Below are 72089 nucleotides of genomic sequence, written 5' to 3' on the forward strand. Positions count from 1 at the left end.
ATGTGGGGCCATCATATTATGTGCAGGACTATATGTGGGTCCATCATATTATGTGTAGTACTATATGTGGGGCCATCATATTATGTGCAGGACTATATATGAGGACATCGTATTATGTGCAGGACTATATTTGGGGCCATCATACTATGTGCAGGACTATATGTGAGGCCTCCATACTATGTGCAGGACTATATGTGGGGCCATCATACTATGTGCAGGACTATATGTGAGGCCATCATATTATGTGCAGGACTATATGTGGGGCCTCCATACTATGTGCAGGACTATATGTGGGGCCACCATACTATGTGCAGGACTATATGTGGGGCCATCATATTATGTGCAGGACTATATGTGGGTCCATCATACTATGTGCAGGACTTTTGCACTAGGACCCCATGATGTGTATGTACGCCTCTTGCAGCCGCCTAATCAGCTCCAGACCAGTAGTCAGCCGCAGACGAGTTGCCAGATAACTACCCTTTCATAACAGTAGTCAGCCGCAGTATGTTGTCATTCCAGCCCTAATCTGCAGCAATCTGGGTCACTGGGTGAGTTAGGGTATGTGCACATGATGACTCCCAGCCTGCGGCCCCGACGTGTCGGAGGAGCCGCTGGCGGATATGCAAATGAGTGGCGGCTTTTTTTTTTTCACATGCAGACTTTCCCCATAGAGGTTAGGTCTATGGAGAAAGCCCGCCTGTGGACCCGCAAGAGAAGTTGACATGCTGCGGTCTGTCAGTTTCCGCGGGTGTGCCGCAGATGCAGAGTGGACATGGGATTTCTACAAATCCCGTCCACTATGCTGTAATATTTGGTCGCTGTGCTTTGCATGCAGTGCGGGTGCGCTGCGTCCAATCAGCAGCGGTTACTGATCGTGGTCTATCCTTGGGATAGGTCATCAATGTCTGATCGGTGGGGTTGCAACATCTGGCACGCCCGATCAGCTGTTCTCAGTGTTGGCGGCGACCAGAGCTGCACAGCACAGCGCCGTCTACTGTATAGGGGCCGCAGCCGGGTACTGCACATTAGTCATCTATTCAAATCAATAAGGGTGGGTGTGGAGTACCCAGTTGGGGCCACTATACAGTAGATGGAGCTGTGCAGTTCCGTAACTGAGTAGTTCCCACCGGCACCAGGTGTTGCACCAACACCGATCAGAGATTGATGACCTAGACTAGGAATAGGTCATCAGTGTTTAAGTAGTAGACAACCCCTTTAAATATTCATGTTTTCTTCCTCTGGTCCAGAACTGACTGGTAGCTGACTTCTGGGGCTGATGATAATTATATTTTCCCCCTACTAAAAACGGCCAGTCCTCCAGCCATTTTTGCATCAGGGGCTTATTTGGCAAAAAATATATGATTTCTATAGGGGCTGGACAATCAGTCCCTTCAGAAATCATATGTTCTTAGCCAAAAAAGCTCCTGGTGCAAAACTGTCTGAAGGACTGGCCGTTTTTAGTAGGTGTCATAAAGGTATTAAGAAATATTAAGTATTTATCTCTCCCCCTGAAACCCTTCTTCCCTCCTCCCTTATCGACTATCAGGGCAGAAAGCTGACCATCTAGAGAGCTGTCTGTATGCAAATTAGCACGCACATGAGAAATGGCTAAGAGGCAGATGCCAGTACCAAGAGAGGTGGCAAACCCAATTAACATGCGGGTGTCTTTTTCAGTGACACAGACCTGCGATAAACCTACATCTAGGTGAGAAGGTCGTATTCCCAGAACTTCAGAAGAATTCAACAGAAATCTTTAGTCTGGCCGGCATCGGCGCAAAATATGGAATATCTGAGGTTCCATACATCCCATAATAATGGGACCCATATTTGTAGTGGCAGGGTCTGCCAAGTAGCAATATGGATAATTTTCCGTAGCTCCGTAGCCCCTCCTGGTAAGCTGTAACGCAAAATGTAATGTACAAAATAACAGACCGCAGCTATGTGATGTGTGTTCTCTAAAGAAAGGCAAATTCATAATGGAAAATATGGTATCACTTTCGGGCTTCTGCGATCAACCAGAGAGAAGTTATTGCAGAAGCCAGATATTTTTAATAAAGTATGAAAGCTGAAGCCCAGCCCACGTGATGTCATCACAGGCAAGTGTGTGGGCAGGCCCCCCTTCGGCATAAAAGACCCGACTGAAGATGGGTCAGTTCTCATTGACAGGAGTATATGTTTCATAAGCAAGGGATCACGTTCGCTGAATGGTCATAGGAGAGCTCCCCTCCAACTACACTGAGTCGTCTCTGCGATCTTTATAGTAAGTTTCTTCTTTAATCCTGTTTATTTTGTGTAACTGTGTATTCTGTACTGTAAATGTCCATTTGTAAAACTTTTTGTATATTTTTCCTAAACACTGCCTCCCTTTTGGATTAAACATAAAATTTAATAGTCCTGTTTCTTTGGAGCTGTAACCGTTCCCTCGCTCGAAGCCATACGCTATCAGAATGCAAGCGTCCGACCCGGCCTGTGTTATATTTTAAATTGGGTCGGTGGTGGCAGTGACTAATAATAACTGGGCTTTCGTGAAGCTGGCAGTAACTGTACAGGGGCGTATACACATATTCCATGCGTTGGAATCCGGAGGTGTGGATGCCATATGCTTTCTGCTCGCTTGCCGCTACGTAGTGAGTAATCGGGATCGTGTGTGCGCGAATCCCTGCTCAATCCTGACAGAGTGACGGCAGCGGTGAGATATTGTGTGATCTCCCCAGTGTCGTCGCTGACGTTCCCTGACAGTAGGGGTTAACCCTATTAATTTTTTCTTTCTGCGGCTATAATGTTAAGGGTTCGTTTACACGATAGATGATTGCCAGAGAATCGGATCGATTGTGGTAATGACACTGATCAATCTCTGATCCGATTGTCAGTTTACTGTGATCTGATTCTTTAATTATAATACCTTCTAATTAATATAACTTGCACTGATCTTAAGTCCTCTTGCAGCTAGAGACATACATAGAAGTCATAGGGCCCCATAGTAGTAGTCCTAATTCTGGTTCTCCCTTCCAAAACCAAAAATTGTCAGCGGGGTCACGAGGCATGGGCGCAGTCACAGAATGGCGTATCTCCCAAATTTTAACATTTTTCAAGTCTTCTTGAACCACACTGTGAAAATATGACGTCTCACCATTTTGCACCGTCTTCCACTTGATGCGTGGATTCTCTGTATACGTCTCTTTTTTTGTGTTGTGAATCTCTCTTATGTTTAACTCAATAAAGGATATTTTCTCTTATTTTTGTCTGCCATTTTCTCACTTTCTTTGCTTTATATTTGTTAATGCCTTAAAGACACATTATTTTGCTGGCAATTGCCCTGTAGGATTACTGTATTGATAATTGAAATATAAATGTAAATGACGGTGAGTCTTTTACACAACTATCGAAGGGCGTACAGATCAGTGAGCCAGAGCAACAGAAGGTATAAAACCCTGTGCAAAGTCAGCCTGCCAAGGAAGAGAAATGGAGAGCGAAAGGCTACACTGACAACTGCAAGTGCTCATGGACTATTCTCTGCTAACAACCATGAAGTAATTGCCTGATCCTCGGTGAGTACAAAGGGAGATGCCCTAAAGAGACCTGGAGTCGTTCCTGCATTAGACCGCCTGCCAGGAGATTGTGTAGCCTGGGACAATGGCTGTGACCCATGTGACGTGACCTGTAGTACTGTGTGGTATGGCCTGAACAGTAATAAACCTTCCGTGGCCTGGTGTCTCCAACATCCGCAGAAGGTGAAAGGTGTACAGTGGTAATCGTCCGAATCCTGCACAGATGGCATGTGCTTGTAGCTGGTGAAACACATATAGATATATTCTGAAGAGAGAAAGGGAGAGTTGGACACGAGCAGAGCAGAACACTGCAAGATGAGCTCCTGATCAAACCAAAGTTTATACCTTATAATGTAGGGAAAATATATATTCTTGTACCGTGTTAGCCAGTAGATAGAAAAATATTTAGATTTGAGAGTCCTCAGTGGTTGATACCTTTTAATGGCTAACTGAAAAGATGGTAACAAATTGCAAGCTTTTGAGACTACTCAGGTCTCTTCATCAGGCATAGTATACCACAAAATCTGAAGAGTCACATGTTTATACACAATAAGACACAAAAAATGCAATAGGTAAGACAAGTGATGAGAAGCAAAGTTATTATGGAAGAGATAAACAGTTCTGGCTATAAATATTTTAGCAGTTAATAGATAAGGAGTGTGAAGGTTTTATTGTCCTGTGATTAGGTCCAGTGTTGTGATGGCCTCACAAGTCTGAGGAGCACATTCCTTAGTTGATGTAGAATGACATAAATCCATGCGACACATTCATTCCTGCTCTGAAAGTGTTAAAGGTCACCATCAGTTTATATTCTGAGATTCTTCTTTCTTTTTGAGATTTGAAGTTACCTTTTAATACTAGTAATTTCATATCTTGTATGCTGTGATCAGGGGAACAAAAATGCTTGGCTACAGGCAGATCTATTCTTTTTTCTTTTATTGTGTGGCGATGATGATTCATCCTTGTTCTAAGTTTTTGCCCTGTCTCCCCTACATAAAGACCCCAGCTGGACATTTGGTACATATAATTAAGTACACTACATTAGATGTGATACAGCTGAAAGATGTCAGGTCCTTCACACCACCGAGACCCATACAACAGACTGGACATAGCAGAGAAAACACTGGGAGCCATCGGAAGGTGAGTATAATCTTTACTTTTTATTTTAATTCTTTTTTTTACAGGTTCTCTGATACCCGGGTCTGGATGAGAGTCTCCTCTTCTCCAGACCCGGGTACCCATCCGCACATAGAAACGCATATTATCAGTGTGTGCAAATGTGCTGACACGGATATTAAGCATTTCAATGCAAGTCAATGGCGGCAATTACGCTGCGTGTCCGCAAAATTAATGGACATGCTGCGTAGTTTTCCCCAATGATAATCCGCAACGGAAATTTCCGCAGCATGTGCATAGCACATGCGGATTATCATTGGGGACCATGGGCCACGTATTACCAAGCGTTTAAGCGTTTTCGCTGCGGAAATTCCGAGGCAAAAACGCTTGAAAAATGCATAGTGGGCACACAGCCTTTGTATTGGTTGGTTGTGACTCCGCAGGACAGGCAGCTTCCCTGGGGAATGACAGCACGGAATACCCTGCTACACAGCAGCCCCATAGTCTGCTACTCACAGAAGGGGCCGCACACTCCTGAGTATTGCACAGCGCGGCCTGCGGGAGCGCCACCTGCCGGGAGCGCCGTGATAACGCCAGATAGCTGTCACGTCACTCAGCGCATTTCACGCCCCGCCTCCAGCGACAGAGGAACACAGACTGCGCCTCCGTCACGTGATCTTGTACATCGGGAAGCGTCAAGCAGAAACCATGACAACGGCGCCCCCTGGTGACTGAGAGGAGTAGGGCGGAGCTAGAGCTGCCATCCTGGAGGACGCGCCATCACCATCGTCATCATGAGCCAGACTCCAGAGGCCAGGGCTAGGTGAGGAGTGTGCGGGGCTGGGGGGCAGGGGAGAAGGAAGGAATCACGTCCGCAGACCACCCGCAGCCATGTTCCTGCAGCCAAGGTGTGTATACAGGCAGTGTGTACCTATATCAGGGGGTGACCGCATGTAGATAGGCGGAGGATGTGTGACTTGTCTGCTGCTGATCCCAAAAATCATCCAGTAATGATGGAACCTGACCAGTGCGAGTCCGCACCATGCAGCTTGTTTCCCTTGCACATCACTCATTTATACACTGCCCTCCCTGGGCCATCTCACTTACAAATACAGCATATGACATATAATCCCCTCCCGAAATTTGTATAGAGCCCACTCCAGACCCATGAGGCAGACACCAACCACACACAGGCAATGATCACTGCATATTATAATAAGGGAGAGCACACTATTTACTGTACACATAATAAGGGAGGACATTGTACGTAATAAGGGAGGACACTTTACACAATACAGGTGGGCACTATAGCAGTGTACTTATGGGGTCAATACAGGCGAGAGGTTGAGTGATACACTACTGAGTGGGCCCAGCCCCAGGTTTTGCACTGACCTTCCATATAAGTTTATACTCTGTGAATTTACTCCACTCAGAATATCCTTAACAATAGTAAGAGTATACTGGGAGCTGGTGTTTTATTAATTTTTTATTATTATTTCCACCCCCTCCCATCTCCTCCCATTAGCCCCAGACATTCATGATGACTACTCCCAGCCCGGACTTTTCTCTGCACAGTTTGCTGTCCCGATATCTTTGGACCCATATTTACCCCTGACTAATATACTGTACCCCTGAAAATAACAATAGCACATATAAATATATACAGTGCATTGTGAAAGTATTTGGCCCCCTTGAACTTTTCTACCTTTTGTCACATTTCTGGCTTCAAACATAAAGATATAAAATTCTAATTTTTGGGGGGAAGAATCAACAAGTGGGACACAATCGTGAAGTGGAACGAAATTTATTGGATATTTTAAACTTTTTAAAAAAACTGAAAAGTGGGGCGTGCAATATTATTCGGCCCCTTTACTTTCACTGCAGCAAACTCACTCCAGAAGTTCAGTGAGGATCTCTGAATGATCCAATGTTGTTCTAAATGACTGGTAATGATAACTAGAATCCACCTGTGTGTAATCAAGTCTCCGTATAAATGCACCTGCTCTGTGATAGTCTCAGAGTTCTGTTTCAAGTGCAGAGAGCATCATGAAGACCAAGGAACACACCAGGCAGGTCCGAGATACTGTTGTAGTGAAGTTTAAAGCCGGATTTGGATACAAAAAGATTTCCCAAGTTTTAAACATCTCAAGGAGCACTGTGCAAGCGATCATATTGAATGGAAGGAGTATCAGACGACTGCAAATCTACCAAGACCCGGCCGTCCCTCTAAACTTTCATCTCGAACAAGGAGAAGACTGATCAGAGATGCAGCCAAAAGGCCCATGATCACTCTGGATGAACTGCAGAGATCTACAGCTGAGGTGGGATAGTCTGTCCATAGGACAACAATCAGTCATACACTGCACAAATCTGGCCTTTATGGAAGAGTGGCAAGAAGAAAGCCATTTCTCAAAGATATCCATAAAAAGTCTCATTTGAAGTTTGCCACAAGCCACATGGGAGACATACCAAACATGTGGAATAAGGTGCTCTGGTCAGATGAAACCAAAATCAAGCTTTTTGGCCACAATGCAAAACGATATGTTTGTCATAAAAGCAGCACAGCTCATCACCCTCACAACACGATCCCCACTGTCAAAAATGGTGGTGGCAGCATCATGGTTTGGGCCTGCTTTTCTTCAGCAGGGACAGGGAAGATGGACGGAGCCAAATACAGGACCATTCTGGAAGAAAACCTGTTGGAGTCTGCAAAAGACCTGAGACTGGGACGGAGATTTATCTTCCAACAAGACAATGATCCCAAACAAAGCAAAATCTACAATGGAATGGTTAAAAAATAAACGTATCCAGGTGTTAGAATGGCCAAGTCAAAGTCCAGACCTGAATCCAATCGAGAATCTGGGGAAAGAGCTGAAAACTGCTGTTCACAAACGCCCTCCATCCAACCTCAATGAGCTCGAGCTGTTTTGCAAGGAAAAATGGGCAAGAATTTCAGCCTCTCGATGTGCAAAACTGATAGACATATCCCAGACGACTTGCAGCTGTAATCACAGCAAAAGGTGGAGCTACAAAGTATTAACTCAAGGGGACCGAATAATATTGCACGCCCCACTTTTCATTTTTTAAAAAAGTTTAAAATATCCAATAAATTTTGTTGCACTTCACGACTGTGTCCCACTTGTTGTTGATTCTTCCCCCAAAAAATTAGAATTTTATATCTTTATGTTTGAAGCCAGAAATGTGGCAAAAGGTAGAAAAGTTCAAGGGGGCCAAATACTTTCACAATGCACTGTATATGCTCCATGCATATGAAATACCCAATACTGTGCCCCCCACATAATAAATTCCCTTCAGTGTGCCCCTAAATAAAGATTGCCCCACATTGTGCCCTCAATAAGTAATTAGCCTGCCCTACAAATATATCTAATTTGCCACTGTGCCTCCCCTAAATATACAAATATATGAATGAGGCTGGCAGCATGACTACGTGGCATCATTACACCAGCTGCGTCAGAGAGAAGAGGCAAGAAGGGGGCTGCTAATGGCTTTGGGCACCACTACTTCACTCAATTATATCTTACGGATGTGGATACATTTGTAAATATCCGTGGCATAGCAGGGAGCCATGATCTGCTCCATTCCTTGCTGCTGGGCACCAGTAAATAATAAAAGTTGGCAGGATGTGTAGTGGGGGTAGTCGGGGGCACTTTTCCTGTAGTTGCACCTCTTATTTGGACCTAGATTGTGACATCAGCATCACATCCAGGATAGGGGCTTTTGACATGTTGATTGGTGTAATTAGGTTGTTGTTTTTGTTTCTATTTCTTATATATCAATATTTTATTTATCTTTACTTGTTTGTGCTTTAAACTAAATAATAAAATATTGTAGGGAAAACCAGCCCTGATGAGTTGTCGAAGTCTGGCTACCACAACTCTGGAGTCAATGAGCCAAATTCCCGAGACCTTTCTTTTCCACACCCAACTCTTTCATAAATGGCTCATGTATAATAATCAGTATTAGCCAATGCACTGTACTTATTTGATATATAGGGGCTGAATGCCCTCTGAACCACAAGTTATCGCCTATCCTTTGGATTAGTGAATACTTTTAGAATGGGTTGTTCAAATCATTTAAAGCTATGACCAATCCATTTTTGACTTAACCAAAACCAACTTCAGCTTCTACTCAACAGCCCTGGGGTCATCTGCCATTACACCAAGCTGCTCTTTCACTTGGCCGCTGTGACAATTATATATAGACTTCTTATTGAATGCTGTGTATATAGAAATGGAGCTGGAAGAAACGGTAAGAACGGGAAGTGTTCTTAATAGGTGCTGGTGGACACCATAGTGGTGGCTTACATCACTTGAGAAGATAGAATCAGGCATGTTGAGATCTTTAATTTCTCCACCATCTGTCTTTGGATCACTCCCATACTGCTGATACTTTGGGAATCGGCTCGTTAGGCAGATGATAATATAATATGTAAGGCCAGCTTTAGGCTTTCCTATATGTATGGAGACCCTTTCCATCTAGTCAAAGATGTTGCTGAATGTTAGAGATGATGCCAAATTTCTGAAAGACGTTGATGTTCTGCCAGCTGGTGGCATCTCAGAGGAGAAGGCCTTTGTTTTGTTTTTTTAATTTCAAGACTTTCCCTTTACTTGATAATTGACCCTATAGAAAAGTAAGTGGTTTGTCCAGCCATAAAGGAAAATTTCTGAATATCATTCCAATGTTTAGTGTCTTCATTTATTACAGTCCAGCATTCCCCCAGTGGCACTCTTGACATGTTCCTGTTATTTCTTACCCCAGAGACAATCAGACCAGACAGATACAAGAAACGGTTGGTAATGTGGAAAAGCACTTTGGAGAGCTATGCCAAATCTATGCCGGGTATGTCCGTAAAACTGCCAGGCTGCGGGACAAAGCTGATCTGCTGGTAAGAGAAGTCAATGCATACGCCGACACCGAAACCCCAAATCTGAAACATGGACTGAAGGGTTTTGCTGATGAACTTGCCAAACTTCAGGATTATCGCCAGGCAGAGGTATGGAGGTATCATCAAGAATTGAGACTATTTCTCACACAGGGTGTCCTATATCATGTAACACTTCTAGCCAGTGCTGGTATTCTCCGCAGCATGCAGGGCCTACAAGGCTGCAGGGCCTACAAGGCTGCAGGGCCTACAAGGCTGCAGGGCCTACAAGGCTGCTGGGCCTACAAGGCTGCTGGGCCTACAAGGCTGCAGCTCTTCTAGTAATTTCCATAGACAATGACTGGAGTGGCAAAGCACACGTGCAACCACCCTTTCCATTGAAATGAGGGACAAATGAACTCTAATATCATGATCAGTGGGGTCCCAGCGATCAGACACTTATCACTTACCGGTGAATAGATGAGAAGTAATATTTGTATGATAGACTTTTTATAGGGTGTCATAATCTAAAGCCCCTCATACACCTTAGATGGCTGTCAGCCAAATGATGGTTCAAATCATCATTCGACCGACCTCTGTCTCGACTGTCTCTCCCATAGACAGGAGCGCTCACTGATGAGTGCTCCAGTGTTCTCTCTGAGAGAGCCGCTAGCAGAGATCTCTGGCGGTGGCTGATTTCGGGGAGAACAAAGGCTCGGCAGTCTGAAATCTGACATGTTAAATCCTTACCTTCCCTGACATTTTCTGCCCAGGACCTCCTTACACAATAGACTACTGACCAGACCCCTTCGATATCGGCAGGTTTGGCTGATGGTAGTTTGCTTAAGACTTTTTTTTGCAAACTGAAAGTATATACCATAATTGTCTGATATGTGGTGTTTTCTACTTGCAAAACTCCCAACTTTTCTGAAGAACGTGGCTCCCTTCTCTCCCATTCACACTTTAGCTATAAAAGAGACCATGCGTAGATTCAGTTCTCTCTGTTGGAGTTTGGAAGCAGCTAATTGTTTCACTACCATAAAACTAGAATGTAGGTGGCAACACAAGTAGTGACCTCTCCACCTCCTCATGGGGGTCCATCCTTCCTAAATATAGGGATCCCAGAGGTAGCCACACTCTGTACAGCTGGTACTCACCTGCTCCTGCCCCCACCTATGTGCCATTCCTGTGTAACATGGAAATACATGTGAACAGACATAGACAAGTATGGTACTGACCACAATGGCACCTTGGGCCTCAAGGGGACCTGGGCTGCAGGTTGTGCACCGCTGGGCTCTAAATCAAGGGTGGAGGTCACTGCTTTTAACCTCAGTGATACAGAAAATACATCCCATAGGCTTGTGCTTTCATGATTGTATATAAGGATTGTGTAATGGCGGGAATGGTTGGTAACTGACACTAGAGAACATCCACACTCCACATACAGTAGAGGGGCTCATGGTGACAATAAATGTCCTTGTGCACTGAAGATGTGAATTCTATTGTCAGGTGGAAAGACTTGAAGCCAAAGTAATTGAACCTCTGAAAAGCTACGGAGCGATAGTCAAGCTCAAAAGGGTAAGTTTGTCCATTGTATCTTCTGTGTATACGTGTGGGTGGATGAGTAGACATCATTAACTCCTTCACACCCCATGGGTTACTATTATGTCATGGTGTGGGTGTATGGAATGAGCTCAGCGGCGCACGCTCCACACAGCAGGGTTGGTGCTGGATGTGTTATACAGCCGGCATCAACCTCTAATGGCAGCAGTCTGAACCTGCTCCAATCGCTGGCTTAAAGGGATTGTCCACTACTTGGACCTTTTATGAATCACTGTTTCCCCTCAGTAAAATAATAACACTTATACTCCTCTACGGTGCCGGTGCTGTTTCAGCGGTGTTGGCTCTGGTTCTCCCTGGGCTCGCGTGACATAACGGTAAAATTGACATTGTAATTGAGATCCAGAGGAAGTGAGAGTTGCGGCCGTCCTCTCACTTCCTCTGGATGTCTTTATTTGTTCACAGGAGAGGAGAGTGAAGCCTGTGCAGATTGACCACAGGGATTGCGTGACATAATAATGTCATGTAAGCCCTGGGAGAGCCGCCAACACCACCGGAACAGCGTCGGAGGTGAGTATAGGTGTTACTATTTACTGGGGGAGAACATGGGGATTGAGAAGAGGTTGTCCAAGTAATGGACAACCTGCTTTAATGACACTGTCAATCTATGACTGTATTTAAACTGTGTGATCCAGGAGGGTTGTCTGTTCAGGTGCTGCAACCCCCTCATCCAGCCTCATTGCCGCTATCTTTGGTATACAGTTATATGAAAAAGTTTGGGCACCCCTATTAATCTTAAGCTTAATGTTTTCTTAAAATTGGTGTTTTTGCAACAGCTATTTCAGTTTGATATATGTAATAACTGTTGGACACTAATGTTTCTGCCTTGAAATGAGGTTTATTGTACTAACAGAAAATGTGCAATCTGCATTCAGACGAAATTTGACAGGTGCATAAGTATGGGCACCGTTATCATTTTCTTGTTTTAAATACTCCTACCTACTTTTTACTGACTTACTAAAGCACTTTTTTTGGTTTTGTAACCTCATTGAGCTTTGAACTTCATAGCCAGGTGTATGCAATCATGAGAAAAGCTACTTAAAGAGGCCACTTGCAAGTTGTTCTCCTGTTGGAATCTCCTCTGAAGAGTGGCATCATGGGCTCCTCAAAACAACTGTCAAATGATCTGAAAACAAAGATTATTCAACATAGTTGTTCAGGGGAAGGATACAAAAAGCTGTCCCAGAGATTTAACCTGTCAGTTTCCACTGTGAGGAACATAGTAAGGAAATGGAAGAACACAGGGACAGTTCTTGTTAAGGCCAGAAGTGGCAGGCCAAGAAAAACATCAGAAAGGCAGAGAAGAAGAATGGTGAGATCAGTCAAGGACAATCCTCAGACCACCTCCAGAGAGCTGCAGCATCAACTTGCTGCAGATGGTGTCACTGTGCATCGGTCAACTATACAACGCACTTTTCACAAGGAGAAGCTGTATGGGAGAGTGATGCGAAAGAAGCCGTTTCTGCAAGCATGCCACAAACAGAGTCGGCTGAGGTATGCAAAAGCACATTTCTTTTTGGAAGAAGGTCCTGTGGACTGATGAAACCAAGATTGAGTTGTTTGGTCATACAAAAAGGCGTTATGCATGGCGGCAAAAAAACACAGCATTCCAAGAAAAACACTTGCTACTCACAATAAAATTTGGTGGAGGTTCCATCATGCTTTGGGGCTGTGTGGCCAATGCCGGCATCGGGAATCTTGTTAAAGTTGAGGGACGCATGGATTCCACTCAGTATCAGCAGATTCTTGACAATAATGTTCAAGAATCAGTGACAAAGTTGAAGTTACGCAGGGGATGGATCTTTCAGCAAGACAATGATCCAAAACACCGCTCCAAATCTACTCAGGCATTCATGCAGAGGAACAATTACAATGTTCTGGAATGGCCATCCCAGTCCCCAGACCTGAATATCATTGAACATCTGTTGGATCATTTGAAGAGGGCTATCCATGCTTGGCGACCATCAAACTTAACTGAGCTGGAATTGTTTTGTAAAGAGGAATGGTCAAAAATACCTTCATCCAGGATCCAGGAACTCATTAAAAGCTACAGGAAGCGACTAGAGGCTGTTATTTTTGCAAAAGGAGGATCTACTAAATATTAATGTCACTTTTCTGATGAGGTGCCCATACTTATGCACCTGTCAAATTTTATTTGAATGCAGATTGCACATTTTCTGTTAGTACAATAAACCTCATTTCAAGGCAGAAACATTACTGTGTCCAACAGTTATTACATATATCAAACTGAAATAGCTGTTGCAAAACCACCAATTTTTATAAAACATTAAGCTTAAGATTAATAGGGGTGCCCAAACTTTTTCATATAACTGTATCTGTGAAGCCAAGGCATAGGTTGGGCTTCATAGGAGGCTATGATTTTCTCCATATATTGCAATAATATAATATTGCAGTATACAATACAGGTGATCAAGCAATTGCAGGTTCACTTTCCATAGGGGGACTAAAAAAATACAGTGAAAAAAGTTTTGGAAAACAAACAAATATTGAAGTCAGCCCTTTTGGTACTATTCAAAACTTCATGTCCATAGTGAGAGATGGTTGTGTTAAGAAAACTATTTTTTTTTTTAAAGGAAGATCTCAAAGTAACTTTAAGTGCCAGGAACAGAGAAGCGAAGCAAATGGCGCAGCTAGAGAAAACTCGTCAGAGAAACCCATCAGATCGGCAAATCATTGTATCCTTCTTTCCATTTATTTATTTCATGATATCAACAGCATGTCTAATCTGCCTAAATTGTAGTTGAAAGGGAATCTGTCAGCATGTTTTGCTATGTAATCTGAGAGCAGCATAATATCGGGCAAGGGAGCCTGATTCCAGCGATGTGTCTCTTAATAGGCTGCTTCATGCAGTTTTGATAGAATCCCTGTTTTCTGTGCTGTAGATGTAGCAGTGGTCAGAATGATGAGCTGTGTATAACCCCGCCCACACCCCTGTGATTGGCAAATTCCTGTGTACATTGTCAGCAAGCTGCGAATCAGTGGTGAGGGCGGGGTTACACAGATTAGTCTTACTTCCCTGCACATGAGACATAGTCCTGCAATGATAATCTCCTGCTGATAAAACACTGATTGCATTGAAACTACAACACACAGTCTAGCAAGTGACACAACCATGAAATCAGGATCTCTTGCTGTATATTATGCTGTCATCAGATTAAATGGGAAAAACGTGCTGATTCCCTTTTAAATATTGCAATGTTTTTGCATCGACATATGGCGCTGTGCCTAGTGCTGTATGACAACAGTCCTATTCTCCTCCTAATATTGTCTCCGGATGAAAAAGTTCCTTGCTACTATAAGAGAACATTTTCGTCTATTTTGGAAAGTCTTGAAACATTTTTCCTTTTTAGGTTTTTTTTTTTTTTTCATTTTTAATTCTTACATAGCCTAACCCTAAAAGAGGAAGTCCGTCTGATGATCTTCTGATGATACCGAGAGAGAGAGAAGATCTCATTGGTAAAATGTAATCTCCGACCATCACTGTTTCCAAATAGCGAAGACTTGTTTTTAGCAAATATCCCTTCACCAGTTTAGGGTATATTCACATGTATAACATATTGTATTTACAAAATGGGGAGAACCCCAAAAGAGACCCCTCTCTAACAAGCCATAAAACGTAGCTTTTATTTCATATTTGATTAAAAACGCCTAGGGGTATATAAAAAACTTTGTCGCTAATCTGCCTTTAGTATTTTATAGTGGTATTCGTATTTCTACATACACTTAGCGGCACCCGGGTGCCTTCATTCAAACGGCAAAATACACACGTGGTCAAAATTGTTGGTACCCCTTGTTTAATGAAAGAAAAACCCACAATGGTCACAGAAAACTTGAATCTGACAAAAGTAATAATAAATTAAAAATCTATGAAAATGAACAAATGAAAGTCAGACATTGCTTTTCAACCCTGCTTCCATAGAATTAAAAAAAAAAAATTAACTCCTGAAATAGGCCTGGATAGAAATGATGGTACCGCTGAAAATAATGTGACAAAAGGGACATGTTAAATCAAGTTGTGTCCACTAATTAGCATTACAGGTGTCTACAATCTTGTAATCAGTCAGTGGGCCTGTATATAGGGCTACAGATACTCACTGTGCTGTTTGGTGACATGGTGTGTACCAAACTCAACATGGACCAGAGGAAGCAAAGGAAAGAGTTGTCTCAGGAGATTAGAAAGATAATTATAGACAAGTACAGTACAGACCAAAAGTTTGGACCCACCTTCTCATTTAAAGATTTTTCTGTATTTTCTTGACTATGAAAATTGTACATTCACACTGAAGGCATCAAAACTATGAATTAACACATGTGGAATTATATACTTAACAAAAAAGTGTGAAACAACTGAAAATATGTCTTATATTCTAGGTTCTTCAAAGTAGCCACCTTTTGCTTTGATGGCTGTGCTGGCTTTTTTTAGATGTTTTTTAGCAAAGTCCAGTCTAGCCTTTTTATTCTTGATGCTTATAAGTGGCTTGCACCGTGCAGTCAACCCTCTGTATTTACTTTCATGCAGTTTTCTCTTTATGGTAGATTTGGATATTGATACGCCTACCTCCTGGAGAGTGTTGTTCACTTGGTTGGCTGTTGTGAAGGGGTTTCTCTTCACCCTGGAGATTATTCGGCGATCATCCACCACTGTTGTCTTCCTTGGGCGCCCAGGTCTTTTTGCATTGATGAGTTCACCAGTGCTTTCTTTCTTTCTCAGGATGTACCAAACTGTAGATTTTGCCACTCCTAATATTGTAGCAATTTCTCGGATGGGTTTTTTCTGTTTTTGCAGCTTAAGGATGGCTTGTTTCACCTGCATGGAGAGCTCCTTTGACCGCATGTTTACTTCATAGCAAAACCTTCCAAATGCTAGCACCACACCTCAAATCAACTCCAGGTCTTTTATCTGCTTAATTGAGAATGACATAATGAAGGGATTGCCCACACCTGTCCATGAAATAGCCTGGGAGTCAATTGTCCAATTACTTTTGGTCCCTTTAAAAACAGGGTGGCACATGTTAAGGAGCTGAAACTCCTAAACCCTTCATCCAATTTTAATGTGGATTCCCTCAAATGAAAGCTGAAAGTCTGAACTTCAACGGCATCTGAATTGTTTTGTTTAAAATTCATTGTGGTAATGTCTAGAACCAAAATTAGAAAAATGTCTCTGTCCAAATAAATATGGACCTAACTGTACATGGGACTGTAGCCAACCTCCCTGGATGGGGCCGCAGGAGGAAAATGGATGACAAATCAAAGAGACAGCATAGTGAATCAGAAGTACTATACTACATTTATAATTGAAAGTATTTGCTAATATTTAGTAATAATATTACGTCTACTACATATTGGGATAGGATTTTGGAGATGGGAATACCCCTTTAACTCTTCCTGACATGTGATGTACATGTATGTCTCATGCTGGCTGCGGAGTAGTGAGACGACCCTGAAGGCCTCATTCAACTATTTTCACAGAAAAATATAAGTTGTGGGCTTTAGAAGAAGGACATGACAAAACATAAAATAAAGATTTAGCTCCAACAGTACGGGGTTAAGAAAATAACGGTGGCAACTTAAAAGATGGCAGAAACCCTTGCGCAAAACATCCGACCCATTGATTCGTATTGTGACAAAATTGTGCATGAAAAAGTCATTTGCTTTTTCCTTAACCAGATATAAGTCCCAGGTATAAACTGCATCAATTTCATGAAATCTCCGAAGCAGGACGGACGGCTTTTCTAATCTTGCACGTGAACTACCACAGTTTTACCCTAAAATTCCCATTTCAATAGCTGTCACCCCCCTTCTTGTCACAGCCGATGCACAGACCGAGAAGGGGTCTGGCTTAGCTATTGAAAATGAGCAGTCAGCCAGCCCCCTACACAAAGCATGAATCATTGGCCAACCCTGCCCTGCGTCAGACACAAGTTGGAAAAGAAAGTTCCGTGACTCAGGACTGTGCTGATACCTGGAGGTCGGAGCACTTGATATTATATTATAATTTATAAGTTATAATGCACCCAAGCTTCATTTCGCTCATATTGCAGATAGAAGTGCTAGGTTGTTGCATACCGCACATAAAATATGTTTAACATAAGACCCTTACTGATATGCGTAATGCTTAACGCTAGTCATCACAGGGGCAGGGAAGTATCACTCCCATCATTCCTACTTCTGTAGAGAGGGATCATTGCCTGGTGAGAATAATCACTAAGAATATACGGTGGTGTGAAAAAGTGTTTGCCCCCTTCCTGATTTCTTATTCTTTTGCATGTCTGTCACACTTTAAATGTTTCAGATCACAAAACAAATTAAAATATTAGATAAAGATAACACAAGTAAACACAAAATGCTGTTTCTAAATGAAGGTCGTTATTATTAAGGGAAAAAGAAATCCAAACCTACAGGGCCCTGTGTGAAAAAGTGATTGCCCCCTAAACCTAATAACTGGCTGGGCCACCCTTAACAACAACAACTGCAATCAAGTGTTTGCAATAACTGGAAATGAGTTTTTCAGGCTGTGTGCCCACGATGCGGATTTAATGCGTTTCCGCAGCGGCATTTCCTCCGCGAAAATGCATTAAAAACGCTTGTTAAGTTGTCTGCCATGTTTCCCAATGATAATCCACATGCTGCGGAAATTTCCTCTGCTGATTATCATTGCGGAAAAATTTGCAGCACAACCATTTATTGTGCGTAATCACGGCGAAATCGCCTCCATTGACTTGCATTGAACTGCATAACCTCCACATGTATACATGCGGATGTTATGCGATTCAATGCGCGGATGGTACCTGGGTCAGGAGAAGAGGAGACTCTCTCCTCCAGACCCGGGTACCATTAGTAAAAAAAAAAGAATTAAAACATAAAAAATAAAAAAAAAAACATTATACTTACCTCTCCGGCAGCCCCCGGTGGCATCCTCTGTCTTTGGCATCCCGTGGTGTTCTGAAAGGACCTGCGGTGACGTTATTTAGTCATGTGACCGTTGACGTCAGCGGTCGCGTGACCTGTCAGCTGACTAAATGACGTCACCACAGGTCGTTTCAGAAAACCGCGGGTCGCCAAGGACCGAGGACGTCACCGGAGAGGTAAGTATAGTGTTTTTATTTTTTACGTTTTCTTTTTCTTACTATTGATGCTGCATTAATAAGTTGGCCACACAATATAAATCCATGCCGGCTGCATGGATTTATATTGTGTGACTAACTTGTCAAGCATTTTTCCAAGTGATCAAAATCGCTTGGAAAAACGCATGTAAAAACGCTTAAACGCTTCTCCCTGGCAGAAAAAAACTCATGGAAAATCCACATGCGTTTTTTCTGCCAGGGAGAGGCAGAAACGCTCAGGAAAAATCCGCATCAATTCAGCATCGTGGGCACATAGCCTTACAACGCTCTGGAGGAATTTTGACCCACTCATCTTTTTCTGCCACATTGGAGGGTTTCCCAGCATGAACCGCCTTTTTAAGGTCCTGCCACAGCATCTCAATTGGATTAAAGTCAGGACTTTGACTAGGCCACTCCAAAGTCTTAATTTTGTGTTTCTTAAGCCATTCAGAGGTGGACTTGCTGGTATGTTTTGGATCATTGTCCCGCCTTCAGTTGTTTGGATGTTGTTGTGGGGTCTTTTGTGACCTCTTGGATGAGTTGTCTCTGCACTCTTGGGGTAATTTTGGTCGGCCTGCCTCTCCGGCGCAAGCTCACCACTGTTCCATGTTTTTGCCATTTGTGGATAATGGCTCTCACTGTGGGTCGCTGGAGTCCCAAAGCTTTAGAAATGGCTTTATAATCTTTTCCAGACTGATGGATCTCAATTACTTTTTCTCATTTGTTCCTGAATTTACTTGCATCGCAGCATGATGTCCTAGCTTTTGAGGATCTTTTGGTCTACTTTACTTTGTCAGGCAGGTCCTATTTAAGTGATTTCTTGATTGAGAACAGGTATGGCAGTAATCAGGCCTGTGTGTGACTAGGGAAACTGAACTCAGTTTCCCAAAGTCAAAGATGTGATAACTTTACTGTGGTTTATGTTTTAAAGAGGGGAGGGGGGGGGCGCAATATCTTTTTCACACAGGGCCCTGTAGGTTTGGATTTCTTTTTCCCTTGACAATAAAGACCTTCATTTAAAAACTGCATTTTGTGTTTACTTGTGTTATCTTTGTCTAATATTTAAATTTGTTTTGTGATCTGAAACATTTAAGTGTGACTAACATGCAAAAGAATAAGAAATCGGGAAGGGGGCAAACACTTTTTCACACCGCTGTACACCTTAAGGATATCTGAGGACAAGGATACCAAGAGACTGTAGATGCCTTATTTAAAGGGCTTTTCCAAGACACAAATATTAGATCATTGAGGGTCCAGTTATTTGCACCCGTGTCAATCGGCTTTTTAAAGGGACCAGGTCTGGGATACTAAGAGCTGTACCCACAGCAGTGTAATATCCGAGGCCTTTATATAGTGATGGATGATTATGAACCACTCAAATGTCTGTGTTTAAGGCTGAAACGGAACTACAGCGAGCAACGATGGATGCAGCCAGAATAAGTCGCCAATTGGAGGAGACCATTGACAATTTTGAAAAGCAGAAGATCAAAGATATAAAAGTAAGTCACGTGTCCAATCCTCAGTGTGGTCTTGTGTGTAAAGCGACATAACATTAAAAGTTGTTTTCCAGCCAACTGGAAAAGGAGGCTCTGGAGTACCCCCACTTAAACAATCACTCCTCCTCCCATAAAAGTTTTTATCTTCTTAATATATTGCAATCATCATATTATATAGCACTGTGTACTTACAATTGCTCATTTTGCCTTTCTACCCAGCTAATTCTTCTCTTTTCTCTGCTCCAAGTAGAAGCAGGAAGTCTCTTTTCCCTGTATTTATCATTCCCCTCTTCAACTCCTGACCCAGCTGCTCCCACCTCCCTCTACCAGGGACTTTTGCAGTGACTTGTGCAGGGAAAATTGACCTCCTGTTTCTACATAGAGCTTAGAAGGATTCAGCTAGTCAGTTTTTAACCAAGTGATGTTATAAACCTAATGGAAAAGAGAAGAATAAGCTGGGTATAAAGGCAAAATGAGCAATTGTAAGTACACAGTTATATATTAAGAGGATAAAAACTTTGATGGGAGGAGGAGGGGTGCTTATTTAAATAAAACAATGGTCTAGCGAGTTCTCCTCTTATGGTAAAAAGGTTAGTAATTTTTTGTTTGTTTTTAAAGAATTTCCTGCTTCTCCAAAAAAAAAAATATATGTATCTTGAGCACTTCCTCAGAGTGTGTTCAGCTGTATGTAATCTAGTATTGAACAGCTCGGCTTACATCAATGGCTCCATCGGAGGGCTCAGATGTCCTCTTTTCATGCACAGGGTCTATCTGGGCTGTTCACATGTCCGTCTATTTTTGCAAACCAAGTAGTCAGCACAAAATCAAGGAGACTTGTCCAATTTTGATCCAAGTCACAAATCAAACTCGCCTATACAAATCTATAGGTTCGTGAAAAAGCACTCAGCTGCCGTTCGCGTGCTGTTCGGCTTTCATGGACCTTTTGATATGAGACGCTTGAGAAACCACCACTTATTTTTTAACACCATGCACAAAAAACTGATCACTCAGATGGTACACTGATGAAACTTTGGACCATTTTATGTGTGTGAGAAAAATCACCGAGATGTGAATAAGCCCAAAGATAAAGATATCATGTTTAACCTGCCGACCTCACAGGTAATCAAGCAACATAACATATGATACAAGCGTAGTCCAGCATTCGTTAAAACCTTAAAATCTGCTTTATTTTCTTTCATTTAAAAGGATTGCAGTGTACGCAGAAACACCTCCCTTAGAGACGTCAGGTACATAGTCCTGTCAGCCAACTTTTTTCCAGTGCTATTGATTTACGTAGAATACCTGGCATCCAGCTGAAAAGGACATTGGTCTGCGAGCTACCCTCCCAGCAGTGCTGATTGTCTGAGAGCAGCTGACTGATGGACAGAGGCTCATAATACTCTTCCCACATGTGATTATATGGTGGTGACAGTATACATCCCCATTCTCTGAAGGCTGGATAGTGAGAGATATTAGCAACCGTAGTTTAAAGGGGTATTCCCATCTTCAAGCTCCTATCCCAATATTTAGAAGGTGTGATTATAATATTAGCAAATACCTCCAATTAGAAATGTTGTATAGTTTTTCTGATTAGCTATTTCACTTACCCCATGTGCAGGCATTGCAGTAGCTTAGGTATCCATGCTTATGACCACTCATATAGTGACAGCTAGTTGTTAGTGGTCGTAACCATGGATATCTAAGCTACTGCAACGCCCTGCACATGGGGTAAGCGACATAGCGAATCAGAAGAACTATGCTACTTATCTAATTGGAGGTATTTGCTAATAATATTATTACATCTACTACATATCGGGATAAGATCTTGGAGATGAGAATAATCCTTTTACTCTTTATGTTCCTCTGACACAAGCCATTAGTAATAGTGCATCTGACAGTGTGCATAGAATGTAGATAGATGCCTATGGGGGCTTATTAGTGAACTATGCTAGTGAAATGAACCTCTCCTTATGTGTCGTCTATAGCGGTACTGCAAATGGTGAGAAAAAGTATAAAGTACGTGTTATATGAATCCCCGGCGTTAACCAATTTTTCTTTTTTTTTTTTTTATTCTCCGCTTAGAAAATTTTCAGTGACTTTGTAACAATTGAGATGTTGTTTCACGGGAAGGCTCTAGAGGTCTTGTCGGCTGCCTTCCAGCATATCGAGGATATTGATGAAGAGGAAGATCTAGAGGTGAGGAGCAGGGATCAGGACACCGGGGAGCCATTTCATCTTGCCATTTTTAACCAGTATTCTGGCATAAAACTGCTTGAAATAGTTCAACGTTTTTTGTAATTTTTTTTTTAAATATCTAATTGACTCCTGTATTATCCACAAAGACCCTTTTATTTCTTGAATAGGTTTAAAGGGGTATTCCCATCTCCTAGAACCTATCCCAATATGTAGTTAGTGTAATAATATTAGGAAATACCTCCAATTAGAAATGTAGTATAGTTCTCCTGATAATCTATACCGCTTACCCCATGTGCAGGGCATTGCTGTAGCTTAGGTATCTATGGTTACAACGACTTGGTGGCCGTAACCATGGATGCCTGAGCTACTGCAATGCCCTGCACATGTGGTAAGCGACATAGCTAATCAGAAAACTATACTACGTTTTTAATTGGAGGTTTTTGCTAAAATTATTATTATTACACTTACTACATATTGGGATAGGATCTTGGAGATGGGAATACCCCTTTAAAGAGGACTTGTTCCCTGGTCAAAAGTGGCAAGATTTTGTACTCCTTTTTTTTTTATTTTTATTTTTTTTATTTCCCCTGAGTATTCCAGTTTTTTAGATATGGGCCTTTTTACTTATTGCTGATTTACATGGTCTTTACAAATGGGCGTGGCTCACATGTTTCTCTGCGTTTTAGGCTGCATGATTACCCTGTGGGCAATGCCCCCTTGGTAGGCAACATAAAGATGAGCACTAAATATAACGGTCCATATCGAACAACTGGATTAAAATGAGAGCAAACACCAATTTTAAAAAAACAAGTAATTGGGGGGTAAATATCTCAAAATGGAGTAAAAGATCTATCTAACAGGAGTAAGCAACAAACCGCTACCTAGATCAGGACTCTCCACACCCAGCAAGATGATTGAGAAGATGCACTTTTTGGCCAGGTATATAGATAAGTCTTTTGAGCATGCAGGGCTTCCTACAGGAATTGGATAGTTTCACAAATGGCATCAATTGTAATACCTGAAATGTCACGCTCACATATACTGTTAGTAAGTCTATGATTGCGTTACTGTACTCGTTGGAGGAGGATTTTGGCCTTCTATGTAGTGACACGTGATTCAATAAATGAAAGCAAGTGCAAAACGTAAAGTAAAAGGGGTAACGTTACCCCTTAGACACCAGTCAGAGGTTTCTCATAAAACCAAATCAGACCTCCTGCTTTGCACTGAGGAGGCGCAACATCCTGAAACAGGTGTCTGCAAATTGAGATTTTAGTTAGGCTTTTATCCTAAGTCATGTGGCAAGTCTCGTTAAAGGGTCGATAATGACTTTTAGGATTGCTACTTCTAGTAGGTGGAGTTCAAGTCGTCTTCCTCTCTGAAGAGGCCATATGTATATTCAATCTCTGAGACACCTGCATTACTGTTCCTGCCTTCCCAGTTTTATCATTTAACCCCTTTCTGACGTGAGACGTATCTATATGTCCCTGTGCCCTGGGCCTTAATGACCAGGTACGTATAGGCACGTCTCACGGATCGCGTGCGCAAAGAGGCTGTGCGCCGGATGTCAGCTGATTCTGATAGCTCCCGGCACTTTAACCCACTAAATGCTGTGATCGCGAGCATTGAATCAGAGACCCCGCGACTTCATCATGGTGACCTGAAGTCGTCCGGGTCACCAGGCACTACTAGCAATTTAGTTAGATCATGCGCCGTGCATGATCTAACTAACTTGTGTCTGCAGGGCTGACAGCTATAAGGCATAAAGTGATCCTGCACTGCTATACCTTTATAGCAGCGATCAGACTGCAGAAAGTGAAAGTCCCGTAGTGAGTCTAAGTAAAAAAGTTGTAAAAAAATATAAAAAAAAAATTAAAATAATATATATATATTGTACCCATAAATAAATATTATGAAAAAAAACAATAAAAGTACACACATTTGGTATCACCACGTCCAGAACGACCTGACCTATAAAACTGTCCCACTAGTTAACCCCTTTAGAGAGCACGGTTTAAAAAAAAAAAAAGCAAAAAACCATGCTGTATCATACCCCCGAGCAAAACGTGATCAAAACGACGAATGTAAATAAAAATGGTACCACTGAAAACGTCATCTTGTCCTGCAAAAAACACAACTCAATCAGCCGAAGAATAAAAAAGTTATAGCTCTCAGAATACAGCGGCAAAAATTTTTTTTTCTATAAAAGTTTTTGTGTAAAAGCGCCGAAACATAAAAAAATATATAAATGTGGTATCGCTGTAATCGTACTGACCCAAAGAATAAAGCTGCCTTATCAATTTTACCACTCGCGGAACTGCATAAAAAAAATATATATATATTCCTAAATTGTTGTTTTTTTGTTTATTCTGCCTCCCAAAAATCGGAATAGAAAGAGATCACAAAATGTCACTTGCCCGAAAATGGTACCAATAAAAAACGTCAACTTTCCCGCAAAACACAAGCCCTTACATGACTGTCGGCCGAGATATGGAAAAATTATAGCTCTTAAAATATGGTGAAGCAAAAACTAGTCTTTGCAAAAAAAAAAAGAAGCATTTTTTTAGTGTGTGACGGCAGCCAAACAAAAAATCCGACATAAATCTGGTATCCCTGTAATCGCACCAACCCGAAGAATAACGTTGTCTAATCACTTATACTGCACGAGGAATAGCATAAAAACTAAATAAAACCAATTCTTTACCCGCTGCTGATTTGTTCATTCTGCCTCCCAAAGATCGCAGTGTGGCTTGGCTTACAGTGGGGAAAAAAAGTATTTAGTCAGCCACCAATTGTGCAAGTTCTCCCACTTAAAAATATGAGAGAGGCCTGTAATTGACATCATAGTTAGACCTCAACTATGAGAGACAAAATGAGAAAACAAATCCTGAAAATCAAATTGTCTGATTTGGAAAGAATTTTTTTTTTCAAATTTTGGTGGAAAATAAGTATTTGGTCAATTACAAAAGTTCATCTCCATACTTTGTTATACTCGTATATCCTTTGTTGGCAATGACAGAGGTCAAACGGTTTTTTGTAAGTTTTCACAAGTTTGGCACACACTGTTGCTAGTATGTTGGCCCATTCCTCCATGCAGATCTCCTCTAGAGCAGTGATGTTTTGGGGCTGTCGCTGGGCAAAACGGACTTTCAACTCCCTCCAAAGGTTTTCTATAGGGTTTAGATCTGTAGACTGGCTAGGCCACTCCAGGACCTTGAAATGCTTCTTACGAAGCCAGTCCTTCGTTGCCCTGGCAGTGTGCTTAGGATCATTGTCATGCTAAAAGAGCCAGCCATGTTTCATCTTCAATGCCCTTGCTGATGGAAGGAAGTTTGCACTCAATCTCATGATACATGGCCCCATTCATTCTTTCATGTACACGGATCAGTCGTCCTGGTCCCTTGGCAGAGAAACAGCCCCAAAGCATGATGTTGCCACCCCCATGCTTCACAGTAGGTATGGTGTTCTTTGGATGCAACTCGGCATTCTTTCTCCTCCAAACATTTCTACTTTGGTTTCATCTGACCATATGACATTCTCCCAATACTCTTCTGGATCATCCAATTACTCTCTAGCTAACTTCAGACGGGCCCGGACATGTAATGGCGTAAACAGGGGGACACGTCTGGCACTGCAGGATCTGAGTCCCTGGCGGCGTAGTGTGTTACTGATGGTAGCCTGTGTAACGTTGGTCCCAGCTCTCTGCTGGTCATTCACTAGGTCTCCCCGTGTGGTTCTGGGAGTTTTGATCACCACTCTTGAAATCATTTTGACCCCATGGGGTGACATATTGTGTGGAGCCCTAGATCTAGGGAGATTATCAGTGGTCTTGTATGTCTTCCATTTTCTAATTATTGCTCTCACAGTTGATTTCTTCACACCAAGCTGCTTGGCTATTGCAGATTCAGTCTTCCCAGCCTGGTGCAGGGCTACAATTTTTGTATCTGGTGTCCTTCGACAGCTCTTTGGTCTTCACCATAGTGGAGTTTGTAGTGTGACTGTTTGAGGTTGCGGACAGGTGTCTTTTATACTGATAACAAGTTCAAACAGGTGCCAGTACTACAGGTAATGAGTGGAGGACAGAGGAGCCTTTTAAATAAGAAGTTACAAGTCTGTGAGAGCCAGAAATCTTGCTTGTTTGTAGGTGACCAAATACTTATTTTCCATCAAAATTCGAAAAAAATTCTTTGCAAATCAGACAATGTGATTTTCAGGATTTATTTTGTCATATTGTCTCTCATAGTTGAGGTCTACCTATGATGTCAATTACAGGCCTCTCTTATCTTTTTAAGTGGGAGAACTTGCACAATTGGTGGCTGACGAAATACTTTTTTTTCCCACTGTACATCTATCCTGCACTCTGTGCTGAGCGCTTACACCGGGGTTTCCTTGTAAATCTCTGAAATACGTGATTCATACGGAACGCCGGTGGAAGATTCCCTGTAATGAGGCAGATGGAGACACCGTGGACGCCGTCTGGCCTGTGATCCCATGGTGTCCGTCTTTTTATTAGGCGTGCATAAAAGTGCCGTCCGCCACAGTTTTGTGAACCTTTGAAAAAAAGGACACTGCTGAACAGAGGCCAGACGGAGTCCAGAGTAACTCTGCTGCCTCATTATAGTGAATGGATCTCTCGGGGGTTTCATCTGAATTTAGTCACTTGAAGATTTAAATGGAAACCCTGATATTAGTGCTCAGCTTAGAGCGCAGGATAAATGGGAACATTTTACATAACATTTTGGATCACAATAAAAGCTTTGACTCAGTCCACAAAAAAAGAAAGTCCCCACTCAGGTCTGTCATCTGTTAAAGGAAATATAAGGGGCTTCCACATTACAAGTAGCACAAAGGCTCTGGAAAAGCGAAATGGCCCGCCTAAACCACAGTTAGTGTCCACATGTTTTGCATTTCTGTAGCAATGAGAGCCCACCTAATTTACAGGCACATGTCTCCACAAGCACGAGCTGGGCATAACGTACTGGTCACTACAACAGCAGTTTGCAGTTTTCACTCAGCAACATCCACTGCTGCTTGTTTCTCTGTCAGCGTTTGATCCAAGTATCACCTTACTGTCATCCGATTCTTTTGCATGAGAGAATTGCAGCACAGATGCGGAGAAGACTGAGAACTTAATTTCTCCATTGTCTGAGTCCGCAGATGTTGGACTGCACTCTGACATCCAAGTGCAGTCCGATGTTTTACATGCACATATAGACTTATATAGGTGTGGTGATCCAATTGTCAGCGGCACTCACAGCATGCTGCGATTGTTTTCTCATGATGAATTGGTGCTTCCCCATAGCTCTCGCCCAATGTTATACTATCTGATAAAACATTGAATCACACTCAGCCGTGTTATACGCTCGTGAGAGCGAGATCTTAGAGAGAGCCCTAAGTGAGTGTGTGTGTGTGTATATATATATATTAATCTTTCATAATAACGTGGTTATCCATATGTTCAGGAGGATAAATCCATAAAAAGAATAATTGTAGCCGATGTCTCGTCGGCAGGTTTTACACTATTTAGCATCTGCTCATTATGTAATTGCGCTCCATCACTAGGTCTTCAGGAGTTCCCTTCATCCACCAGATTTCCAGTCTCGCTTAGACATAGTGCGTGCCAATTCCAGGACCGGAACATCAAATAGGACGTCGTCTTCTTTATCAGTAAGATTTCCATGTTATTGCTTTCATCTGTCCTCTACTGAATGTAGGTGAACAAGAAAGTAGACAAGGAATTATAGAAAATATGGCTGTGAAGGAGGACATACTGTTTAGAGGAATTGTCATCAGAAATTGACCTATTGTTTAAATCCGGTTCTTGACTTAAATTTTTTAAATACAGTTCAGACCAAAAGTTTGGACACACATTATCATTTAAAGATTTTTCTGTATTTTCATGACTATGAAAATTGTACATTCACACTGAAGGCATCAAAACTATGAATTAACACATGTGGAATTATATACTGAACAAAAAAGTGTGAAACAACTGAAAATATGTCTTATATTCTAGGTTCTTCAAAGTAGCCACCTTTTGCTTTGATGACTGCTTTGCACACTCTTGGCATTCTCTTGATGAGCTTCAAGAGGTAGTCACCGGAAATGGTCTTCCAACAATCTTGAAGGATTTCCCAGAGATGCTTAGCACTTGTTGGCCCTTTTGCCTTCACTCTGCGGTCCAGCTCATCCCAAACCATCTCGATTGGGTTCAGGTCTGGTGACTGTGGAGGCCAGGTCATCTGGCGTAGCACCCCATCACTCTCCTTCTTGGTCAAATAACCCTTACACAGCCTGGAGGTGTGTTTGGGGTCATTGTCCTGTTGAAAAATAAATGATTGTCCAACTAAACGCAAACCGGATTGAATAGCATGCCGCTGCAAGATGCTGTGGTAGCCATGCTGGTTCAGTATGCCTTCAATTTTGAATAAATCCCCAACAGTGTCACCAGCTAAGCACCCCCACACCATCACACCTCCTCCTCCATACTTCATGGTGGGAACCAGGCATGTAGAGTCCATCCGTTCACCTTTTCTGCGTCGCACAAAGACATGGTGGTTGGAACCAAAGATCTCAAATTTGGACTCATCAGTCCAAAGCACAGATTTCCACTGGTCTAATGTCCATTCCTTGTGTTCTTTAGCCCAAACAAGTCTCTTCTGCTTGTTGCCTGTCCTTAGCAGCTATTTTACCATGAAGGCCTGCTGCACAAAGTCTCCTCTTAACAGTTGTTGTAGAGATGTGTCTGCTGCTAGAACTCTGTGTGGCATTGACCTGGTCTCTAATCTGAGCTGCTGTTAACCTGTGATTTCTGAGGCTGGTGACTCTGATAAACTTCTCAGAAGCAGAGGTGACTCTTGGTCTTCCTTTCCTGGGGCGGTCCTCATGTGAGCCAGTTTATTTGTAGCGCTTGATGGTTTTTGCAACTGCACTTGGGGACACTTTCAAAGTTTGCCCAATCTTTCGGACTGACTGACCTTCATTTCTTAAAGTAATGATGGCCACTCGTTTTTCTTTACTTAGCTGCTTTTTTCTTGCCATAATACAAATTCTAACAGTCTATTCAGTAGGACTATCAGCTGTGTATCCACCTGACTTCTGCACAACACAACTGATGGTCCCAACCCCATTTATAAGGCAAGAAATCCCACTTATTGAACCTGACAGGGCACACCTGTGAAGTGAAAACCATTTCCGGTGACTACCTCTTGAAGCTCATCAAGAGAATGCCAAGAGTGTGCAAAGCATGCATCAAAGCAAAAGGTGGCTATTTTGAAGAACCTAGAATATAAGACATATTTTCAGTAGTTTCACACTTTTTTGTTAAGTATATAATTCCACATGTGTTAATTCATAGTTTTGATGCCTTCAGTGTGAATGTACAATTTTCATAGTCATGAAAATACAGAAAAATCTTTAAATGAGAAGGTGTGTCCAAACTTTTGGTCTGTACTAATAAATATATATTACATCAATGCGAGCTGTGGCAAGAAGGTTTTCTATGTTTGTCAGCGTAGTGTCCAGAGGCTGGAGGCGCTACCAGGAGACAGGCCAGTACACCAGGAGACGTGGAGGGGGCCGTAGGAGGGCAACAACCCAGCAGCAGGACCGCTACCTCAGCCTTTGTGCAAGGAGGAACAGGAGGAGCACTGTCAGAGCCCTGCAAAATGACCTCCAGCAGGCCACAAATGTGCATGTGTCTGCACAAACTGTTAGAAACCGACTCCATGAGGGTGGTATGAGGGCCCGACATCCACATATGGGGGTTGTGTTCACAGCCAAACACCGTGCAGGACGCTTGGCATTTGCCACAGAACACCAGGATTGGCAAAGTCGCCACTGGCGCCCTGTGCTCTTCACAGATGACAGCAGGTTCACACTGAGCACATGTGACAGACGTGACAGAGTCTGGAGACGCCGTGGAGAAAATCTGCTGCCTGCAATATCCTTCAGCATGACTGGTTTGGCAGTGGGTCAGTAATGGTGTGGGGTGGCATTTCTTTGGAGGGCCGCACAGCCCTCCATGTGCTCGCCAGAGGTAGCCTGACTGCCATTAGGTACCGAGATGAGATCCTCAGACCCCTTGTGAGACCATATGCTGGTGCGGTTGGCCCTGGGTTCCTCCTAATGCAGGACAATGCCAGACCTCATGTGGCTGGAGTGTGTCAGCAGTTCCTGCAAGATGAAGGCATTGAAGCTATGGACTGGCCCGCCCGTTCCCCAGACCTGAATCCGATTGAGCACATCTGGGACATCATGTCTCGCTCCATCCACCAACGTCACGTTGCACCACAGACTATCCAGAAGTTGGCAGATGCTTTATTCCAGGTGTGGGAGGAGATCCCACAGGAGACCATCCGCAACCTCATCAGGAGCATGCCCAGGCATTGTAGGGAGGTCATACAGGCACGTGGAGGCCACACACAATACTGAGCCTCATTTTGACTTGTTTTAAGGACATTACATCAAAGTTGGATCAGCCTGTAGTGTGTTTTTCCACTTTAATTTTGGGGGTGACTCCAAATCCAGGCCTCCACTGGTTAATAAATTTGATTTCCATTGGTGATTTTTGTGTGATTTTGTTGTCAGCACATTCAACTTTGTACAGAACAAAGTATTCAATGAGAATATTTCATTCATTCAGATCTAGGATGTGTTATTTGAGTGTTCCCTATATTTTTTTGAGCAGTGTATACCATCATCCTGTATAAATGTGTCTGCCTGATAAAAGTGGTGCTTTACTACAGCTTGAATCTTTTACTTATACTGCCAGTGGAAAGATTTGTTATTATGGAAAAATTATTCTTTATGGATTGAGCCTGATTTTTCTTATATTCTTAGCAAACTGCAGGGAGCCGGCATATAAAGAAACCGGAAGAGGAGGAAGAAGACGAGAATGACCTGGACGATGAGGATGATGATGAATCAACAGAGGGCTAAAACTAACTTATCACATTGAGCAGTGATTTCTTGGAGAACACAAGCCTTTCCAAAGTATGACATCATCTACAGATAGAAGGGCAACCTATCAAGATGAGCAGTTTTATGATTTTTGGATAAATTCCATCGTCCGCACTGAAATCATCTGGGTGTTTTACTTATGGAATCGGGATTGGATTCTCAGGGGATTTGTCAAATACTGCCTTAAATTTAAATGTGCGGTTCAAAGCTATACAAACCTTTTTAAAAAAAAATAAAATATTTATGTATATAATATTTATTTGTTTTTTTTTTACAAAAACTTTGTACAGCTTTCATCCATGATATCGCAACAGGCCTACTTTTCAGAAGAGATGTAAGGGGTTCAGGCGATTCGCAGTGCTCTGGTACAGCAGCCATGGACTACCAATATATGGCCGCTGGACAGGGGTTTTGATAATCTTTTTGCTTAACTCGAATGTCCAGTATTAATCTTGAACATGGATGTGACTTTCTAGTGTACTTTGTGATTTAATACTGAACCGTTGTGAAGATCTCTGCTTGCTGGGCAATTAAAGCCATTTTCCGGGACTATTTTATTTTTTTCCTATTGGGTTAAGAACTGACAGGCGGGTAGTTGCTAACTACCTGCCTGTTTTGCCCGTCACCGTCTCTGAACAATTACAAACCACTTTTGCTGGCGATTCTGCTGCCTCACATTAACAGGGCAGCTCTTCTTCCAGACTGCTGTCGACAGGACACAACTGCTGACGTCATGCTGATTAACAGCCGGCTCCCTGCAATTAGGCAGCGGGGAGCCGGCTGACAATCAGCATATCACTGGTGGTCACGCACCATCAACAGAGCAGAAGAGAAGCCGATTCTCTGTCAACGTGACGTGACCTGAAGCTGCAGTATCACCAGCAGGAGCAGTCTGTGACCGCTCTGCGTCGGCAGAGATCGGTGACTGGCAGAACAGGCAGGTAGTTAGCAACCACCACCTGCCTGTTAGTTCTTAGGCCCACAAGAATTAAAATGTAATAGTCCCAGATAACCCCTTTAAAGCTTTTCTGAAGTAAAAATGTTGCAAATATTTTCCTTCTGCTTTCAGCTTTCTTTAAAAAAAAAGAAAAAAAAAGGTGGACAAGGGTTAGTTGGAGCGGCCATGGCCAAGCGCAACGCAACAGACTTCTTTTTTAATTTTTTTTTTTATGGGTCTGTCCTATGGAATAGTACTATGCTAAAGGTACACATTTTTTACAGTTGGATCCTAAGTTTAATAGTGCCATTTAATGGCATCCGTTTGCGTATGTCCCGAATATATGTTAAATAGGTGCCTCCACGTGATGTGACCATAACCTAAAGAGCTGGAAATCCACCACTTACCCAGTCCTGGTCACACAGCTGCTGGACTTGCTCCAATGCTTGTGAGCTGTTAACTTGTTGCCTAAGATTTACTACATTGATAACTTGATGTTTCGATGCACTCGGAACAAGATGAGATCTTTAAAAATGTAGTCCAATTAAAACAAAGTATATTAGAAAGTTGCTTAAAGGGGTTTTTCATCCCCATCAGCTTCCACCAAGTTAGGCCTCTTTCAGCCGTTTGTGATTTTTCTCGTACGTAAAAACATGGACCTTCGTTCATCAGTATTTTGGATCTGAGTTTCATCAGTGTTTGGTCAATTTTACCAGCAGTGATTTTTCACTGATGGGGGAACTGCAAAGCTTTTCCTTTGCTAATCATGGACAGCCCATGGATGCCATCCGTGTGCGGTCTGTGATTTTCACAGACTCAGACTTGTACGGGTACGTTTTGAACCAGGACTCAGATAAAATAGTCATGTCTCCATTACTTTTTGTGAGCTATTCCATCTGTACAACAACACGGACATGTGAACAGCCGTGAAAAACATGATCTAGCCATGAAAAACACGGACAGACCCCACACGACTCACGGATGTCTGAACATGGCATTGTAATAAATTCAGGTGTTACTCACCCTCCCCTTGTCCAGCTATGCCTCTCCACTGCTGCCGTTAATCTTTGACGGGCTGCAGAGGTGACATCAGGACTACCGTACACGTGACCACTGCATCCAATCACTGAGCTCAGTTGCTCTGTTTGTGTTGATAGCCACTAAGGTCCGTGATTAGCTGCACAGGTTACATGTATTGTAGTTGTCCTGTCACTGTAGCAGCCTGTCCACCATGACACAAGCATCAGCCGAGATGCAGCACTGGATCCGGGAAGGGTGAATAAGACCTGAGTTGATTATTCTAGTTTAGCGGAAGCTACTGTAATTTGGATGAAAAACCTATTCCCACAGAACCCCTTTAATTTCATTTTACACAGTTTTTAAAGGAAGTTATCAGCTCTCCAACTTAAAGGTGATAACTTACTGATCACAGAAGGATGAACTGCTGGAAGAGAACAGGCTTACATCAGTATTTGTAAGCCAAAACCAGGAGTGGGTGATAAATACAGAAGTGGTGACGTGTTTCTATTATACTTTTCCTCTGATTGTTCCACTCTTGGTTTTGGCTACAAATACTGATGTAAAATTGTGAATGTGGCCTAAATTCTCAATACTTAGGAAATGACCTTTCTCATTTATCAATACAGTTGATAGTCCTGTTCCCTTCCAGCAGTTAGTCCTTCTGTGATCAGTAAGTTATCACTTTTCCTTTGGATACGTGGCCTAATAGGGATTCCTCGGCGGTGATAATCCCCCATCTATTGCCTAATACGATATATGTACATCATAGTGGGTTCCCTTTATTACCCAAGAGTGCAATAAAGCAGAAAAGGGCGTCTCTTGTAATGTTGGACTTTGAAACCAAATATTACACGGACTATTGATCTGAATTGAATTTCATCAGACTAAAGTTCTTCTGTAGAATTATTTTCATAAGGCAAGGGCTGCATAGCTACACAACACAAGTGAAGGGGTCACATTGCAACCTCCAAGGGTACTGCGACCGTGACAAGCAAGTCGTAAAAAATCCAACTGTATTGTATTTACTGTGACTTGCTTGTTGCATTTTGTGCAACCTTGGGATCACAATGCGAGCCAATCACTTGTATTGCGGAGCCAAGATTGGCCACACGAAATGTGTCACAAACAGTCGTCATGTAGCCCCAGCCTAAAACTAAAAAACTGCTTTATTTACCCATTATTTACATAGGACTGTGTACAGATTTATCAAGGTAGGTGCTAGTCACAGGGTTAACTAAAAAATTTCCACCATATGATAAATCAGTGACCCCATCAAACCTTTGTATAACTTATCTGCTTAGTTAGAAGTTACCTTGTGCCTTAAATCAGTTCAGTAAGTGTTGCCGTGTAAGTAGGAACAGGCTGTGCCACAGAGTATTCTCATGCATTTCTAATTAATTGTTGCCAAAATGAAAATAATTCTGAGACCAGATCCACATACAGCGGTAATACTTTTATTGAGAACATATCGGGAAAAAATAAATAATGCAGTCTGCAGGTAAATACAGTTTTAAGTATGTTTGGCAACCTAAAAGGAAGTGTGGCAACAGGGGGAAAATGGTTATATCCTCCCCGCAGCTACCCGCTTCCTGTCATTGGGGCGGTGCAGGGAGCGGATACAGTCACTGCTCACAGCATAGTGAGGGTGCTGTAATCACTCCCTGGCATACTGATTGACAGCCTGCTCTGCACACGTATACTGCACACTCACACTGCAGAGCTGGCTGTCAGTCAAGCTGCAAGAGGAGTGACCACAGCTTAACTCCGCTCCCTGCACCGCCATGACGCCTTGAAGTGAGCGGCTGCAGGGGGAATATAACTTCATTTTCTATCTAATTACCTCTCCGTCACGTAACTTTTTTTTCTTTTGCTGCACTGGCAAAATGTGTCTTGCACAATGTTAGCATTTGATATGCTGACTAGTGATGAGCGAGCGTGTTCTGTTAACCCTTTAAGTACCCTTCAAGAGTATTTGCGACATGCTTGAATGTTATGTTTGAGTCACTCTGTGTGCATAATTTGCGACTGTTTGACAGCTTTAATACATGTGAGGAATGACTAACAAACAGGCATTCCTCACATGTATTAAAGCTGTCAAACAGTCGCAAATCATGCACATGAAGTAACTCAAACATAACATTAGAGCAAGACGCAAATACTCGGAAAACACTCGAAAATCTCGAGTAACGAGCGTGCTCGCTCATCACTAATGCTGACACGTAATAAGTACAGAGCCTTTTTTTCCATCGATGGCCTTATTTAAGTAAATGGGATGAAATCGTTCATTCTACCAGACATTTATCATAAAGGTATGCATATCCTACAAATAAGACCATGGGGAAAAAAATGTTAAAGATTATATGTCAGCATATGCAGAATTAACATTTTTGATTTACATATACAAAGGACATGCTGAGGGAATGACCAAAAATCCATTGATCCCTCTTTTTGGGAACTATTTGCTGTTGGCAAGACAATTCTAGCAAGACTCAAGTCCTGACTAGTGATCACGTCTGTAGGGCTAGCATTGGCGTCCTGTGTCTACATGGTAAGAATGGCCACTGACCAGAGGATTGCGGCTGTGATTAGGAGGTGCGAGTGACCGGACTGAATACTAATCTCCATAATCTGAGACGTGGGGCACCTACAGTCCTTTAACCATCACTCACTTATGACTGTTTCAAAACTAAAAAAAACATCCAGTCATTGCACTTGTATGAGGCTATAATGTACAGAACAGTGTTTTATAAGATTTACTGTACACATTTACTACCCTTTTATACCTCTAGTAGGATGACACATTGCTTTGTAATCCTCACTTCTATTTCCAAGGTGTATCGTTAAGTGTTAATATTGGCGTGCCGCACAGAACCCGGCCGTATTCTCTATAGTATTCATGTATGTTATGTGGTTTGTTTTTTATTTTTTGTGAATATGTATTGAACAATAAAATTAAAATATTTGATACAATCACTTGGAAGACGTCTTTGTTTCTATATTAGAAGGTTATAACGTTACTGTGCATTATTTATTGCTGTTCAGAGATCTGCAGACATTTGTTTTTCTCCTTTGGGGTCTAAGGGGTAACATTTCTACTTGTGGAGAGTGACATGTCAGAGTAAGTAGACTTCTAGGCCATGCAATGCTCCTCTGGGAAATTAAATATGCAAATTGTCTCTTCAAAGAGGAAGAGGGCTTGAACTCTAGTGCCACCTATTGGAAGCAGCAATCCTAAATGTTGATTCCAATAGGTGGCACTAGAGTTCCTCTTTGAAGAGACAATTTGCATTTTTGTCCTCTGAAATCACTGACCCTATTTCAGCTGCACACACATTTAAGGATGGCATCTATGGCTACGTTTACACCTATCAATCAGAATTAGTGATGAGCGAATGCGCTCTGTACTCGCTCGAGCATCACTGTGCTCGGCAAGTATTTCCGGGTTGCTTGGGTGGGAACTCGGGTCCCCTCCCTGCATGTTTGGCGCTCTTTAGAGAGCCAATGAACATGCAGGAATTGCCTGTCATGCACTGTAATGCCGTAGCCATGTTGGTTGTAGGCATTACAGTGATTGGCTGGCCGCACAGCATCATCAGGTCTATATAAGACCGGGCGCCGCCATGCTCGTCAGTCTACCCCGGAATCAGGCAGAGTAGGGAGAGCTGCTGCTGCGTCAGGGAGAGATTTGCTTGTTTATAATTAGTATACGTGTTCCACAACATATATCTATATCCATCTGAACTAACAGTCCTTCTGAGGACTAATCCAGCTGCATATATCAATGCTAGGCAGGCAGGCAGTGTATGTGGCAGACTGCAGTGTATGATACAGCACAAGAGGGTCCATTGAACGTCATGTCTGCTGCTGCTGCAATAATTACAGATCTTTCTAGACATGGAAAGGCACTTTTTTTATCTTAATCCTGGTTATTTGCTTAAAAAGCAATCCAGAGTACACAATTTTTCTGCTCCATTTGCTTGTTCTCACTGCAGAATAAAGCCAGATCTGTTCCATATTTCAGCGATAAAAATCTAGAAATTTGAACTGAACGTGGAAAATATTGGCCTCCTTTTCCATTCTGTTGCAGTGTGTCGGTGAAGCTATTCACACTAGGTCTCTGTGTAGAATAATATTAGTAACTTACAGGCCTACTATTTAAAACCGTGGTTCTCTGTCAGACATATCACCTATAAGACTGTTAAAAAATCAGATATTTCTACCATTTTCATTCCGTTGCAGTGTGTCGGAGAAGCTATTCACACTAGGTGTCTGTGAAAGATAGTATTAGCAAATTACAGGCCTACTATTTAAAATTGTGGTTCTCTGTCAGACGTATCACATAACTGCTTTCCAAAATCAGCCATTTCTAGTGAACGTGGAAAATATTGTCCTCCATTAAAAATGGGCAAGGTGCGTGACAAGGGATGGGGAAGTGGATGTGATGGTGCATGCAGAGGACGTGGCCATGGGCAAGCTGAAATTGAGCCACAACAAATACCCACATCTTGTCACTCGACCTTCCTGTCCCAATTAATAGGGGACCGCAGAACACCTCTATTGAACACAGAGCAGTGTGAAACGGATATTGGTTGGATAGCGGATAATGCTTCCAGTCACTTAGCCACCAGCACCCTGTCTTCCACACGGTCAAGTCTCAGTAGCCGTGAGTCTGGACCGCATATTCCTCACCCTGATCCTCCTTCCTCCCACCATGCCGAGTACCCAGAGACAACTGATCCTACACTTGGACACCCAGAAGAGCTGTTCACTTTTCCATTTGTAGATTCGGGGCCTCTCGTCTGGCCAGCTTCAAGCGAGTCAAGAGGAGAACGCGTGTAGCGATGCCCAAATATTGAAGCAGCCACGAAGGCGACGGTGGGAAAGTGCAATTACTGTTGCAAGAGGTGGATGATGATGATGATGATGATAAGACACAATTGCCAGAAAGTCAGAAGGAGGACCAGGGTGCGGAAGTGGAAGATGAGGTGGTGGATGATATAGTAACTGACCAAACCTGGCAGAAGGACATAAAGAGCAAGGACCGCAGCACACAGGGGGAGGAAGGCGTAGCACCACAACAGTTAGGAATAAGCAGCATGGTGGCCGCAGACACAAGGCGGGAAAGAATTCCTCGTAACGCCAACACGACGGAAGTTGCCAGTACAACTGTTAGGTCTTTCCAAGACTGGTTATTTTTTAAGGACTCTGCAGATAACTCCAAAAAGGCCATTTGCACCACCTGCCAGGCCAGCATCAGCAGGGGTAGCAAAAATAGCAGCCTGACCACCACCAGCATGATCAGGCACATGGCAGAAAAGCACCCGACTAAGTGGGCCGAACCCTAGCGTCCAGCAACAGTGTCTGCATGCACACCAATCCCCTGTCCATGGCGCATGCCAAGATTCCTCCCACCCTGCACACTCTCAACTAGCACAGTCCCAGCACAGCGTTCAGTTGTCCCTACCCCAGTCCTTGGAACGCAAGCGTAAATACGCAGCTAACGCCCCACAGGCCACACTACTAAATTCACACATTTCGCGAATGCTTGCACTCGAAATGTTGCCTTTTAGGCTCATGGAGACGGAAGCTTTCCACAGCCTGATGGCGGCGGCCGTACCTCAGTACTCTGTCCCCAGCCGCCACTATTTCTCCCTGTGTGCCGTCCCCGCATTACACAAGCACGTGTCCCACAACATTAGACGTGCCCTCAACAACGCTGTTACTGGGAAAGTCCACCTAACCACGGACACGTGGACAAGTGCTTGTGGGCAGGGATGGTACATCTCGCTGACGGCACCTTGGGTTAATATAGTGGAAGCCGGGACCCAGTCTGACCTTGGAACGGAACACGTCCTCGCGATGCCGAGGATTGCGGGCCCTGGGTCAATCAGGGTTGACCCCACATTCTACAGCTCCTGCACCTCCTCCTCCTCAGCCTCCATCTCCGAAATGACCACATCAGACGCAAGCAGGAAGCACTGCAGCACTGCGTCGGCTAAGCGGCTGTGCTGAAGCGAATATGCTTAGGTGACAAACCGCACAATGCTGAAGAGTTGTGGACAGCTCTGAAAGAGCAGGCAGATCTGTGGTTGACACAGCTGAACCTACAGCCAGGCATGGTCGTGTGTGACAATGGCTGGAACCTGGTAGAGGCTCGGAGGCGAGCTCACACATGTACCATGCCTGGCCCATGTGCTTAACCTCGTGGTTCAGCGGTTTATCAAAACCTCCCCGTATCTGCTTGTCACCGGCTGTGTGCCCATTTTAGAAAGTCAACTACAGCTTCCGCCGCCCTTGCCGTGCATCAGCAGCGTTTGCAGCTTCCATCTCACTGACTAATCTTCAATGTCCTCATGTTTTGGAACTCTACATTGTAGATATTGGGAAGGATTTGTGAGCAGAAGAGGGCAGTTGTTGACTACCAGCATCAACAAGGCCGTTGGTATTCAGTTGAGACTCCACACATAAGACCTCAGGAGTGGACATGGATGTCAGACATATGTACCATCCTCCAAAACTTTGAGCACTCCACCCAGATGGTGAGCAGCGATGACGCCATAATTAGCGTCACCATCCCGCTTCTCTGTCTTCTGAAACGCTCTCTGCTCACAATCAAAGAGGATGCATTGCAGGCGGAGCACGATGAGATGGAGCAAGGAACCATACAGGGTGATTACACATAGCCCAGCCTTATCTCATCCCAACCTGGATTGTGTGAGGAAGAGGAGGAAGAACAGGAGCTAGTTTCCTGCGTTATAGACAGTAAAACCTGTACAACTGTCATACCATTTGTTCAGCGTGGATGGCCTGAGGACAGGAAGGAGGAGGAAGAAGAAGAGGAGGAGAGAATGGTCAGTCGTCCTCTTGGTGAGGACACGGAAGTCTTGCCTCTTTGCAGTCTGGCACACATGGCTGAGTTTATCTTACGCTGCCTTTCCCGTGACCCTCGCGTTGTCCAAATTTTGGGTGACAGTCGTTATTGGTTGGTGACACTCCTAGACCAACGCTACAAGGAGAACTTTCTGTCTCTTATTCCTGCGCAGGACAGGCCTAATAAAATGGGGCAGTACCAGAATGCCCTTGTTGCGGAATTGTTAAAAAAATTCCCATCTGAAAACGCTGGCGGCAGAGGTCACAGTTCATTGGACAACCAAGGAGTACAGTCGAGAGAGACACAAATGCAATCCAGCAAAAGCAGAGGAACACTGTCAAAGTTCTGGGACAGTTTTCTCAGACCCTCCCATCGCACAAGACCTGATGTGCCGGGTACTCTCTCAAGGAATGAAAAGTTTCGGAAGATGGATACCTTGCCGACCATACCAACGTCCTCCGTGATTCCTCTGTGCCTTATAATTATTGGGTATCCAAGCTGGACACGTGGAATGAACTGGCTCTCTATGTCTTGGAGGTCCTGGCCTACAGTGTCTTTTTTTTGGGAGGCCTAACACTATTCCCATGCACCTCTGTCTTCACACCCAGACATGGGTATACGCTTCCTAATTTTGTCTATTTGCTCTTGCCCTCCTCCTTCTCCACATCCTCATCCTCCACCATCATATCACCACCATATGTACCATATCAACATATCTACGTCTCTTGCAAGGGACATTGGAGTTCCTCCAAATTTTTGGCAGCCGTTGCTTCACTGCATAGGCAAACAGTATGGGAGACACACTTCTTAATAATGGGAACATTGTTTTCAGGAGGCCCTCCGACCTCTACATCTCTTGCAAGGGGCATTGGAGTTCCTCCACTGCATAGGCAAACAGTATGGGAGACACACTTCCTAATAATGGGAGCATTTTTTGCAGGAGGCCCTCCAACCTCTACGTCTCTTGCAAGGGGCATTGGAGTTCCTCCAAATTTTTGGCAGCCGTTGCTTCACTGCATAGGCAAACAGTATGGGAGACACACTTTCTAATAGTGGGAACATTGTTTTCAGGAGGCCCTCCGACCTCTACATCTCTTGCAAAGGGGCATTGGAGTTGCTCCAAATTTTTGGCAGCCGTTGCTTCACTGCATAGGCAAACAATATGGGAGACACACTTCCTAATAATGGAAGCATTTTTAGCAGGAGACCCTCCGACCTCTACGTCTCTTGCAAGGGTCATTGGCGTTCCTCCAAATTTTTGGCAGCCGTTGCAGTCACTGCATACGCAATAACAGTATAGGAGACCCACTCGTTAATAACGGGAACAACAAAGCATAGCCGACTGCTGGCCCTTTAAGAATAGTAAGGGCCGCCTGATGGCCCTATAAAATAGTCTTTGTGACTTTCAGAGTCCCTCCATCATAAATGAAACAGAATGTGTCTGATGATGTGTCACACACCACATAGGCAGATAAGGTAGTAAAATGTTAAAATTACATTTACTGGTAAATGTTTTTTCACCGTTGAAAGCAATGCAAAAGTGCAAAAACGCATCAAAAATGCTACGTGTGAACATAGTACAAGGTGTGGAGGAGCATATTTGTTTTTGTTTATTTATTTTGCCTTATATACAAGTCATTACCCTGGAAAGGATGTTCCCTCACATATTTCCCAGGAAAATCCGTTTTGGTTTGTTTTTTGTACGTTTTATTGTAAAAGTGGCGTAATACTTCTGACAACATTGCTGACAGCAGTGACGTGGGAGTCAGAAATGCTTCCAGGGGTCTTCACCATGTTGTTCCTATGTCATTTGAGTACTGTTCCCGTCGATTTGGGCAATTTTTAGGCCCTCTGCAGACCGCCGGAGGGAGCCGCCTGAAAAATGCTCGAGTTTCCCATAGACTTACATTGGGCTCGTTACTCGGGTCGAGCACTCGAGTATTCCAATTTGCTCGACTCGAACAACGAACACCCAAGTGTTTTAGTGCTCGCTCATCACTAATCAGGATATGATGGCCCAGATTGTTCCCAGCTTTCCTTACATTTATACTGTTTTATGTCAGTTTGCTGGACCTGATTTTATATATATTTTTATTTTGACTGACATTTACTTTAATGGGTCAGTTTGATCAGCACAAATTTGGACAGGTTTCCATGTTTGTTTGTTTTTTCTTTTCCGGACCAGCATTCCACACAAAAAAAAAATCGCAAGCGACAAACCCCATAAATTAGAAAGTGTCAGTTTGCTATCTGTTAAAAGCAAAACAAAACCGCACACATGTGTGGAAACTTAACTTATGGATTGAAACTAGAGGTGACTATAGAGATGCATGTAAGGCTTTGTTCACACAGAATTCTTTTGAGAAAGTTTTTTTAAGCTCCAAAATCCTCCTCAAGAACAATTTTAAAAATGTTTTGGAAGACCTATTCATTTCTATGGGAAATCCACTAGAACATTTGTAAAACGCCTGGTGGGGAAAAAAAAATCCATCCACATTGCATTCACCTCCAAACTAAACCCTGACAAATCAAAAAGTTGCAAAAAAAAACTTTATGGGAAAAAAAACTTCTCAAAACTGTAACAGCAAAAGAAAAACTCACCTGAAAAGGAACGTTGCCTGAAAGTTTAAACCTCATTGTTTTTGAACTTCTCAAAAGAAAAAATCTCTATGTGAATATAGCCTAAATGTTTGTGCAGCGGTGCCTGAATCTTAGCAGTGGGCGGGAAAACCGCTCCCAAAGGAATTAAGATTCATTATGTCCCCATCAAACTATTCTATTTTTTGGTATAACATTTGAGATATAAATACTTCCTACAAGAGTCCAAAACAGGAAATGTTACTTGTCAGAGAGGACATATCCAGTCCGGAGTTCTATAAAGCCAGAATACTAAAAGCACGTACTGGACTTCCTTTACCTCCAACTTAAAGGGGTATTCCCATCTCCAAAATCCTATGTAGTAGGTGTAATAATATTAGCAAATGCCTCCAATTAGTAATGTAGTATAGTTCTTTTGATTAGCTATGGCACTTACCCCATGTGTAGGGCATTGCAGTAGCTTAAATATCCATGGTTACAACCACTGTCACTATATGAGTGGTCGTAACCAGGGTCGGATTGGCCTGGCGGGGTACAGGTGGAATGCCCGGTGGGCCCCGCCCCAGAGAAAGAAGGAGAGGAAGAGGGAAGAAAAAAATAAATAAAACATTTTTTTTAGAGACGCGGGCCCTTTAAAAGTGCTGGAGGCAGGGGCGTGTGCACGCACGCAGACCTGACCCACCGCGATGGCCGGCGTCACCACCTGGCGTACCCAGGCAAGTGCTCGGGCCCCGGGGGGGGGGGGAGGGACACCGGCACAATATTGGGCCCATCAGTCAGGGGAGGGAAGGAGAGCCCCCCCGGAGCGAGAACGAGAACCCCCCCCACACCTCCTCCTCAGATACACACCTCTCCTCATTCCCCACAGTTCCAGTGACGTCAGCGTCTTCTGATTCTGACGTCTCAGGGCAGAGGGCGAGGTGACGACACTACCGCCCTCTTCTCCGAGCGCTGCAGAGTCAGAAGACGCTGAGTACACCGGACCTGCAGGGAACGGGAGAGGTGAGCATTTGATTTTTTTTTTAATGTATGGGATGGATATTTGAACGGGGGGGGGGCAGGATGGACACATGGGGGGCCTGGATGGGTATATGGGGTGGGGTAGGGGGGCCTGGATGGGTATATGGGGTGGGGGGGTCTGGATGGACTTATGGGGGCCTGTGTGGGTATATGGAGGGCCAGGCTGGACACATGAAGGGGTTTGCAGGCTGGACACATGAAGGGGCAGGCTGGACACATGGGGGCCTGTATTGATATATGGGGGGGAAGCAGGCAGGACACATGGGGTCCTGGATTGATATATCGGGGGGAGCAGCCTGGACACATGGGGGCCTGGATTGATATATGGGGGTGGAGCAGGCCTGGACACATGGGGGCCTGAATTTATATATGGGGGAGAGCAGGCTGGACACATGGGGGCCTGAATTGATATTTGGAGGGGGAGCAGCCTGGACACATGGGGGCCTGAGTTGATATATGGGGGGGGGAGCAGGCTGGAAACATGGGGGCCTGAATTGATATATAGTGGAGAGCAGGCTGGACACATGAGGGTCTGAATTGATATATGGGGGGGAAGCAGGCCGGACACATGGGGGCCTGGATTGATATATTGGGGGGGAGCGGGCTGGACACATGGAGGCCTGGATTGATATATTGGGGGCAGGCTGGACACATGGGGGCCTGGATTGATATATTGGGGGTGGAGCAGGCTGGACACATGGGGGCCTGAATTGATATATGGGGAGGGAGCAGGCTGGACTAATGGGGGCCTGGATTGATATATGGGGGGAGGGGGGAGCAGGCTGGACACAAGGGGGCCTGGATTGATATATGGGGGGGTGGAGCAGGCTGGACACATGGGGGCCTGAATTGATATATGGGGAGTGGAGCAGGCTGGACATATGGGGGCCTGGATTGATATATGGGGGGTGGAGCAGGCAGGACACATGGGGGCCTGAATTGATATATGGGGGGAGCAGGCTGGACACATGGGGGCCTGAATTGATATATGGGGGGGAGGAGCAGGCTGGAAACATGGGGGCCTGAATTGATATATGGGTGGGGGGGAAGGAAGCAGGCTGGACACATGGGGGCCTGGATTGATATATGGGGGGGAGCAGGCTGGACACATGGAGGGGCAGGCTGGACACATGGGGGCCTGGATTGATATATGGGGGAGAAGGCTGAACACATGGGGGGGAGCAGGCTGGACACATGGGGGTGGCCAGGCTGGACACGGGACATGGGGGCCAGAGTGCATAAGGAACTTAATTACTGTTTGGGGGCCATATTGAGGAACATGCATTATTAGTTCATGGTTGCAAGTGGGGAACATTATTAATTTAGGGTTCAATTAGGGACATTATTACTTTTGTAATATTTACTTTTAAGGAAACTGTTTTCCATGGGGCTTGTATTCATGATCAGTATTGTAGTATTTGGTCACTATGTGGTGGTAATATGTAATCTGGTCATGATGTGGTGGTATTTGTTTCTTGTATGTGAAGTCACTATGTGGTCTGGTCATGGTGTGGCGGTAATTGTTCCTTGTATGTGGTACTATTCGGTCACTATGTGGTGGTAATATGCGGTCTGGTCATGGTGTGGCAGTATTTGTTCCTTGTATGTGGTATTATTGGTGTTGGTATAGTGGATTGTGTTGTGTATGGCGGTCATTTGTTCTCGATGATATTAACTAGGAGAAGATTTACTGATCAAATACTGATAGTGAGGCCGTGGCCTTAGAGATTAAATATTTGGAACACAGCGGCAGAGATGCACTTACAGGGGTTCTCTGGTGAAAACAAGTAATCATCTCTCCACAGGATCAGTGATAACTTATTGATTAGTGGGGGTCTGCTGGGAGCCAATCAACAGAATGTGGAGCTTTTGTCGCCATTAGACTGGAGCTCATGTGCAACTCGACCACAGATCCATTCATTCCCTCAGTGGCTGCGAGCGCTGCTCTTTTTTTTGGAAGCCCCCAAGAGAATGAATGAGGCTGCGGTCAGACATCCCACCTGCTGTTCCATTTTAATATGGGGATAAGTGTCCTGTCAGGGATAAAACTTTCCCATTCTTCCGATCAGTACGGTTTCCAATGGTCGGACCCAAACAATCAATAAGTTAGCACTGATCCTGTGGGGTCCATGGATCGGTGATAACTTGTTTTAACCAAAGAACCCTTTAATGCAAATTACTGTAATTGTACATCTCAGTTATGGTGGCACACAGTAGATGTGCAAGAGCCGCTTGTGATTTGCAGTTAACGCTCCACTATAACAGGGATAACAGCTAACGGATATTTGCATATAGGTGTAAGGTGGGCCCCTAGGGTCAATTCCCCTGTGGGCCCCAGACACCCCAGTCCGACCCTGGTCGTAACACTACATTTCTAATTGGAGGTAATTGCTAATATTATTATTACACTTACTACATATTAGGATAGGATCTTGGAGATGCAAAAGGTTTTTTTTCTACCAGATTTTGGGTGGGCGAGGAAGAATCGTGGCAAGCCATGTTAGGAACTTTTACAAGCTTCAAGTGCAGGATCTTGCTGTGTGTATCAGGCTACATGCTAAATAAACTACTTATTAGTTTTCACTAATGATGCGGAGAAGGATCTCTGGCATATATGTCGCTACCATTATCAGAATTGCCATTAAAGACGCAGCCAGGCGGCTGTATAAATTGGAACGCAGTGCACGGACTGGCCGGCGGCTCTCCTGACCTGAGCGAGAAAGCTTCATATGTTTCTATGCAGCTGTCACACTCGGGTCGGGGGAGTCCGTGCACTGTCTTCTGATTTATACGGCTGTCTGACTGCGCCCTTAGGGTGTAGCCACGAGTAGCAGCTGGATGTGACTCGCCCCTTGGGCCGTGGGGCACTCGGATCCGGGCAATAGGGAAACGGTGGGAGTAGTAGTGGCAACCAGGTTCCGTGGCCCAGGGTGGTCAGGCCAGTGGTAGTCCGTTATGTGCTGTTGATTATGTCCGACTACGCCACCCGTGGATTTGCGGTCATTAGGAACCGCCGCTGCAAGGCAGACCGCTGGGGCTGATGATGTATGCAGCTGGGATGGTGTGACTCCCCACGGGAAGAGTGCGGCCCCAGGGCAGTGTAGTGGATGGTGGGAGTGATAGTAGTGAGAGTCCCAGTGCTGATAGTGCTGGAGGAGCAAGGAGCACACAGACAACAGGTTGCAGTCCAGGGTCTTTACTAGAACAGGTAAACTGACCCACAAACAGTCCCGGCTAGGAGGGGACCTGGATGTCTGAGAGCAATGGGGAAATTGGCCCTGGTCAGGGTGAGGGTGTAGGCCTACCGTGCTTTCTGCGCTCCTTCTGGCTATCTCCTCCTTATAGGGTAACAGCCCACGTTTCCGAGCTTTCCGTGTACTCTCGCCTGTATGGCCTGCGACGTGGGTTCCTTTCTGCTCCCGGCCTGATACGGCTTTGCTGGTCCCTTCTGTTGTGGCAGAGCCTCCAGGCTTCTTAGGCCAAGGAATATACAGTCCCCTGCGGACTGGTTATCTGCTGTAGGATGTGGAATCCTCCCAGCCTCAGACACCAAAGTCTGGTAAATTAAGTCCTTTATCTGCCAAGACAGGCTCACTTCGCCTCTTGTCTCTGGCTTGTAGCTCTCCTCCTGCCACACTTCCTCTTAGGTGCAATACGACTTTCTGTCCCTGCTCTGCTCCGGGACACGTCTCAATGCTGAGATAGGTCATCCAGTTCTCACTAACCCTGCCCCCAGCACCAGCTTTTATAGGGGCAGCCTGCTCCCCCTACTGGCCTGAGACAGGAGGTACTGCATGCTAATGTTCCCCTGACTAGAGAACCTCCCCCTTGCTCTCAGACACAGCTTTATTACACTTGTGGCATCCAGGCCAGGGTGACACATTCCCCCCTAGTAAAATTTAGTACTCCGGAACTAAACAATAAACAAAGATAATATACATGACTATAGAACATTATCAGGAAAGTGACGCACAGATTGAGTTCTTAAGGTCACAGTGTGGTCTGTGACCAGGTGTCCATATTACCAACACAACGGGGAGCCTTAACCAGGTGGGGGTCTGTCCTACCCCAAGTCCTTCACAGTCTTAGTTCATTCCTTGGTTAGGCTCCGAACGCAGTCCATACAAGGTCCTGGTTATAAAAAGTCCATAACCTTTGAGTCCTTACGGTAACTGCAAGAAACTGAAACACAGAATTACCAAACATGCATGTAACTTGGCAAACATTTCAACATTTGGCAACAGGGTTATTTACAGTTTTAGTAAACTCTATATTTTCCAGCGAGCGGGTATCTGCCCTTTTGTGCTCCTGGTTGATCTCCTTAACCCACTGTCTGGTGGTGGACCGACCTGGCTTTCCCCACTAGCTTTAGGGGTGCAGCTACCAGCTGGGTGTACAGGTAGGGCAGGCAGCTGTCTGCGGGTCCTTTGGCTTACCGCAGGCATGGCAGGCTCACTGTCAGCAGAGGGTTGACTCTCCTGGGCTGCTGGTTCAGGCTCTTCTGCCTCTGGAGCAGCTTGCTCTTCTTCACCTTCCGGCTCTGGTGTTGGTTGTTGCTGTGCCAGTTGCAGGAAATGCAGGACGGGTGCCACTATGGCATCATTTATGCGAGTCCAGGACTGAGGGAACTCTCCGAGAACGGTGCTGATCATTTCTTCCTTGTCCTCTGCGGGTTCAAGGTCACTCTGATCATCTTCTGCACTACGGAGTTGCTCGGGGCATCTTTTGAGGTGGTCTCTGGAGACGGTGCTAGTGGTTTCTCCTCCGTCCTTGGTGATCACGCACACCTTCGGGTTGTCGTGATCAGGCTGCAGTACGGTGTAGGGTTCCCTTTCCCACTGGTCGTCCAACTTATGTAGCTTTCTCTTCCACTTCAGGACTTGCTCACCAGGTTCTAGGGGACCAGCAGGAGCGTGTTGGTTGAAGAGTTTTTCTTGCCTCTCTCTCACCTGGGCCAGGCTCTTCTCCACACTCTCCTGTACCTTCTTGTACTGCAGTTGCCTTTCCGTATCCCAGTCTGCATCCGGGGAGGTGTCCTCAGGCGTCAGGACTCCCATCTCCAGGTCTACGGGCAGCTTACCTGGTCTGGCTCGCATCAGGTAGGCCGGGGTGCAGTTGGTAGCATTCACCGGGATATGATTGTATAAGTCTATCAGGTCCGGCAGTTTTTCTGGCCACAGGCTTCGTTCCTCCAGGGGCAACGTCTTCAGGAGATCAATAACTATGTTGTTCATTTTCTCACACATCCCGTTGGTTTGTGGGTGGTAAGGCGTTGTCCGAATCTTCTTACAGCCATAGAGGTTGCAGAATTCTTGGAAGATTTCAGCTTCGAACGCTGGACCCTGGTCCGTCAGGACCTGTTCCGGATACCCGTGTGGACGGCAGAAGTATTGCTGGAAGGCTCTGGCCGCCGTTTGGGCTGTCAAGTCTTTCACTGGGACCACCACTAGAAAACGGGAATAGTGGTCCACGATTGTCAGGGCATAGATGTATCCTGACCGGCTTGGAGCCAATTTGACGTGGTCCAGAGCTACCAGCTCAAGAGGATGCGTGGTGACGATGGGCCTCAAGGGTGTCTTCTGGCTGGCACGGTCCTTCCTCCTTAGGTGACAAGGGCCACAGTCTCTGCACCACTTCTCTACAGCTCCTCTCATGCCGACCCAAAGGAACCGTCCTATTAGCAGGAACTCCAGTTTCTTCCAACCGAAGTGCCCCGCTCTGTCATGGTAAGCCCCCAGGACCATAGCTGCATCCCGCCTTGGGACCACGACTTGCCAGGTCAGCTCGTGCGTCCGGTGGTTGACAATCCTTCTGCACAGCTTGCCTTCGTAGAGGAACAGCTTGCTCTTCTCTTTCCATAGCTGCTTGGCTTCCTCTGGAGCATCCGGATCTATGCGGGCATCTTCCTGGGTCAGCAGATCTTTCACCAGGCGGATTGCAGGGTCACTATCTTGGGTCTCGGCCCAGCTGTGGTGAGGTAGGGGATTGATCATCACGGTTGTTAGATCCTCCTCCTTCACGCGGTGGGAGTATTGAGCGGCTCCATACCGGTGAAACGCGGGGAGTTCTACCTCCTCCAGCTCTTCTGGGTCTTCGTCACCTTCAGGTAAGTGAGGCATTCTCGATAGGGCGTCAGCGTTGGCATATGTTTTGCCTGCCCGGTACTTGATCACGAAGTCATAATTGGAGAGACGGGCCATCCACCGTTGTTCCAGGGCACCAAGTCTTGCATTGTCCAGGTGTGTTAACGGGTTGTTGTCCGTGTACACCGTGAACTTTGCGGAGGCCAGGTAATGCTTGAAGCGTTCCGTCACGGCCCACACCACCGCCAAGAATTCTAGCTTGAAGGAGCTGTAATTCTCCGGGTTCCTCTCGGTGGGTCTCAGCTTCCGACTGGCGTACGCGATCACCCTTTCTCTGCCCTGTTGCTTTTGAGACAGTACGGCTCCCAGTCCCACATTACTGGCGTCTGTGTGAAGGATAAAAGGCTGGCCATAATCAGGGTAGGCCAGGATCTCATCTCCTGTGAGGGCAATCTTCAACTGGCGGAAGGACTCCTCTTCGGGTTTATCCCACTTGAAGGGTGGCTTTTGGCTTCTGGACTTAGACTGTCCTATCAGGAGGTCCTGCATAGGAGCTGCCATCTTAGTGAACCCGGGGATGAACCTTCGGTAGTAGCCTACCAACCCGAGGAACTGTCTCACCTCTTTGATGTTCAAGGGGCTTGGCCAGCTCTTGATTGCCGTGACCTTGTCAGGGTCGGGGGCCACTCCTTCCGCGCTTACCACGTGCCCTAGGTACTGGACCTTTGGTTTCAGCAGGTGACACTTCGATGTTTTCACCTTCAGGCCGTAGCCTGCCAGGGCTTCGAACACCTCGGCCAGGTGCTTTAGATGGTCCTCGTAAGTCTTCGAATAGACAATCACGTCGTCCAGGTAAAGGAGGACCGTCTCGAAGTTTCAGTGCCCTAGACAGCATTCCATCAGCCTCTGGAAGGCCCCTGGTGCGTTGCAGAGCCCGAAGGGCATACAGTTGAACTCACTCAGTCCCATCGGGGTGGTGAAGGCGGTCTTCTCCTTGTCAGCCTCTGCCACAGGAACCTGCCAGTACCCGCTAGTAAGGTCCAAAGTAGAAAAGAAGTTAGCTGATTTTAGTGCGGCTAAAGACTCCTCTATTCTAGGCAGCGGCTATGCGTCTTTGTGGGTGATACGGTTGATTTGTCTATAGCCCACGCACATTCTCATGGTGCCGTCTTTCTTTTTTACCAGAACCAGGGGGGCTGCCCAGGGGCTACAGCTATCTCTAATGACCCCAGCTTCTTTCATTTCCCGCAGCATACCCTTGGCGTTCTGATAATGTGCAGGGGGTACAGGCCTGTGTCTCTGTTTTATTGGTGGGTGGCTCCCCGTGGGGATATGGTGTTCTATCCCTTTTACTCTGCGGAAGTCTAGCGGGTGCTTACTAAAAATTCTCTCGTACTCCTGGACCACCCGGTAGACTCCTTGTTTTTGGTGCAGGGGAGTGGAGTCAGCACCCACATGGAGTTTCTGGCACCAGTCCTCCTTTTGTTTCTAGGAGCTATTACCCTCCGCCTGAGGAGATGGAGGCAAGGGTTCCACGGCCCTGATAGCTTTGTGTTCGACAACAAACAGTTTGGCAAGTGTAGCGTACCTGGGCAAGTGTACCTCTCTCTCCCCAATGTTGAGAATGCGAACGGGCACTCTCCCATGACGGACATCAACCACCCCCCTGGCTGTCAAAATGGTGGGCCTGCTGTCTGAGTACACGGGTTCTACCATGGCTTGGTAGTCTCTACCTCTCAACCCGATTGCAGTCCGACACCAGATCATCATTTCACTTTTGGGAGGCATGGAAATGGGGAATGGGTCACTCAGTCTTACGCTACCGATCTCACCACCAGACAGTTCTACCTGCTGCCGTCTCATCAGGGCTTTTATCTCCTTGTTGAGGACTCTCTGTTGGCTGGAACTAGCATTCACCGCCACCTGTTGTAGAATTACAATTACCTCTGAAAGACAATTTTCAATCACGTTAGTACCCACAGTTATTTTAGGGTGACTTTCACGACGGTCAATGTCCACAATAATTACTCCCTGTGCCGGCAGTTCAAATTTACCAATCTTAATGGTCATCTCCTTGAACCCCATCTGCGGCACGGGTAAGCCATTACTGGCGATGATGCTCAAGTTACTGTCTGGATACCATGTGATATCAGCATCAGTCCAATACTGCTTAAAAAGTACATAAGGGATAGTGGTTACTTTCGACCCAGTATCCAGCAAGGCGCTCATGGGGATACCGTCCAGCATCACGGGTAAAACCGGGCGCCCCCCAACGTACTTATTACGCCAATTGTAAGGGCCTGGTGATCTTATGCCTGGGGGTTGGCGCTCTGCCCCAGGTTGGACCCGTTTAAATTACAGTACCTGGAAATGTGTCCGGGCTGGTTGCATCGACGGCAAATGGGCTGTCCATCCTCTGCGTAGCGGTCTGTGGGCCTCCCTCGGAACGACGGGATCCTCCTCTGTCGACGCCACGGGACATCCTCCGGACTTGAAGCCAGCTCGATGGGTCTTGACGAGTCCACTTGTATTGCCTGGACGGTCCTGGTCAACGCCGCGACGCTCCTGGTCAGCTCCTGGACTTGGTGGTGCAGATCTTTCGACGGGGCTTGGTTCAGGGCCTGTGCATCAGCCCCCACGGAGTCCATAGAGGAGGGCGCCGCCTCCTGGTGGTAGGTGAGAGCAGGGCGCCGGGGGTTTATAGCGCCACTTATTGCGGGTTCACGGAGCACCCTTATGGCCCTGTCCTTGAATTGGGCAAAGGTCAGATCAGGGTTCTGAAAGAACATGAGGCGCAGCTGGGTCCTGTGGGCGCTAGACACCAGACCTTCTATGAACTGTTCTGTTAGGAGCTTATCCGTATCCTGCACGCTGCCTGGGTCAGCTTGTTGGATGGCCCTCAGGGCTTCCTGCAAATTTAGGGCATAGTCTCTGATGCTGTCCTGTGCCCGCTGCTTACATCCATAGAACCTCATTTTATTTTCAGCGGAGGTACGTGTGTCAAAGGTACCCCGCAGCCGGGACAGAATACCCTTCACAGTCCTTTTCTCCTCAGTGGGCCATGATTTTTCCTCCCTTTGGGCTGCGCCAGTTAACTGCCCTGTTAGTATGCTGACCTTCTGTTCCTCTGTCAGGGGGTAGACTTGGAACAAACTGTACAGCCTTTCCTTGAAATCAGTCAGGGCATGGGGCTCCCCTGAGTACTTAGGCAGCCAGGCCGCTCCAGGGATGTAGGGCAGGGAAAATGGCATCACCGCTGCTGCAGCAGCGCTGGTGGTAGTGGGCGTCTCCGTGTCCGACATCTTCCTCCCCCCTAGTTAAGCGTGGCCTACCTTCCGACGATCCTCTTCTGTAGGCCGCGGCTCCGCTGGTGCTGCTCTGGACGAGGACCTTGCGTCGCGTCCTGGTGAAGTCAGCGTTGCTCTCTCTCTCTTCCAGGACCTTGCGCAGCGCCCGTGCGTGGGGCGGAGCTTCGGGTCTCACGCCGTTTGGACGTCCACGCCCTCTTCTTCCCGCGCGGCGTCCTGAAGATGGCGTCCGATGGCGGGAAAAAGGCTGAAGATGGCGGGAACCGACAGAAGATGGCGGGAGACGGCTGGAAATGGCTCCGGATGGCGGGAAACCTCTTTTCAGGTAGGTGCACAGTCTTTTTCAGGCACGCAAAATCCGTTTGTGGAGGGTTGGTCTCAATCCTGCCGACTACGCCAAAGCTGACTCGCCCCCTGGGCCGTGGGGCACTCGGATCCGGGCAATAGGGAAACGGTGGGAGTAGTAGTGGCAACCCGGTTCCGTGGCTCAGGGTGGTCAGGCCAGTGGTAGTCCGTTATGTGCTGCTGATTATGTCCGACTACGCCACCCGTGGGGCTGATGATGTATGCAGCTGGGATGGTGTGACTCCCCACGGGAAGAGTGCGGCCTCAAGGCAGTGTAGTGGATGGTGGGAGTGATGGTAGTGAGAGTCCCAGTGCTGATAGTGCTGGAGGAGCAAGGAGCACACAGACAACAGGTTGCAGTCCAGGGTCTTTACTAGAACAGGTAAACTGACCCACAAACAGTCCCGGCTAGGAGGGGACCTGGATGTCTGAGAGCAATGGGGAAATTGGCCCTGGTCAGGGTGAGGGTGTAGGCCTACCGTGCTTTCTGCGCTCCTTCTGGCTATCTCCTCCTTATAGGGTAACAGCCCACGTTTCCGAGCTTTCCGTGTACTCTCGCCTGTATGGCCTGCGACTTGGGTTCCTTTCTGCTCCCGGCCTGATACGGCTTTGCTGGTCCCTTCTGTTGTGGCAGAGCCTCCAGGCTTCTTAGGCCAAGGAATATACAGTCCCCTGCGGACTGGTTATCTGCTGTAGGATGTGGAATCCTCCCAGCCTCAGACACCAAAGTCTGGTAAATTAAGTCCTTTATCTGCCAAGACAGGCTCACTTCGCCTCTTGTCTCTGGCTTGTGGCTCTCCTCCTGCCACACTTCCTCTTAGGTGCAATACGACTTTCTGTCCCTGCTCTGCTCCGGGGCACGTCTCAATGCTGAGACAGGTCATCCAGTTCTCACAAACCCTGCCCCCAGCACCAGCTTTTATAGGGGCAGCCTGCTCCCCCTTCTGGCCTGAGACAGGAGGTACTGCATGCTAATGTTCCCCTGACTAGAGAACCTCCCCCTTGCTCTCAGACACAGCTTTATTACACTTGTGGCATCCAGGCCAGGGTGACACAGATGCACTATATGTCCTTCGCTGATGACAATGGTATGACCAGTCGATAGCATGGGCACAAGTATGGATATTTTGGTGACAAGCAAAATTCTATACTGATTGTAGCTGTATTTTAGCTTCCAGAAAGCAGTTTCAAGTAGTGATGAGCAAGCACTAAAATGCTCGGGTACTCGTTGCTTGGGTGCTTGGAATGCTCGAGTGCTCGGTCCGAGTAACAAGCCCAATGTAAGTCTATGGGAAACTCGAGCATTTTTCTGGCGGCTCTCCCCGGCGGTCGGCAGAGGGCCTAAAAATTGCCCAAATCTACGGAAACAGTGCTCAAATTACATGGGAACAGCATGGGGAAGACCCCTGGAAGCATTTCTGACTCCCAGGTCACTGATCTCAACAACGTTGTCAGAAGTATTACGCCACTTTACGGACTCACAATAAAACGTTCAAAAACTAAACCAAAATGGATTTTCCTGGGAAATATGTTAAAGAACATCCTTTCCAGGGTAATGACTTGTATATAAGGCAAAATAAAAAAACAAAAACAAAAATGCTCCTCCACACCTTGGGCTATGTTCACACGTAGCATTTTTGATGCGTTTTTGCACTTTTGCATTGCTTTCAACCAAGACAAATGTATTCACCAGGAAATGTCATTTTAACATTTTACAACCTTATCTGGCCATGTGCTGTGTGACACATAACCAGACACATCCTGTTTCATTTATGATGGAGGGACTCTGAAAGTCACAAAGCCTATTTTTATAGGGCCATCAGGGGGCCCTTACTATTCTTAAAGGCCAGCAGTCGGCTATGCTTTGTTTTTCCCATTATTAGCGAGTGGCTCTCCTATACTGTTATAGCGTATAGAGTGAAGCAACGGCTGCCAAAAATTTGGAGGAACTCAATGCCCCTTACAAGAAACATAGAGGTCAGAGAGCCTCCTAAAAACAATGTTCCCATTATTAGGAAGTGGGTCTCCCATAGTGTTAGCCTATGCAGTGAAGCAACGGCTGCCAAAAATTGGAGGTACTCCAATGCCCCTTGCAAGAGACGTAGAGGTCAAAGAGCCTCCTAAAAACAATGTTCCCATTATTAGGAAGTGGGTCTCCCATAGTGTTTGCCTATGCAGTGAAGCAACGGCTGCCAAAAATATGGAGGAACTCCAATGCCTCTTGCAAGAGACATAGAAGTCAGAGAGCCTCCTAAAAACAATGTTCCCATTATTAGGAAGTGAATCTCCCATAGTGTTTGCATATGCAGTGAAGCAACGGCTGCCAAAAATTTGGAGGAACTCCAATGCCCCTTGCAAGAGACGTAGATTTGTTGATATGGTACATATGGTGGTGATGTGGTGGCGGGTGAGGATGCGGAGAAGGAGGAGGACAAGAGCAAATAGACAAAATCAGGAAGCGTATACCCATGTCTGGGTGTGAAGACAGAGGTGAATGGGAATAGAGTTAGACCTCCCCAAAAAAGACACTGTATTTGAGTTTATGTTACGCTGCTATCATTCGGTGGTGCTGAGAAGTCTGGCCCAATCCAGCCCTTGTTCATTTTTATAAGAGTCAGCCTGTCAGCATTTTCAGTTGACAGGCGAAGGCGCCTATCGGTTATAATTCCACCGGCGGCACTAAAAACCCGCTCTGACAAAACGCTAGCGACAGGGCAGGCCAAGACCTCCAAGGCATAGAGAGCCAGTTCATGCCACGTGTCCAGCTTGGATACCCAATAATTATAAGGCACAGAGGAATCACGGAGGACGTTGGTACGGTCGGCAAGGTACTGCCTCACCATCTTCCAAAACTTTGCACTCCTTGTGAGAGTACCCCCCGCCTCAGGGCCTGTGCGATGGGAGGGTCTGAGAAAACTGTACCAGAACTTTGACAGTGTTCCCCTGTCTCTGCTGGATTGCATTTGTGGCTCTCTTGCCTGTACTCCTTGGTTGTACAATGAACTGTGACCTCTGCAGCCAGCGTTTTCAGATAGGAATTTTTTCACTAATTCCGCAACAAGGGCTTTCTCGTACTGCCCGATTTTATTAGGCCTGTCCTGCAAAGGAATAAGAGACATAAAGTTCTCCTTGTAGCATGGGTCTAGAAGCGTCACCAATGAGTAATGACTGTCACCCAAAATTTGGACAACGCGAGGGTCACGGGAAAGGCAGCGTAACATAAACTCAGCCATGTGTGCCAGACTATGTGACGCCTACTTCGCTACTCGCTAGCCCACCCTGAGAGATGGGGGTACTCGGAACCGGGCCTCCAGGTGGAAGGTGGATGTAGTCGTGGCCTAGGCCCGGCCCGTGCCCAGGGTTGTCACATCAAAATAAGGGCTAGGAGGGACGGTGGTAATCGAGTGGCTATATTGACTACGCCACCTGTGGGTTCTGGTGATCCTCCACCAGCGCTGCGTTCAGTCCTCTGAGGCGGGATGTAGTGGCAGCAGCAGATGGTACTACTTCCCACAGGCGGAGCAGGGCCTCAGGGCAGAGGAGACGGGAGGATGGGGATTGTAGTGGGAGATGTGGTGCGGTGCTGCGTTGCAATAAGAAACCGGAGGCCATAGGGGTAGTCTTCCAAGCTTTACTCACGGTAGAATGCACAGCTGCAAGGCTTCTCCCTGCTCCTCACGGCACGCTGCGGCCACCAGGACCGGGGGTCCGACAACCTCTGAGTAGTTCAGGTGCTTTGGTCAGGACCCCGCACCAGAGTGTTCCTAGAAGTTCCCACTAGGTCCTCTCCTGTCCGTATGTGATGCGTGTACTAAGGCCGGGTCTCCCTCTGGACTATGCACAGAACAAGGGTACGGGTGGCAACTCCGCTCCGTCCGTTACCCGGTGGGATCCACTGAGCCTCCGGGCTTCTCTGACTAAGACGTGAAGTGACAGAGTCAGATATCGGGGGCCGGTACCCCTTTTGCAGCAGGAGTCCCTCTGACTAGGCCAGAATAGTGAGGACAGGTGGCGTAAACCGCTCCGTCAGCATCCCCCTGGGATCCTTTTGCCTGCGGAGCTTGTCTCCTCTGCTCCCCTCCAGGCCTTCTTGGGTAGGGACCTTGACTGGGTAGAGACAGCCGTTAACTCTAGCCCGCTCCTCGCCTTAAGGCCAGAGTATGAGGACCGTGTCCCCATCAACTGCAGGTTCACACAGAAAGCCACGTTCAGTGATGAAGATCACAATCAAAAGACCATAAGCCCAAGATGGCTGTTATTAAATATGAATTATTAAGTGTAACCTAAATGTGCGTCCTCCACCCTCACCCACTACATGGTTCCCCCTAACTTTGGTTCCCCCCCATCTGCTCTTATCCCGGCTGGGGCAGCACCCTGGTGCATATGAGCCCCCCTCAGGTGGGAGAGGTGTAGTGTTGAATGCAGAGGTGAGGTCCTGACAGCTGCAAGATCCTTACCTCGAAGGAGAGATACCACACCTCATTAAAGAGATGCAGTACCCCTGTGGCGACCGAACCCTCAGGGGCGCCACATTTACAAAGAGGCAAGAATTCCGTGTCCTCACCAAGAGGACGACTGACCATGCTCTCCTCCTTATCCTCCTCATCCCTGTCCTCAGGCCATCCATGCTGAACAGACGGTATGGCAGTTGTGCAGGTAGTACCATCTATAGCGCAGGAAACTAGCTCCTGTTCTTCCTCCTCCTCATTGTAATCCAATCCACATTGGGATGAGATGAGGCTGGGCTGTGTGTAATCACCCTGTATGGTTCCTTGCTCCATCTCATCAAGCTCCGCCTGCAATGCATCTTCTTTAATTGTGAGCAGAGAGCGTTTCAGAAGACAGAGAAGAGAGATGGTGACGCTAATTAAGGCGTCATCGCCGCTCACCATCTTGGTGGAGTCCTCAAAATTTTGAAGGATGGTACAGATGTCTGACATCCATGTCCACTCCTGAAGTTTTATGTGTGGAGTCTGACCTGAATACCGACAGCCTGGTTGATGCAGGTAGTCAACAACTGCCCTCTTCTGCTCACAAATCCTTCCCAACATCTGCAATGTAGAATTCCAACACGTGGGGACATCACACACCAGTCGGTGAGCCGGAAGCTGCAAATGCTGCTGAAGCAAGGTAAGAGGGGCGGAAGCTGTAGCTGACTTTCTAAAATGGGCACACAGGCGGCATACTTTGACAAGCAGATCCGGCAGCTCCGGGTAGGATTTGAGAAACCGCTGAACCACGAGGTTAAGCACATGGGCTAGGCATGGTACGTGTGTGAGCTCGCCTCGCCTCAGAGCCGTCACCAGGTCCCGGCCATTGTCACACACGACCATGCCTGGCTTTAGGTTCAGCAGTGTCAGACACAGATCTGCCTGCTCTTTCAGAGCTGTCCACAACTCTTCAGCGTTGTGTAGCTTGTCACCTAAGCATATTAGCTTCAGCACAGCCTTTTGCCGATTGGCCGAGGCAGTGCCTACAGCTTGCGACTGATGTGGTCATTTCGGAGATGGATGCTGAAGAGGAGGAGGAGGTGCAGGAGCTGTAGAATGTGGGGGGCAACCCTGATTGACCCAGGGCCCGCAATTCTTGGCGTCGGGAGGACGTGTTCCGTACCAAGGTCCGACTGGGTCTCGGCTTCCACCATGTTAACCCAGTGAACCATCAGCAAGATGTACCGTCCCTGCCCACAAGCACTTGTCCACGTGTCCGTGGTTAGGTGAACTTTCCCAGTAACTGAATTGTTGAGAGCACGACTAAGGTTGTGGGACACGTGCTTGTGTAATGTGGGGACGGCACACCGGTAGAATAAGTGGCGGCTGGGGACCGAGTACCGAGGGACGGCCGCCACCATTAGGTTGCAGAAAGCTTCCATCTCCACGAGCCTAAAAGGCAACATTTCGAGCGCAAGTATTTGCGAAATGTGTGAATTTAGTAGTGTAGCCTGTGGGGCATTAGCTGCATATTTGCACTTGCATTCCAAGGACTGGGGTAGGGACAACTGAACGCTGCACTGGGACAAGGATGTGGACGTGCTTGCTGATGGTGCTAGCTGAGAGTGTTCAACGACAGGTGCAGGGCGGGAGGCATCCTGGCATGCGCCATGGACAGGGGATTGGCGTGCACACACAACAGCGGAACAAGCAGTGGTGTCACCCGCAGACACTGTTGCTGGACCCTTGAGTTCGGCCCAGTTAGTCGGGAGCTTTGCTGCTATGTACCTGATCATACTGGTGGTGGTTAGGCTCCTAGTTTTGCTACCCCTGCTGATGCTGGCCTGGCAGGTGGTGCAAATGGCCTTTTTGGGGTTATCGGCAGAGTCTTTAAAAAACAACCAGACTCAGGAAGACCTAACAGTTGTACTGGCAACTTCCATCGTGTTGATGTTACGGGGAACGGTTGCCCACCTTCTGTCTGCGGCCACCACACTGCTTGTTCTTGCCTGTTGTGGTGCTATGTCTCCCTCCCCCTGTGTGCTGCTATCCTCGCTCTGCATGTCACCCTGCCAGGTTGGGTCAGTGACTTCATCGTCCACCACCTCATCTGCCACTTCTGCACCCTGGTCGTCCTCCTGACTTTCTGGCAGTTGAGTCTCATCATCATCTACGTTTTGTGACAGCTTCCCACCGTCGCCTTCATGTGACCGTGGCTGCTCAAATATTTGGGCATCGCTACATGCGATCTCCTCTAGCCCCACTTCAAATGGACCGGGTGAGAGGCCCGAATCTTTAAATGGAAAAGTTAACAGCTCGAGTGTCCAAGTGTGGGATCAGTTGTCTCCGGGCACTCGGCATGGGGGAAGGAAGGAGGATCAAGGTGAGGAATATGCAGTCCAGAGTCACGGCTACTGAGACTTGACTGTGTGGAAGACAGGGTGGTGGTGGCGGTGGCTAAGTGACTGGAAGCAGTATCTGCTATCCAACCAATAACCTTTTCACATTGCTCTGTGTTCAATAGTGGTGTTCTGCGATCCCCTATTAATTGGGACAGGAAGGTCGAGCGACAAGATGTGGGTGTTTGTTGTGGCACAATTTCAGCTTGCCCACAGCCTCGGCCTCGGCCTCATCCTCTGCATGCACCATCATCACCATCACTTCCACTTCCCCGTCCCTTGCCACACGCCTTGCCCATTTTAAATGGAGGACAATATTTTCCACATTCACTACAAGCGGCTGGATTTGAACCGCAGTGATATGTGATACGTGTGACGGAAAACCACAGCTTTAAATAGTTGGCCTGTAGGTTAGTATTTTTCACAGCGACCTTGTGTCAATAAATTCACTAACATACTGCAACAAAATTTACGTGGAGGCCAGAAATGGCTGAATTTGGAGTGAACTTATATGTGACACGTGTGACGGAAAACCACAGTTTTAAATAGCTGGCCTATAGGTTACTATTTTTTACAGCGACCTGGTATCAATAACTTCACTAACACATTCACTTTACATGGAGGTCAATATTTTCCACGTTCACTACAAATTTCTGGATTTTTATCGCTGTAATATGGAAAGGACCTGGCTGTATTCTGCAGTGCCAACAAGCAAATGGAGCAGAAAAACGGTGTTCTCTGGATTGCTTTTTAACCAAATAATCAGGATTAAGATCAAAAAAATAATTATCCCTGGCCCCTGATACCTGGGGCTATTTGTAGAAATATCTGTAACAGCAGCAGCAGACAGAACTGGAATGGAGCCTCTTGTGCTGTATTATACACTACAGTCTGCGACATACACTGCCTGCCTGCCTAGCTCTGATATATATTATACATATATACACTGCTCAAAAAAATAAAGGGAACACTTAAACAACACAATGTAACTCCAAGTCAATAACACTTCTGTGAAATCTATCTGTCCAGTTATGAAGCATCACTGATTGTGAATCAATTTCTCCTGCTGTTGTGCAAATGGAACAGACATCTGATAGAAATGATAGGCAATTACCAAGATACCCCCTATAAAGGAGCGGTTCTGCAGGTGGTGACCATAGACCATTTCTCTGTTCTCATCCTTTTTGGCTGTTGTTTTGGTCACTTTTTGATTTTTCCATTGCTCTCCCCCCTAGAGGTACAGTAGCATGAGGCGGTGTCTACAGTACAACCCACAGAAGTAGCTCATGTAGTGCAGTTCATCCAGGATGGCACATCAGTGCGAGCTGTGGCAAGAAGGGTAGCTGTGTCTGTCAGCACAGTGTCCAGAGGATGGAGCAGATACCAGGAGATGTGGAGGGAGCCATAGGAGGGCAAAATGACCTCCAGCAGGCCACAAATGTGCATGCGTCTGCACAAACGGTTAGAAACTGACTCCATGAGGGTGGTATGAGGGCCCGACGTCCACAGATGGGGGTTGTGCTCACAGCCCAACACCGTGCAGGACGCATGGCATTTGCCACAGAACACCAGGATTGGCAAAGTCGCCAGTGGCGCCCTTTGATCTTCACAGATGAAAGCAGGTTCACACTGAGCACATGTGACAGACGTGACAGAGTCTGGAGACGCCGTAGAGAGCGTTCTGCTGCCTGCAACATCCTTCAGCATGACCGGTTTGGCAGTGGGTCAGTAATGGTGTGGGGTGGCATTTCTTTGGAGGGCCGCACAGCCCTCCATGTGCTCACCAGAGGTAGCCTGATTGCCGTTAGGTACAGAGATGAGATCCTCAGACCCCTTGTAAGACCATATGCTGGTGCGGTTGGCCCTGGGTTCCCCCTAATGCAGGACAATGCCAGACCTCATGTGGCTGGAGTGTGTCAGCAGTTCCTGCAAGATGAAGGCATTGAAGCTATGGACTGGCCCGCCCGTTCCCCAGAACTGAATCCATTTGAGCACATCTGGGACATCATGTCTCGCTCCATCCACCAACGTCACGTTGCACCAACTGTCCAGGAGTTGGCGGATGCTTTAGTCCAGGTCTGGGAGAAGATCCCACAGGAGACCATCCGCAACCTCATCAGGAGCATGCCCAGGCGTTGTAGGGAGGTCATACAGGCACGTGGAGGCCACACACAATACTGAGCCTAATTTTGACTTGTTTTAAGGACATTATATCAAAGTTGGATCAGCATGTAGTGTGTTTTTCCACTTTAATTTTGGGGGTGACTCCAAATCCTGGTGATTTTGTTGTCAGCACATTCAACTTTGTACAGAACAAAGTATTCAATGAGAATATTTCATTCATTCAGATCTAGGATGTGTTATTTGAGTGTTCCCTTTATTTTTTTGAGCAGTGTATATATGTTGTGGAATACCTAGACTAACAGGACGTTCAGTGGACCCTCTTGCCATATGCACTGCAGTCTGCCAAATACACTGCCTGCCTAATTCCTGCTATCACCACTGATTATATGCTGCTGGATTAGTCCTCAGAAGGACTGTTAGTTCAGATGGATATAGATATACGTTGTGGAACACCTATACTAACTGTAAACAAGCAAATCTCTCCCTGACGTAGCAGCACCTCTCCCTACACTGTCTGATCCGGAGTGACTGTGACGAGCATGGTGGCGCCCGGTCTTATATACACCTGATGATCCTGTGCGGCCAGCCAACCAACATGGCTACGGCATTACAGTGTGTGGCAGGCAATCCCAGCATGTTAATTGGCTCTCTAAAGAGCGCCAAACAGGTAGGCAGGAAATACTCGCAGAGCGCTGAGCATCTCGAGCAGTGAGATGCTCGGGCGAGTACCGAGTAGTGGCGAGCACGTTCGCTCATCACTAGTCTCAAGTCATTGCCTGATTACGAGTCTACCGATGTGAACTAACATACTGAGATTTTGAGTCAGAAAAACCTGCCATCAGGCTGGGACATGTAACTATAATACAAATGCTAATATGCCCACATTATGGACGTCTGAATAGAGACTTAGGCTGAGTTCACACGATGCGTTTTTAATGCGTTTCCGCGGCATTTTAGCAGCTGCGTAAACGCCACGGAAAAGCATTAAAAACGCATGGTAGAAGGGCAGCAATGTTCCCCAATTGAAATCCGCATGTGCTGTGCCCATGATGCGGATTTTTCCGCAGCGTAAACGCTGCGCTCAAAAATCCGCAGCATGTCAATTTATTTTGCGTAAACGCGGCGTTTTCGCCGCCATTGACTTGCATTAGAACGCGCCAATTCCGCAAGACTGCATTTGTACTTGCGTTATTGGCGCGTTCTAATGTGCGGATGGTACCCAAGTGTGGAGAAGATGAGACTCTCCTCCACACCCAGGTACCATTTAAAAAGCTGTAAAACAAGAATAAAATAAAAAACAAAGATATATTCACCTTCTCACGGCCCCCGGTCTCCTTCCCTCTGCTCGCGTGCAAGACTGAAGGACCTTCGGTGACGTCACAGTCATGTGACCGCAGGCCCTTCAGCACAGTGTCTCGCGATATCCCGGCAGCCAGGAACAAGCCAGGAACGAACGCGGCAGCACACGCCGTGGCATCAGAGGGTAAGTATAGCTTTATTTTTTTATTTTTAAACATTCTTATATGGTCACAGTATATAAATCCATGCTGTTTGCATGGATTTATATAGTGTGACCTAGTTGTCAAGCACTTTTCAAGTGATGCTAAAATCGCCTGGAAAGCACTTGTCAATCCGCATGCGGAAACGCATGTGAATCCGCATGTATTCCGCAGGAAAAACGCATGTACAATCCGCATGCGTTTTTTATGCCAGGGAGATGCAGAAATGATGCAGAAATTTTCTGCTTCATTTCTGCATCGTGTGCACATACCCTTAGGGTGAATTCCCACATTGCAAAAATTTCTGAAATCCATTAATCTAAATGGGGTTGTTTCTGCAAAAAAATATGCAGCAAATGCTCAATGTGTGAACATACCCTTATGGTTTGTGCATACATAACATATTCAGTGCTGCCGATCGCCTACACGTTTGCCATAAATTATGAAATCTACAGCATAATTTAACAAGTTGCAGCTTTTAGCCCCTTCGTATTCTATGACGAATACAAGGTACATATTCATCATGGAGCGAGTTTGGATGAATGGAGTAGGTTCAGGCACTAGGCACAGTCCACAAAGGGCAGGTGCTGGCTGTGTTATATAGCCAGTATCTTCCAATCACTGCTGCTGAACCCCTAATAGAGGGTTTTCCAATTTAAAAAAAAGTTGCCAAAGTCATCCAAAAGGAAAAAAAAAAAATCTGATAGTGCCCACTTTCCCTGACTCCGGCAGTAGCTCTCCACCACTGCTTCTGTCTCCGTGTTTTGGCTGCAGTGGTGACGTCACTGTTGCATCCAATCACGGGCATGTGCCACCTACACTGCCTGAAACTGAGCTCAGTGAATGACTGCAGTGGTGATGTGAGCTGTCGATGTGACATCACTGCTGCAGCCGAAACACTGAGACAGCAGTTCTACCATTTGGGAACCAATTTTTATTAAATGGAAAACTCTTTTAAATAGTGCTGTCAATCACAGACAGCAGCATTTAAATCACACCACCATGTGCACCGCGCCATGCCATGGTAGCCTGGGACCCTATAGCTGCCATCTTAGTACTTCTGTGGAGCTAAACCACTGCCTGGGCTTAATGGGAGACTGTGATTTGTCCTAATTACTGCAATAAAAAATTGTAATAGAAAAAAAAAAAAAAAAAAAAAAAATTTGAATTTCTACACTTTTCAAAGTAAAAACAAATGAATAAAATATCTATATATATTTGCTACTGCAGTCATTTATCTATGAAAATATATTACTTAACACATATGATAAACATCAGAAGGGTAAAAAAAAATCTGTCTTTTGGTTGAAGCACTTTCCCTTAAAAATCATGTTGCCGGGTCATTTTTACCACATGATAAATGCTGGGAACAAAACCAAAAGCCAAAGAACAAAAGTGGAGTTGGGTGTTTTCCATTATTTTACACTTGGAGTTTTTTTCAGTAAATTATATGGTGAAGTGAAAGGTGTCACCCAAAACTATGACTCTTCCCGCAAACAATTCCTCATATATGCAGAAAAAAGAAAATAAATGTACGTCTCTAAGGGTGGAGTCAGACGGCCGTATAAACCGGACTGGCCGGCGGCTCTGCTTACTGAGTGCGACAGCTGCATATATTTCCATGTAGATGTCACGCTCGGGTCGGGAGAGCCGCCGGCCAGTGCATGCTCTGCAGACCGATTTATCCGACCGTCTGACTGCGCCTTAAGGCCACGTTCACACATTCAGTATTTGGTCAGTTTTTTACCTCAGTATTTCTAGGCCAACACCAGGAGTGGAACAATAACAGGAAACGTATTATAGAAACACGTCGCCACTTCTGGTTTACAAATACTGATCAAATACCGAGCGTGTGAACATGGTCCAAGAAGGAACAAAAGAAAAGGCAAAACTGTATGAGTGCTGAGGAGAACTATACGGCTGCGGTCATCTATGCTACACTTTTTTTTTAATTAGAGACTTCACCCAGGTGCACATAAAGGCCCAATACAGCAGACAGCATTACCAATTGTTAATATCACTTGTAGGAAGTGAAGCCGTATGCCTCTGATAGATAAGGTGGAGCTGCAGCTGGGTGTCTCCAGCACACACAGGGCTGTGCTCCCGTCTCCCACTACCACCTACAGCTTAGCAACAACAACAACAAAAAAAGCGGCTAGAATCACCGCGCATGCGCGGAGTTCGTCCCCCTAAAATCCTTGCAGCGCATGCGCCTTCTTTTGTACGTCATTGGTGAGCGCACTCAGGTCTGAGTTGGTCGAGCTCTGCTCGGTGTCCGCTTCGGTAATGATCGGGAGCGATGTGGGTGTGTGTGTCGGTGGTGTCACGAGGCATAAGGGGCTGTTATATCCTTAGTACAAGGCGGAAACTGAGGCAAAACGTTACTGGGTGACGGCGTCTGGGGAATGCTGTGCAAGGAAGGGGGAGGGGTGTGTACAGGCCATTGTGATGGGGGAGGGGCCTCCGGTCTGATTTGCTATACTGCTGTGTGTGCGTGCGGCTAATCCTCTGAACCGCAGGAGAAAGGAATGATCGGACATAGCGTCTTTCCACATGGCTGATTTAACCCCTTAAAGAGCAAGCAACTTTTTTTTTTTGCACTTGCGTTTCTTCACTTTTTAAGAACTTTACCTTTTTTATTTTATTTTTTGCAGGACACATTGTAGTTTGAAAGATCGTTCCTTTTACCATATAATGTACCGAACACAGGGGAAAAAAAACAAAACAGGCAATTCCACGTATGTTTTTCGAGTTTTGTTTTTACATTATTGTGAAGTAAAACGACCCTGGGAATCTGTTTCTCTACATAAGGCCACGGCCCCACTATCAGTATGTGGTCAGTATTCGCTCAGTATTGTTTCTTAGGAGTGGGAGCCAAAACCAGGTGAGGAACAATCAGAGAGAAGGTATAAGGCTATGTGCCCACGATGCAGAAATGCTCCGGATTTTTCCTGAGCGTTTCTGCTCTCCCTGGCAGAAAAAACACATGCGGATTGTACATGCTTATTGTACATGCGTTTTTCCTGCCAGGGACATGCGGATGTGAAGCGTTCTTCACTTGCATTTCCACATGCGGGTTGACAAGCTCTTTCCAAGCGATTTTTAGCATCACTTGGAAAGTGCTTGTGACAACTAGGTCACACTATATAAATCCATGCAAACGGCATGTATTTATATAGTGTGACCCGAGAGAATGGTTAAAAATAAACCTATACTCACCTTCCGATGGTCCCCGAGACTTGCTGCCCTCCTGTGCTGGCTGCCGGTAGATCGCGGTACGCTGTACTGAAAGACCTGCCGTCACATGACTCTGACGTCAGCGCAGGTCTTTCAGTCCTGCGCGATCTGTCGGCAGCCAGCACAGGGAAGGAGTTCGGGGGCCGTCGGAAGGTGAATATAATCTTTATTTTTTATTTTATTCTTTTTTTATGGTACCTGGGTGTGGAGGAGAGTCTCCTGTCCTCCACACCCGGGTACCATCCGCACATTAGAACGTGCCAATTATGCAAGTACAGATGCAGTCTTGCGGAATTGGCGCGTTCTAATGCAAGTCAATGGCAGCGAAAACGCAGCACTTCCGCAAAATTAATGGACATGCTGCGGATTTTTGAGCGCAGCATAAACGCTGCGGAAACATCCGCAGCATGGGCATTGAAAGTGTGGAATTGCATTGGAGACCATGGGGGAAGGTTTACCAAGCGTTTACTCTGCGGAAATTCTGCAGCGTAAACGCTTGAAAAACGCATCGTGGGCACACAGCCTAATAGAAACAAGTCACCAATTCTGTATTTATCACCCACTCCTGACAAAAAATTCTGACCAAATGAGACCAATGATGACATTTTCATTCTTCTGTCAATGCGGCTGTTTTTTAAAACTTCACATATAATCATGTTTTTATCATTTTTTTTTTGTGAGCAATGCAGCCAACAAAACAGTACTTGTAGTGTTTTCTTCTGTTTGACTGTACAAAGGTTACTGTGCTAGCTCAAAGTTTTACAGCTGCAGCAATAAAAATAAATGCTTTTTTTTTTTTTTTTTTTTTATTTAAGCTCTTCACCCCGTGGCCACTTGCAATTTCTTCCTCCCCTTAACTTTATATAACATTTTTATTTTTTTTGTCAATATAGCCGTACAAGGACTTGTTTTGCAGGACAAGTTGTGCTTTTGAAAGACCCCATTCATTTTATCATGTGATGCACTGGAACATTGGAAAAATTCCAAGTGCGTTTAAGTTGCATAAAAAGTGCATTTTAAACTTTTTTTTTTTTTTTTTTTTTTTTTCGCCATGTTCACTATATTGTAAAACTGACCTGGTAATCTGATTCTCCAGATCTGTACAAGTGCGCAGATAAAACAAAATCTATTTAATTTTTTTGTAACTGGCAAAAAACAACAACACACCAGCAAAAAAAAATCACCATTTCCAAGATCCGCAACACTTTTAACTTTCGTGATAAGGGGCTGTGTGAGGAATTATGTTTTTGCACCCTGAGCTGACCTTTTTACTGATAAAAAGATACAATGTTTTGATCGCATTTTATTGCAATGCTGCTGGTGCCAAAAACATTTAAATTTTTTTTACTCTTATGTTGAGACATGGGGGCTCAGCGTCCGAGTCTGCATCAAAGTCAAGGGGCTGGCCTATGACATACCTGTACGTCATATGTTGGTAAGGGGTTGAATTGAATAGGTTGTCCACTTGAGTGCATTTTCAGTAAGCCGAGCCAAATCCTTAGGCTAGGTGCATACGAATCAGAACGCATTGAGACCAATGTTATCCTATGGGGCCGTGCACATACAGTACCTGACTTTTGGGCAGATCGTCCAAGGAAAAAAAAATCGCTGCTTGCGCTCGGCCATGCACGTCTATGGGTGTATGGAAGATATCGGACTGCACTGAAATATGAGTGCAGTCTGATTTCCTTGCACTGACAGAATGGGAGATGGGAGAATTTTTTTTTTTATCTTCTCATTGGAGACACTCTGATCAAAGTGTTATTTGCATAATTGATCTGATTTTTTTTTTTTTTTTTTTAAGTTTGTTGAGCATCATTTTACTGCCACTTTTTTTTTTTAAGCTAAAACAATGACAGTCACGTGTGCATCTTCCGAACGCCTTTTTAGCCTTTCCACTGTCTTCTGTTGTAAAGTATTGATCATTTTCCTTGCAGAAAATGCCTGAAGAACATGTATTACATCTCTTAAAAAAAGATCGCAGTGTGAACATACCCCTTGACGACAATGCCGGCTGTGTAACCTATTGGTCTATGCTTTCTGGCCCTGTTCTCTACAAAACGGAAATGGCCATCACTGCAGCAAGTGGTTGGAAATGGGAGGGCAGACTGGCCCATCAGTGTGTGAAAGACTGGGTGTTGGAATGTGAATTATGGGCTATGAGTAAGGGTATTATTTTCATTGACTAAAAACCCCCTTTAAGGTGAATTCACATATGGCTTATTTTGTTGCAGAAAATTCTGCGACGATTCTTTTCTTCTAAAACAACCCGATTCAGATGAAGTGGAACTCCTTTTCCATAGCGGAAATTTCTGACACACAATCTGTTGTGTGGAAATTCATCCTTAAGCCTCAGTCAGATGTTTGTGAAACATGGTTTCAGTACGCACTAGCTGAAGGTCTCCCGACCCGAACTTAACCTCATAGCATACAGTGGGGAAAATAAGTATTTGATACACTGCCGATTTTGCAAGTTTTCCCACCTACAAAGAATGGAGAGGTCTGTAATCTTTATCGTAGGTACACTTCAACTGTGAGAGACAGAATCTTAAAAAAAAAAAATTCCAGAAAATCAGATTGTATGATTTTACATAATTTGCATTTTATTGCATGACATAAGTATTTGATACAGTAGAAAAACCAAACTTAATATTTGGTACAGAAACCTTTGTTTGCAATTACAGAGGTCAGACGTTTCCTGTAGTTCTTGACCAAGTTTGCGCTCACTGCAGCAGGGATTTTGGCCCACTCCTCCATACAGATCTTCTCCAGATCTTTCAGGTTTGGGGGATGTCACTGGGCAACATTGAATTTCAGCTCCCTCCAAAGATTTTCTATTGAGTTCAGGTCTGGAGACTGGCTAGGCCACTCCAGGATCTTGAAATGCTTCTTACGGAGCCACTCCTTACTTGCCCTGGCTGTGTTTCGGGTGATTGTCATGCTGGAAGACCCAGCCACGACTCCTCTTCAATACGCTTACTGAGGGAAGGAGGTTATTGGCCAAAATCTCGCAATACATGACCCCATCTATCATCCATTAAATACGGTGCAGTTGTCCTGTCCCCATGCTTCACAGTTGGGGCAGTGTTCTTGGGGTTGTATTCCTCCTCCTCCTTCTTCCTCCAAACATGGCGAGTGGAGTTGATACCAAATAGTTCTATTTTGGTCTCATCTGGATCATCCAGATGGTCTTTGGTGAACTTCAAACGGGCCTGGACATGTGCTGGCGTGAGCAGGGGGGCCTTGCGTGCCCTGCACAATTTTAATCCGTGACTGAGTAGTGCATTACTAACGTTAATGTTTGAGACTGTGGTCCCAGCTCTCTTCAGGTCGTTGACCAGGTCCTCCTGTGTTTTTCTGGGCTGATTCCTGACCTTTCTCAGAATCATCCTTACCCCACGAGGCGAGATCTTGCATCGAGCCCCAGACTGAGGAAAACTGACCGTCATCTTCTGTTTCTTCCATTTTCTAATAATTGTGCCAACAGTTGTCTTCTCACCTAGCTGCTTGTCTAGTGTCCTGTAGCCCATCACAGCCTTGTGCAGGTCTACAATTTTGTCCCTGGTGTCCTTAGACTGCTTTTTGGTCTTGGCCATGGTGGAGAGGTTGGAGTGTGATTGAGTGTGTAGACAGGTGTCTTTTATACAGATGACAAGTTCAAACAGGTGCAATTAATAGAGGTAATGAGTGCAGAGTAGGAGGGCTTCTTAAAGAAAAACTAACGGGTCTGTGAGAGCCAGAATTCTTGCTGGTTGGTAGGTGATCAAATACTTATTTCATTCAATAAAATGCAATTTTATTTTGTAAAAATCATACAATGTGATTTTCAGGATTTTTTTTTTTTAGATTCTGTCTCACAGTTGAAATGTACCTACGATAAAGATTACAGACCTCTCTGTTCTTTGTAGGTGGGAAAACTTGCAAAATCAGCAGTGTATCAAATACTTATTTTCCCCACTGTTTACGAAGCTGATGATTTAGCATCTGGAATTCCGGGGCCGGTCCACAGTCTTTGATACATGGATGTCGAAATGAGGCTTAAAAGGCATATTGTAGGATTGTTAAAAATTAGGCTAGAGGCAGTATATAGCCTAATATAACAATAACAACTGATCATACCTGATAAATCTACTCTTTCGGTGCTCCCTGCAGTTCTTATGCCATCTACCCAAGTGACCGCTGCAGCCAGCCCTTGGTCTCAGCGATGTACAGGACATGAATGCAGCGACTGTGTGGGTAGATGGTGATAATGAAACTTGGCTAAACCTCAAATGGCAATATTTTAAGCTTTTTGAAGTATTCACACACCGTATGATTTCAGGATTGTTTGCTAATCCTATTCATATAGAGGATAAAGCCTGTAATGCCGCCCCGAGAAGAAGATGGTCATATTAACCAGAGACAGAGGGGGTTTTGCTATCTGATCTCTGCTTGCTATTTTTTTATAAATTGTTTTGTGCCGTAACCTCATACCTAAATAATGTTTTTCCGTGAGGTAAATGGTTTCTTTCAAGACTTGCATATTAAAGGCGGTGGAGAATTGAGCAGACCATCGTGGAGCAGAAGAGGATTTATCAGGTAAGTAATGTGTTTTTTATGTTATTTTATGCCATTTACTGCCCATAACCTACCGTAATTTGTTGCTGATCTCAGAGAACCCCTTTTAACAAGAATCCAAAGACATCCCCTGATTATTACTAGCAAAAACGTAAGCAGGTGAGAATGTGAGAAGGAACGTGCAATTGTCTCCTCATTGTCTCCAGTATTCTGCTCTCAAAACCACTGCCCTCAAGGGGTTGTTTCATCTCCTTTCTGGACCTCCTGGCTTCCTGTGGAGTGGTGCACTCCTGATTGACAATTTGGACCCAGGAGCATTGTTGTGTGCCTGGTCTTTTCTATGCACTCTCTGATGCTACTATATGAGGCATCTTTGTCTCTGCAGCATTAGAGGAGTGCAGTGCCACTGAAGTTGGCTGAATGTGAAGCTAAGGCCACGTTCAGTATTTGGTCAGTATTTTATATCCGTATTTGTAGTCAAAACCAAGAGTGGAACAATCAGAGGAAAAGTATAATAGAAACACGTCACCACTTCTGTATTTATCACCCACTCCTGGTTTTGGCTTATAAATACTGATGGAAAATACTGACCAAATACTGAAGGTGTGGCCGAGGTCTAATAGTGCGATCCAGCCAGCTTCAGCAGTACTTACAAGCTCTAATGGAAAGAGCTTGGAAGCACTACTCATGTTTGTACACTGCAGCAGTGGCCAGTGAT

The 72089-nt window shown here is 45.5% G+C and overlaps 2 protein-coding genes across 4 annotated transcripts in view; both read left to right on the forward strand.

The window, feature by feature from the left end:
- The first annotated feature begins 5284 nt into the window (after positions 1 to 5284).
- CIBAR1 (CBY1 interacting BAR domain containing 1) lies at positions 5285 to 35873 on the forward strand. 2 transcript variants are annotated; one of them, XM_073679584.1, is made up of 8 exons: positions 5285 to 5575; positions 9447 to 9681; positions 11059 to 11127; positions 13764 to 13865; positions 19688 to 19792; positions 21872 to 21985; positions 27545 to 27649; positions 30824 to 35873. In XM_073679584.1, exons 1-8 carry the CDS (start codon positions 5559 to 5561, stop codon positions 30920 to 30922), a joined length of 846 nt encoding a protein of 281 aa, XP_073535685.1. In that variant the 5' UTR covers positions 5285 to 5558; the 3' UTR covers positions 30923 to 35873. The 2 variants fall into 2 exon arrangements, with proteins under 2 accessions (XP_073535685.1, XP_073535684.1); XM_073679583.1 differs by having other exon boundaries at positions 5285 to 5490.
- A 29895-nt stretch (positions 35874 to 65768) lies between these two features.
- The window catches only part of LOC141265906 (RNA-binding protein 12B-like), a 23529-nt gene continuing 17208 nt past the window's right edge, over positions 65769 to 72089 (forward strand). Inside the window, exon 1 of one of the 2 annotated variants that reach the window (XM_073679589.1) lies at positions 65769 to 65860. The gene's annotated coding sequence lies outside the window, so the exon portion shown is untranslated. The remainder of the gene's footprint in view (positions 65861 to 72089) is intronic. The other variant, XM_073679590.1, reaches the window with a different exon arrangement.

This window comes from Phyllobates terribilis, unplaced genomic scaffold, assembly GCF_046119375.1.
Source record: "Phyllobates terribilis strain yellow unplaced genomic scaffold, ASM4611937v1 Scaffold_4__5_contigs__length_816908805, whole genome shotgun sequence".
In the NCBI taxonomy this organism is placed as follows: Eukaryota; Metazoa; Chordata; class Amphibia; order Anura; family Dendrobatidae; genus Phyllobates; species Phyllobates terribilis.

What these genes read in the sequence shown, in the direction of transcription:
- CIBAR1 (XM_073679583.1), top strand. Translation starts at nt 5,462, where the DNA reads ATGAGCCAGACTCCAGAGGCCAGGGCTAG. An exon ending in CGATAGTCAAGCTCAAAAGG is followed by an intron (nt 11,128 to 13,763) that starts GTAAGTTTGTCC and finishes TTTTTTTTAAAG; the next exon opens with GAAGATCTCAAAGTAACTTT. An exon ending in AGAAGATCAAAGATATAAAA is followed by an intron (nt 19,793 to 21,871) that starts GTAAGTCACGTG and finishes TTCTCCGCTTAG; the next exon opens with AAAATTTTCAGTGACTTTGT.